The sequence below is a fragment of the Ammospiza caudacuta genome, chromosome 26 (assembly GCF_027887145.1).
Source record: "Ammospiza caudacuta isolate bAmmCau1 chromosome 26, bAmmCau1.pri, whole genome shotgun sequence".
NCBI classification, from domain to species: domain Eukaryota; kingdom Metazoa; phylum Chordata; class Aves; order Passeriformes; family Passerellidae; genus Ammospiza; species Ammospiza caudacuta.
This window is the reverse complement of record NC_080618.1, coordinates 2,801,371-2,871,960: the sequence shown is the minus strand read 5'-3', so window position 1 is coordinate 2,871,960 and position 70,590 is coordinate 2,801,371. Positions and strand designations below refer to the sequence as shown.

Here is a 70,590-nt window from a genome sequence, read left to right as displayed (position 1 = left end):
TTAAAATTCCTTGTTCTTTTTCTTTCTCCTTACTGGAACTCCTGTGTGAGGAGCGGATTGTTTCTGTTTGGAAGATCCAATTAAGATTCAACACTGAAAGCCTTAGAGGTGGCCTTTACAACTCAATAGAGGTGGAGCAGGAGTGCTGCAGGATATCTTATTTATTTCACATTCTTTAAGAATTTTCACTTGATATGACAATTAGAAATACAGTAAACATAGATAGGAATAACCCTTTGGTCTACAGTGCTGAAAATGTTGCCTGTACTTTCCAAAAACGGGATTAACCAAATATAACTTGCTCTCTACACAGAAGAATGCAGAGACTTTTCTCAGTAAATATTAACATTTTAGTTAGCTCTGATTCAATTCACCCAGACAGTGTTGAAAATTTTAATCAGGCGTTATTTTTAACTGTGGCTACAGAAAATAGCTAATTTCTAGGAACAGGAGGGTAGTGAACAGAAATTGTGAGCATTTGGCTGTGTCTCTTCTTTGGATTTACCCACTGACACATCCAAGTTTTCTCAATGTGTCTGTTCATCAAAAGCAGCCCGTGGTGGATCTCTGTGAGTAATTTTGGTCTGTGCTGTGTTGATGAGTGTTCAGCACCCTGAACCCACCGTGGTGTGAGTCCCTGTGCCAAACATCCCCCACCCCTTTCCGGAGACCTGCTTGTAACCCTAAAATCTGACAATCCCGAAAATCCTGCTGCTCTCCCTCGGTAGAACCGGCACAAAGGGATTTCTTTCCTCCCTCGCCTTCTTTGGGCTTTGGAGATTTGGGCTTTGGGCCCAGGCAGCACCAGTGATGCCCTGGTTTTAGTTCTGTCTCACCACTAATGGACAGCAGAGCTGTGTCAGCTCCAGCTCCTCAGGAGGGGGACATAGGCTGAGCTGAGTATATTCCTTTTAATATGTGCTTTATACATGGAAATATTTGTTTAAAATCACCCAAAATCCCCGTTGAAATGAAAACACAGGGTATCACTAACTCTTAGAGGGGAGCAGTACCAGGAGATGCAGAATTTCTGTTCCATTTTGGGCAAAACAGCCTTTCCTGGCCTGGTGTGCTGGGATTTTGTTTTAAAAATCTGAGGTCAACTCTAAACAATTTGTTAAATAAAACTGAGTGAATCAAAATGTAAAGTTTCAGGTTTCCATCTGATAGGGATCATCTCCTCTGGAGGCCAAGCAGGTTGATTTGTACTTTTGTAGGATCAAAGGAAATGTTTGCAGAGAAAGTTCTTACTTCAAAATTAAGAGCTGCAGTTTAAGAATCACTTAACTACCTGCAAAGATAATTTCAATAAATATTTTATAAATATTTGGATAACTTGAGTAAATTGATATATCAATCTTTTAATTCATTAATTCTTTAGTGATTAGAAAAATAGACGTGGGGATTAAAGACAAAAAGACATAATAACAAAATTAATTACTTAAGATGTCTATTGCATTAGGCATTAATTAATCAGCATCTCAAAAATCAGATTTAAGAAATATTAGTGCTAAGTCAAGCAGTTATTTACTAATAAGAACATGTACACAACTCAGCACCAACAGAATTACCTGAAATATCATCAACATCAGAAAATCCATGAAAGTGCAGTCAATTTGGTGGAGCAGGATTTTAAAGCACATAAGTTTTTGCTCTGAGACCTCCTTTGTGCCAAACTGACACAGCAGCGCATCCTCTGATGCTGGTTTTGTTCTTTCTGCCGGGGATTTGTACAAGACTTCAAAAATGGTGCACATCCAAGGATGTTTCCCTCAGGTTTTTATTTATATAATTGATTCGTGTGAGAGCGGAAATTTCTCAGTAACACAGAAAACAGAAGCAATCCAAGGTGAAGGCCGATTTCGGGAGAGGCTTGGCAATGGGTAACCAAGGCAACATGGCCTGTTTGGAAATCAGTGGCTGCAGCAGCCCCCCATTTTGTGTGCAGAATGGTCAGCATTAAAAATTAGGGAAGACAAGGTGAGACATCTGAGGCAGACAAAATCATCAGGCAGGGTGTCAGTGGTGCTGTGTGGGAGCTGGACAAGCTGGGGATGGATGGTCATTGCTGGTGGAGTTATTGCTTCACAAGGGGTGAAAGAATCTGGTTCTGCTAATCCAGAAATTAAAATAGAGATTGCAAGATTTTTGGGTAAAGTGGTCTCAGTCTGCTCTGTTTTTACACTGTGAATCTTTGGCAGAACTCAGACAGCAACTGTTTATTAATAGAGGGGGCAGCCCAAAGCCTTCCCTGAATGGAAAAATTCCTCTGGGTCTGATTTGAATCACTCAATTGGACATGGGGATAAACAGGAGGGAGACACAAGGAGTGTTTTAAGCCATTTCTGTATTCCCATCATCTGTTAAATGCCCCGGGGATAAACAGGTATTGTGGCTGCTTTAATTTACATTCACACTGTGATATTCTTTGGCTGATCGTGTCTTTCTTTTCACTGAATGTCCCTTCAGCATCTCTCCTGGTCAATACAGAAGTTGTGATTTTAGGCTTTTAGGGAATGATCTGTGGAGTAGGGAGATGATCTTGTATGGATGTCTCTGAACCACACCTTAGCTTTGGGGTTTCTTACAATTGCAGGGGGTTGGTCTCTGTCCCAGCCAGTCCTTCTGGATCAGCATTCCCCAGGGCTTTCCTGTGTTTATGTGGGGACAATCAGCTCTCCTGGGAGATGGGCTCAGTTTTGCACCAGCACATATGGAAACTGTGACCTCTGGATCAGCAGCCAACAACACTGAATTCATTCCACATGAGCCCCATCCAGGTGCTGCTGAAGTTGTGCCAAACCCAAGCCCAGGGGCTGAGTCAGGGACTGAGTACAGCTCTGCAGGAACCTCATGGCCAGGTTTGGGGGTGGTCCTGGGCACCTGAGAATCCCTTGTCACACCTTTGTCATGCTGCTGGCCAGTGGGATTACATGCCAACGCCAGCACAGCTTTGCCCTGCTGGAAGTGGATAAATCCACAACTGATAAACTGCCTGGAAAAAGGCATTGGAGGAGGGGTCTGTACCCATGGATGTTTTTATTGCCCAGTGCTTTTTGTCATATAAAGTGAGCCCAATCTTTCATTGTGCAGGAATGGGTGACTGTTTGGCTGCTTCAGCACCTGGAGAGTAATGGGGTGAATGGTTGTGCTTTGTCTTTAGCTGGGCCTTGTTTCAGTGAGGTTTAAGCTGAAATTCAGTGATCTACAGTGAGAATTGCATGGAGAGGAAGGTGTGTTGGTGCAGTGGAGCTGATGGGAGTTCGCACCCTGCAGGATGGGGACACAGAGTCCCGATGTCTGCAGGAGCTCTCTGGCCTCTGAGGAGCTGCATTCTGCTGCCATTGCTATAGTAACTTTCTGCCTCCTGATTTTGTTATGAATGGCAGTGGGAAAGCCTCCGTGCCGGCTCCAGCTGATGCCCTGCTGTTCTAAACATCCTCACAGCTCGCTTTCCTTTTTAACCCCTGAGTGCACAGCGCTTTTTAGCCGGGAGTTCCTTTGTGAGCTTGTGCTTTCTTCCTTTGTCTCTGCACACTCCACAATGAACCGTATGTCCACAGCACACAAAGAGGGGAAATTTGGGAGCTTTGTACAGTTGGATCTTTGCAGGAGGGAATGCCGGTGGGCATTCTGGGGATGCAGCACCTTACCATGGTGTTTTTTGCAGGATGAACAAGAGCCAGTAGATTCTGCAGCTGCCAGTGCTCTGAAGATTTAGTGCTCCTTTATCCCTGTGCAGACATCCCCTCTCCAGACACGATGCAGCTCTTTTCCTTCTGCCAGCACTGCTCTCCCTCTGGGAGCTGCTGCTGCCATGGAAAACATCAGAGACCAGGGATGTAACCAGTGGGAGCAGAGGGTTGATGTTGTCTGTGCCATTTAACAGACGTGTCCCACCGAAGGGACGGGGCTTGTTCTGCTTAAAGGAAGAGAGACTCCTCCAGAACTGGGGAAGGAGGTCAGAAATTGGCCCTTGCTGTCGCATTAATGGTCTTTGTTTAGGACAGAACTCAAAGAACCTTGAAAATGACCCAGTGCTAAAGGCTGCACGCACACATGGGCTCCCAAAGAACCGTGATGGGAAAGTCCCAGGTGAGAGAGACTGAATCATCTCCAAGGAGGGGACGGGTTTCCAGTGACCACATTCCTTGTGTTCTCATCAGGAATCAAACCCAGCTCCCCAACTTAATTATTCCTAGAGATAGTGGTGGCTGATTCCTCCCAGCACCCTGAAATTTATCCTCAGTCAGAGCATCTTTTCTATCAGACCTGATCATTTATTCCCCCACCAGGTACTGGTGAAACATTCTTCAATATTTGCCTTCACTTAGTTTCTACTGCTGTTTGTTAGAGAGTGGGAATATATTTTGGGCTCAGGGAATGTGTCCTGCCTTGAGCTGAACAAGAGAAATACACCAAAAACTTATGTGCTTTAAAATCCTGCTCCACCAAATTGACTGCACTTTCATGGATTTTCTGACGTTGATGATATTTCAGGTAATTCTGTTGGTGCTGAGTTGTGTATATGTTCTTATTAGTAAATAACTGCTTGACTTAGCACTAATATTTCTTAAATCTGATTTTTGAGATGCTGATTAACTAATACCTAATGCAATAGACATCTTAAGTAATTAATTTTGTTATTATGTCTTTTTGTCTTTAATCCCCACGTCTATTTTTCTAATCACTAAAGAATTAATGAATTAAAAGATTGATATATCAATTTACTCAAGTTATCCAAATATTTATAAAATATTTATTGAAATTATCTTTGCAGGTAGTTAAGTGATTCTTAAACTGCAGCTCTTAATTTTGAAGTAAGAACTTTCTCTGCAAACATTTCCTTTGATCCTACAAAAGTACAAATCAACCTGCTTGGCCTTCAGAGGAGATGATCCCTATCAGATGGAAACCTGAAACTTTACATTTTGATTCACTCAGTTTTATTTAACAAATTGTTTAGAGTTGACCTCAGATTTTTAAAACAAAATCCCAGCACACCAGGCCAGGAAAGGCTGTTTTGCCCAAAATGGAACAGAAATTCTGCATCTCCTGGTACTGCTCCCCTCCAAGAGTTAGTGATACCCTGTGTTTTCATTTCAACGGGGATTTTGGGTGATTTTAAACAAATATTTCCATGTAAAAAGCACATATTAAAGGGAATATACAAGCAACTCATACTCTTTTTGAAACACTGGTACCAATTTTATGGGATGCTAAGGCAGCATCCTGGATCATCTCATCCTCTCTGTGGCCCATTCCAAGTGCTCCAAGTTGGCAGCGATGGAATCACAGGGATGTCTGGTTTGTCAGGAGTGCCATCTGCAAGGTTATGGAGAGGAAAAGCAGAGCCCAGGCAGGAGTTAACTCTCTGGGTGATCTGGGAGGCAAACTGATTTATGAAATAAAAGCTTCTAATGCAGTTTAATAAGATTAAATTTATTTAATAAGTGCAACATAAGGACGTTGGTTCATTGCAGCAGCAACAGCAATGCCCCAGACTTTGTGCAGAGCAGCACAAAGAGATCTGAGGCTGCAGGGCTGTGAGTCTGTTCAGTCCCTTTTCTTCCCACTGATGCTGCTCCTGCCTGGAAATAGGGGCAGGGAACTGTGAGGGCAGAGCGGTGGTGGAGGAGATCCCCAAACAGGGCTGGCTGCACACAACAGGAGCCTGGCCCAGTGTCTTGCTCTGTCCCAGGCTGTTGCTGTGGTTGGAGGTGAATTTGAATTTCTATGCCTCATTTCCCATGTGTACAGTGAGGCCAATAATGCTGCCTTTGTCTGTGGGACTGTTTAAAATGTAATGAGATGAGATTTTCAGAAATGACAAATGGTTTTGGGGGCTGTGTGTGAGTGCTGGGATGAAGGCTCTGCAGAGGGCCCTGGGCTCTCCTGCTGGGCAGCGTGGCCTGATTGGGTTTTCAAGCTGTGTCAGCAAAATGAAGAACCTGAGCAGTGCACAGACAGCCCAGGGCACATCACTGCTTGAAGCTGAAGCTTGAAGCTTCTTCTTAGCTTTAAATTAAAATTCAGCAGCACTAAGGTATCTTTCCAGCTAGCACTAGCCCTCCCAGACATCACATGTGGAGAGGAGAGAAATCTTTCTGAAAAAAAGAGAGAAAGGGGAAGTTTTCCTGTTATGGGATTTAATGACTTGGTTTGATTTTTGCTTTGATATTTACAGCACAAAATTTTCAGCATGAAGTTTTTGTTTAACTGTTTGTCATCCCTGTTCTTCTTTCTGACATTGAACCAAATCCCAGTTCCCTGGCAACATTGATCATCAAGGAAATCTTTGATTGAGACCTTTGGAAAAGGCTGCTGCTTCTGTGTATGTTTATAATATTATACTGCTCATGACCTGCTGCAATAATGATCTGAAGCATATAGGAAGCTTTAGTTCTTTCTGTTTCTTGAAAATGTTGCACTGCTTGAAAATCTGTTTTGTTTAGTTATTTGCCATTTTTTCCAGTTGGAAAAAAAAATGTACCTATCTGGCACTGTGGCCCAGTTTAGCCACAGCCATTGGATTTCCAGTGTAGCAGCTCTTTCTTCTCTATTACAGCCTCTGGTTGGCATTTTTATTGCAGAATAAAGCAGGGCAGTCTGTTTACTTCTATTGATGGACTCAAGACATTTTTCCTCTCCTTCACCTGGGCTCACCAGGTCAGTGATGTGTGCATGTAAGCCAGCAGGGCATTCAGAGGTGTTTTTCAGAGCCTACCTGTGCAGACAGGTGCCCTGTGTTTAAAATAGGCTCTAAAGCCATCCCCAAACACGAGGTGAAGCTGCTTAATGCAGCTTAATGGTTAAGATGCTTCTGCTCTATGAACTGGTGGAGATTCCAGCCAGTGCAGCTGATAAACAGAACCATCAGCACAAGCAACACCTGCTGAACTCACCTGGGCATTTACATCCAGCATCCCTTCCTCCCCTGGGGCCATGGACCCTCCCCCTCTTTTCTTTCAGCTTGTGGAGCTCAGATATGCACAGTGAATTCCTCACAAGGGAGCGGGGAAGGATTTCTGTTCTGCTGGGATGTGCCTGTGTGAATGTGTGATGAATATTCTCAGCTCTGAACCAAGTGTGGATTCTGTTGCTGCCTCTGGGTGCTCAAAACTGGCTCCAGTGCCCAAGGAAGCCTTCCCTGAGCCCAGCATGCTGTAATGTAAGTACCACATGGCAGGTGATGTCCCAGGATATCATTATGTTATATTTAAGTATTTCTATTCCAGTAAAAGGCAAGGTGGTTTCACTGAATGGGAAGTGCTGCTCTAGAATTGTTAGGGAAGAGCAGGGACAGGAGAGAGCAATTCTAGAGCAGCTGAAAGGAAAGGTGAGGCTGAGCTTCACCCCTGATGCAGTTGCAGTATGTTAATCCAAGAAGAAATTTTTTTCATGAACCTGGGCTCCTTCTCCTGTTGAATTTACATCTGATTCTTATTTTTAGTGCTGTTGTGCCCTGTCTCAGAGGAACCCAGGGGCTGCCAGCACTCAAAGTCAAGCAGGGAATCACAGGCCAAGCTGTGCTTTATGACCTTTGCTATTATTTTTGACATTATTATTTATTAATGTAGCACTTGGAAGGTGTGTGAAGTTCACATGGATGACAGCTCTGGCATGTCTGCAATGGGAAGACCTTATCTGGGGAGATGGGGAGCAGTCAGGAGATCCCAGTTACAGGACATAAACTGATATTCACTCACTCCTCTTTGCTTTTTGGCCAGAGCTCCCTGCCTTGGAAGGTCAGATTTTAATCCATGTTCCAATAGTAAAGGTTGCCATTGTCAATTTTGGGTTCATTTGAGACAATGCTGGAAAAACTTCAGATCATTTCCAGTCCTCAAATTAATGGCTATTTCCTGCCCAGTACCAGCTCCACATGAATGCCAGTGATGGTGAGCCAGAAGCTGTCATATTCTGAGAGAGGAGTTCAGAGGAAATGTAAATATTTAATGTTGCTTTTTTGTGGTTAGAAGGGCGAGTTCTCTTAATGACAGTGTCTGGAAGAAGCATATCTCAGTCATCAGCTGTAATTCAGCTGTGGTGGGGCTTCCAAATGTCACAGGACATTTATGGATCTCAAGGAAATAAAAAATTTTGGAAATTCTGTCTTAAATATTGAACGCTTCTGAGAGATTCCTGTTGCTTCTGTCCATGATCATCCTGGAAATAGCTGAGAAAAATCTGATTTTAGGGCGGGCTGGTGCCTTTCACATACTGGATTAGTGAGGGGCGATTTTGATAGCAATGAGGCTCTCCACTCCCTCTGGAAGTCACTGTGAATTATGGGCCTCATTTCCATTTGGGCCTTTGGAAAATCCTCTGGTAATTGACCCAATATTTGTACTATTGCATGGACCAAAACTGTTTGCATGGACTAAAACCCACTGGCAACAAAATCTGAGTAGCAGAAATTTTCTAGGGCTACTTTATGTTAGCTGAGGTCGCTGAGGAAAAAAACATAAAGGAAAAGTGAGGCATAGGATAAACAGAAATAAAAAGGACCGTGGAAAAAAAAAGATCTTTGTCTCAGCATGTGAATGGACTGTATTCATTTATCAAAAGACTTTCTGCTGGTCTTTAATGTTCCTGAAATAATGTGTCTCGTCTTTGAGTGCTCACCGCCAAGAAAAGCCGTCAGCCACTCCAGCAATTATCATATCCCAGAGGGAAGTTGGCTAATGATTTCTCTGTGGACAGCTTGGTCTTTCAGATTTTATGCTCTGCCACAACAATTTCCAATCCAATGAAGCATTTTAGGATTTGGTTGGATTTTCAATACTCAAGAAGTATTCTGGAAATGGCAGTTATTCAGTGCCACCTCCTGATCATGAACCTGTGCCTTAGAAAATTCAAATCCAGGGTGGGATGTGGGGAGCAGCAATAGGTGAGGCAAAACTCAGAAAGAGGGAAGGTGGCTTTCCCAGCTTCTGGCCAGGCAGGGGAATTATTATTGCAATGGCACATGCAACAGGTTGATGCTTTTAAGGGCTGCATCATTTTGTAAGCAGTGCTAGTTGTAGAGTTCAGCATAGCCTTAAACAGATCCTTGCTCTGAGCATCCATAAATTTTGTTGATTTACATTCAAGGTTTGTTGAGCTTCTCTTTGAGAATCTGAGTGGTTTGGCTTGGAAGAGACCTTACAGATCATCCCCTACAGAGATCCAGGATGGAGCTCTCTAAGCTATCCCTTGAATTGCCACAGTGACTTGTGCCAGGCTTTCTTTGCCCATTTTCACTGGAGAATTGACTCAGTGGAGTTCTGCTACAGAGTTCTGCTTCTGCAAATACCCAAATTTCACTGGGATCCTGCTTTGCATGATAAATCTTGCACCCACTGGAAGTATTAATAGTTAATTATTTGCAATAGGAAGAGCCCCAGATTTGGAAGTAGTTGCTGTCATTTAGTTTAATAATGGCAATTTAATGGTGGAATATACTGCTGTAATTTCTGTCTGGGTTCTTAATTGTTAAATAATGAAGAAAATTCTGGATTTGCAGCAATTACCTCACATGAGGATGGAAGACAAATAACACAACATAGAGCTTATATTGCCTTGTTTCTAATTCAAATCAAGTTTGATTGTTCAGCCTTGGATGTAACTATGAGAATGAAATAGAATAAAGCGCCATTAGACATTTCATTCATGAGGAATGGAATCAGAGAATCCCATAACAATTTGGGTGGGGAGGGACCTTAAATCCCACCCAATGCCCACCCCTGCCATGGGCAGGGACGCCTTCCACTATCCCAGGTGGCTCCAGGCCCTGTGCAGCCTGGCCTTGAACACTTCCAGGGATCCAGGGGCAGCCACAGCTGCTCTGGAATTCTGTCCCCTCCCTCACCACCCTCACACAAAATAATTTTTTCCTAATATCCAACCTAAAAGTGCTGTCTGTCAGTTTAAAGCCATTCCTCCTTGTCCTGTCACTCCAGGCTCTTTTAAAAGCTGGGATCTCTTGGCCAGGTGGAACAGGAGATGAGAAATTGCTGGTCACCATTGGTGTGACACAGGGATCAGTCCTGTGCTCCTGAGTTTTTCCAGTCAGATTGCAGGGCTCTGTGCATGAAGGAAGTCTCAGTATGAGAGTAAAGAGACAATTTTCACCTTGTTTGACAAGGAGCCAGCCCAATGCCTATCTTTGTGCTCACATTTCCTTTCTCTCAGTGTAAAGTTATTTTTGCAAAAGAAAATTGTGCAATCCAGGGTCTTCATGCCATCCTTCTCCTTGTCTCTGCTAAGGTGGGGATTGTTTCCTCTCATGGGGTGCTGAGTGCTGAAGGCAGGGAGTACTTATGGCACTCAGGACTTTTGTGCAGGAGCATAAAAGGATCCTAAATTAGGCCAATTCTGCCACTCTCCTCTGCAGTTTCAGGTAAGCGCTCTATTCATCCCTTTTCTGGGGTGTTGTTCCTGATGGAAATCACTTGCTCCAAGGTGTCCAGAGTTTTAGGATATGAAGAAAATCTGAAGATGTCTTTCTACTTAGTTTCCCCCTTTTGTTCCTTTTTTCAATTAATATATACACATACCATGTTACAAATTTAACCCATTTTCATGTGTTGCTAAATGGTTTATCTGCAAATAAGCATTCAGCTTATTCTGCTCTGCACACCCTATAACTGATATAGCAAGAACTAAATAATGTTATTACAGGAGCAGAATAAAAAGCTGCTGCATGGAGACTGAAACTACCAGTGTGATTCCAACTGCCCTGATCAATTTCTAATGTTGTGTTTAGGTTTCTCCAGTGTTTCCCCACCTTTGTAGGGCCAAATATGAGCAGTTTTCTGAGGAATTTTCATATTGATGCCAGGTTTATGAAATTCAAATCAGAGTCAGTGTCATTCTCAAAGTAATTTACATGGTTCTCAGTGAAAATAGAAACCCTATGGGATTATTAAACACATGGATTATCAGCTGCCAGTGATTTTTCAGTAAAACGTTGTTATTTCCATGCTTAGAGCATGGACATATCCAGTTGCTGGCTTAATATGTTACTACTCAGGAATTGTTCTGTGTATGTAGCTGTGAACTCAAACTGTAATATAAATTCCATCATCCCATATTCTCTTTATGATAACAAAGTTGATGGGGATCTGATAATACCTGACTGGAAATTCTGGAATCTTAAACAAGGCTTGTGTGTCAGGCATTGTAGAGGTTTAATGGGACTCATGTAGGCAATAATTTCTATGTCTGGTCCCAATTTTGAGGGTCTGAGTTCTTACTGCACTGGCTGGTGCATCTTTACTCATGCTAAGACTTTTCCTGGAGGAAGAAATATTTGAGGAATAAAGCTGTGGAATCATGTAGACACATTTAAGTGTTTCAGTTCAAGTGTAACAGAATAAATAGAATTTGCTACAGTTGGGAGTTTTGCAAGATCTGATACTTGGGTTTCATAGGTGGAAATAAAAACTTTTTTTATGGAATTGCATCCAGCTAGGACTTTTGCCTCAGCAGCATTTACAGAAGGCATCAGCCTGAGGCCATGGGACACAGGACACTGAGGGAGGACACCAAGCCAGGTCATGGTGAGGAGAGTGGGGTCAGGGGAGCCAGGATGCTGATAGAACTGTCCTGCATCTGGTCAGGCTTCTGCTTCTTGTTCTCAGCTGGTTCTGGTATATAAGGTGGAGTTCTGAGCTGATGCTTGGACCCTGCCCTCCAGGATCCCTACACCTGGTTGTGTTTGCCATGCCCCAGCTCTTTAGATCTTGCCCCTCAGACGGTGCAGTTTCTGCATTTGTTGTTTTGCCATTAAAGATCTTTAATTTTGGGCAACTTCACTGTACCCATTCCTCTGTTTTGTGCCACACTTCCCCCGGCCGAGCCAGATTAGGGATCACAGTGAGCCGGACTGTGATAACTTTTTTAATTGTCTCCTTTGTTTTTTCAGTGTCCATGAAAGGACCGTAAAAACAGAATTAGTAGACAGACACTGTGAAATACCCAGAAAGGAGAATAAAGCCAAAGGAGGCTGTCTTTTAGCAGTTCAGTAATTTTTTGGAATGCCTGAATTTCCTCTGGGTGATTGAAATCATCTTTGGTTTGATACAAGAGACCAGCCAGAGTCTCAGCAGATCAGCAGACACAGGTGAGGTCTTCAACAGAGTTGCCATAAGCCCAGCTGGAAATACAAATCCTGAAACTGAAATTCTGCTCAGTGTGTCCTCAAGTGCCTGTGGAAAGGGGAAGCACTTGGAGATTGATATTCATTGTGAGGTTATCTGTATGTGGTAGGGTTATTGTAAAAGAGTCAGATCTGTACAGCAGGAGAACTCTGCCTTTCGAAGTGACTTTAACCATTTGGAGGTTTAGTCCTGTCTGTAGGATTTCATTCCTGTCTGGATCCCTGCACAGCCTCTGCTTTCCTGACAGATCCTTCCCACCCTTCCACAGAGCCTGTGCCTGTGGCCATCTGAGCATCTTCCAGGTCTGTGCCAAGGGATGAATGAGCTGGACTCCAGGCTGTCCCTGAAAGCCGCTGCCTTCATCTCAGCAGATTGCAGAACGTGTCAACACAATCACTCCACGGCTTTCCTCTTGCTGGAGCCTCCACCAACGCTCGCCGCAGCTCCGGTGCTGCCTGATCAGCAGTGCTGTGGCAATTAATATTTATAAACCTTAAATAAAACAGCACTTGTGTGTACCTGAGAGACCATCTGTTGGGCTCCAGTCCCCAACCAAGCACCTGAGATCATCGTGGCTGTAACCCTGCTGGGACCTTGGGGATGATCCCAGCAGGGGAAGGAGGTGGGGCCGTTTCCCTGGAGAGCCCCTGGCTTTGGATTCCCCCCTCCTTCATTAGTTGCCAGAGCACATCATCCTCATCCTCCAGGGCCAAACTGCAGGCTTTTTTTTTTTTTTTCTTTTTAGTCTGGAGTCTTTTATCACTGCACTGTGCATTTATTACTGGGCTTTGCTCAGCTGTGACCTTGGCTTTGGTGGTTGTCCACCTTTTGGATACAAATGCCTTGATTTGGGCGTGGTTTGCAGGGAGAGATGGCTCTGGGATTATTATTTTTTAAATACACCTTGATTTATTTCTTTTAGTAGTTTTTGGGGTTGTTTTTTTTTTTAAATCTTGCAAAGGTGCTTGGTAGCCATTTGGACACAGATGCCTCTCAATTAACAGTTAATGCATGCATGTGCAAAGATGCCTATCCATGAATAATGCATGGGAATAAGTAGCCTGGCCATTGGGTTTGGCCCGCACAAATATCACATATGGATTATCCTGAGGGCCCCAAATCACACACGAAAAACGTATTAACATGCAGAGACGGCCACGTTCGGCCTATTGTGCGCTGCACTTCTTACCTTTGTGACCAGCCTGGCTCTGTTTCCATGTCCCCAGGGTCTCCCAGGCTCACAGCTCTGGTGGACTCTGCTCGAACGAGCCCTTTGGGAATGACCCCACCTGCCGGCCCTGGAGCGGCTCGTTTAGGTACAAACCCTGGGGAATAAGTCCCAGGTGATGCCAGACACGCGTGGCAGGCGCTGGGTGTGAGCCCAGCAGCGAAGGGGCTGCGCGGGCAGCGGGAGCGCGGCCGGCCCTGACCCGCTGGGCTCCGGGCGGGTGGTGCTGAAGGGACAGCGCCGGGGCCCCGCTCCCTGCCTTGGCCTCATCCCCTCTCCCTTGCCCCCATCTTCCCTCTTCCCCATCACCTCTGCGCTACATCTCTGCTCGCCCTCTATCTCCACTCTGCTCCCCACCCTCGCTGTGCCCCATCTGCTCTCCATCCCCCATTTCCCCCTTTGTCCCCCATCTCCTCTCTGCTCCCACCTCTCCTGGCCCCCATCTCCCCTTTGCCCATCTTCCCCCTGCCCCCATCTTCTCTCTACCCCATCCCTCCTTTCCTCCCCATCGTTCCTCTGCTCCCATCTCCCTTCTGCCTCCCTGCCCTCTGCCCCCATGTCCCCATCTTTGTCCCCATGTCCCTTCGCCCCTGTCGCAGGGTCACGGTCACCATGGGCAGAAGCTGCGGGGCTGCTCTGTCTCCTCCTCTAGGAACCTGCCCCCAGTCCCAGCCGCCTTTGGCTGCTTCCCCTCATCTCCCGCAGGGAGGAACCGGGGTCTCCCGGCACTGCAGAGGCTTCACTGACTCGCAAGGTCAATAATTTTGGCTCCTGGAGGTAAGTCCCGGTTGCCAGCTCGTTTTCCTCTCTCCCCCGGTTCCCACATCCCTCTCCCATCTGCGCCTCTGTTTCATCCTCTCTTCAGTGCCATCCATCAGCCCTTTTCCCCCCTGAAGAGAGTCTGCACCCACGACGCCCGAGACCCAAAGAAGCTGAGTCAGCGTTCTGCTCCGAGCCCCACTGACCCAGCTGCGATCCCAGCTGCTGCCGCCCTCCGGCTCCGCGGCGCCGGGAAAAGTGAGGAACAATGGGATTCCCGGAGCCCTCCACCATTGCTGGGCTGGGGGAGGCAGGGAACCGGCTGGTGGGAGGAAGGGAGGAGGGAGGGAGGCAGAGCCCCTTCCTGCCCTGCCCGGGCAAGGGGAGCAGCCGGAGGGGAGGAGGTGCCCGGTGCCCATCAGCCTCCTGGAACAGCGAGATCCGCACGCCGGGGAAGGGGAGGGGGAGTGGGTGGGTGCGAAGGGGGTTGCTGCTCCAACCTGATCGAGTCCATTTGCCAGTTCACCATTCGCATCACTTCCGGAGCAGTCCTCAGTTTCTGCTGCAGAGTGAGCTTTTTTTTTTTTTTTTTTTTTTCTCTTCTCTCTCTCTCTCCTTTTCCCTCCCTCCTCATCTGGATGCTGGGAACTTGAAGCCTCCTCCCTTTATTGCAGCAGGATCTGCCCCATCCTTGCTTCAACTTTGCGCTGCATCAAAGAGAGAGAGCGAGCCACAGGCTGGCTGGTGCCGATGGGGGCAGGGGACGTGCCGGGCACAGCCCTTTGCAGTTGATGTTGCCGTATCTCTAGGACCCAGATCTGTCTCTTTGCTCTCGCTTTCCTTTTCCCCCTCCCCATCTCTTCTCTCCGTGTGTGTGTGTGTGTGTGTGTGCAGGATCCTCCTGGTTACCGCTGTTGTTATTCCCCCTCAGCAGGGAGACCACCCCAGCCATGGCTGAGAAGAAGCAGAACGGGCGGCAGGGCGAGGAAGAAGTGCCAGCCTTCTTCAAAAACCTGGGCTCGGGCAGTCCCAAGCCTCGGCAGAAATTCTGTGGCATGTTCTGCCCAGTGGAAGGCTCCCTGGAGAATAAGACCATCGACTTCGACTCGCTCTCGGTGGGCCGCGGATGTAACAAAGTCGTGGCAAAGCAGAAGGATGTTGCCCACCTGGGTCCGGATGCTCCGTCCGTCTATTCCAAGCAGAGCGGGAAGGGAGGGGAACCATCTGTTGAATTCGGGAGAAAGGTGGAGATCAGGAGTGCCACGGGGAAGGAGGCGCTGCAGAACCTGAATGACAAGGTGGGTGCATACATATATAGAGATATATTTATATATATATATATATATATATATATATATATATATTGTGTGGGGTGAGCTCGGGCACGCGATAGGCTGCAGAGGGGACGGATCCTCTCCACCTGCAGCCGCTGGCTTTTATGTCCCCTGCATCCGTGTGGCCGCCCGTGCCTGCCCCTGGGCAGCAGCATCTCTCGCAGAGCTTCACCCCAGAGCTCGAACGCTGTCCGTGTGCTCTCTGCAGGTGTACGAGAGGGGGGCACAAGAAGAAAGAAGATTCCCCCCCACTCCCCCGCACTCACAAACACCCCGCCCTGCCCTCCCGAATGGGGAGAAACAGCGACTTTTCTCTTTCTTAGGCGATTCCCCCAGCACGGAGGTAGGGAAATGCCCCACCCAGGCAGGGAATGCAGCTCACGGAACAGAAACGCGATTGTGAGCAAAGAACATCAATGAGCCTCCACCTACCGGGATCAAATCCCTGCAGGCTTCTCCTAGGGGGGACTCTGCCCCTGCTCCCAGGGGAGCACAGGCACCGGAGTGACCCTGGGAGCTGTATTTCAATGCCAATTTTCATCAGGGCTTCTGGCTACAGTGGGAATTTTTGACTCGGGAAGATCTGGGACTTTCACAGGAATGTGGCATCCTCGTAGCAACCCAGAACTCCTCCCAGGATTTTAAGACTGCTGCAGATACTTCTCATTCTCTGGATTTGTCAGGGTGTAATAAAGCCCATCTTCTTCCAGAGGCAAAACCCACTGAACCTATAGATCTGCCTGACCATGCCCATCTGCTTTCCTCAATAGATCGATTTAAACCAGCTTTACTCAGCTGTGAGCCATGAAATACTCAGTGCACAGCTCTGACAGTGCTGGCAGAGGTTGGAAGAGCAGAAATGAATGAATGGAGTACCCACCAGCAGCCTGCTAAACTCCTAGCATAGGGCATGAATTTCTCTGAGTAGTCTCCCAGTGGGCATAGAGCAGCCCTTTCTTCTGGAAGCTGCTCCTAGGATGTGCCTTCTGGTTTTTAAATCTGATCTGGATTGTGTATGATGGGCAGAAGTCTGCCTGGAATTCAGAATATGGGCTAGTTCACCGCTTTCTCCTGCTTTCAGAAACACGAAGTATTACTGGAGGTAATATAAAAATAGAAATTAATCAAATGTATTAGTTATAAAATATGAACTAGAGGCTCATCCTGCCCAAATCAGCTCCTGCTGCAGTGACCTAAGGGCTCCATCCAGCCATATTTCCACATGTGAACCACTGCTGTCACAAAGAGCTTACAAAGGCAGGCACAGATTTTCAGAATTCCCACACACCAGCCCCAGTGAGGAGCAGGAGGAGGATGTGCTCCACACTGCTTCAAACCTGCTTTCCCAAACCCAAACAAAAATTTGCCACTGCAGATGCCTGAAGTTTACTCTGATCATGCTGAAGTGTCTACTGATGGAGTAACTTTCCAGGATTAATTAGTCTTGTTGGACCAATCAAGGTGCATTTCAAGAATAAAGGGCTTTTTCATCTTGGAGAATCAAAGGTTCTGCAATTCATGACATTTTAAGAGCCAATTTTGGACACTTTGATATTCTGTGGGACATAAGTATAGGCAGGATTTACATTAACTCTGAAAAGATAAATTATTTTCTGATTAAATGGTACCAGTATAATAAAAATTAAGTACAACATTGTGCAAAATCAGAATCCACTGAGAATATTAATAACATTTTTTAAAGTGTGTTTTTGGTTCTCCTTTAAAGATTATTGTCTAAATGTTAACTGAGGAGATGAAATAATGGGATGGTACAAAACATTTGAGTTGTTTCTCATTAGCTTTACTTAACACTGATGCCAATGGATTGTGATGTGAGGGGTGGTGAGCACTGGTGTAAGTGAAGTCTCTTGGGATAAATGTCATGCTATGGATTGGGAAATTATTGCAGGAATGTTTTAGCTTTGGTTTTCCAGATGACTGCACCCATAGCTTGAATCAATGGTTAAATCCTCAGCAAGTAAAATTGGCTTTATGGGTTTAAAACTCAGTCATCCTTTCTGTCACATATAGAAAGATCTTGTCTTAAACCCCTTTGAAATAGTTAACAAAGCAATATGGACAAGCTATTTTTTATATTTTTTCTCTGAGGTCTCAACTGTCAAGAGGATAAAAAAGGGGATGTAATTATTCCACATTAAATTGCAATATATTGTTTTGTGGGGCAAGATAAGGGCAATCAAATCTCTCTGTGTCTGTCTTGTCTGGGACATTCTGCAGCCATCTATCATGTGTTGCCCCTGGGCTGTGCTGCCTCATAATTCAGGGTTAAGATCATCTCTGGAGGCACCAGGAAGGCTCAGCCTCAGTTCCAGCAGCATTTGCAGCTCCATCTCTGGTGGCCAATTCAACAGGTTTGCAGCTCAGCTCAGAGCCAAGCTCTGCTGCTTCCAGCTGCCAGGCCTCAGAGAACTGGCTGTGCTTCTGTTTCCCATCTGAACTTTCTCATCTTCCCTGTTCGGGCTGTTCCTGTTTCTGGAGCTGTTGGTTCAGTGTTGGTTCTGGGCCCTGCTCAGTGCTCTGAGGCCCTGACCCCAACCCTGGGATGTGCCAAGAACATAATCTTCAGATGTGGGATTCCTTAAACGAGGCAAGAGGTCCGTGGCCTGGCTCTCGGGAGCTGCTGTGCACCTGCAAGATCAATTTCTGCAGTGGGATTTACCCCCAGGACAATCCAGGTTGGAAAAGCCATCCAAGACCATCAGGTCTGACCTTGCCCAATGGCTACCCAGGCCAGAGCTCTGAGTGCCATATCCAGGCCTGCTTTCGACACCTCCAGGGATGGGCACTCCAACCCTCCCTGGGCAGTTCCTGAGCCCCCTTTCCATGGGGAAATTCCTGCTGTGCCCACCCTGAGCCTGCCCTGAGCCCCCTTTCCATGGGGAAATTCCTGCTGTGCCCACCCTGAGCTGCCCTGGCCAGCCTGAGGCCGTTCCCTCTGCTCCTGTCCCTGTGCCCTCCTGGCAGGAGCTGGGCAGAGCCACAAGGGCCCCCTGAGCCTCCTTTGCTCCAGGCTGAGCCCCTGCCCAGCTCCTCAGGGATTCTGCAGCCCCTGCCCAGCTCCCTCAGGCTCTCCCCAGCTCTGTTGCCCATCAGCTCTGCTTTGTAGTCAGTGCAGAAGCTGGAAGGTTCCTGGTCGCAGAGCAGGGACTGCTGGAATGGCATCCCAGGGCAATATTCCCCTTTTCCTTACATGACAAGTCTTGAGAGAGGGGAATTCATCTGGGGTTCAAAAAACTTTGGCCATTGATTTCCTGAGCTAGGTAATTTCTCCTAGTTTGTCTCTCAGATTTCCCATATCTGTAATTGCCATTCCTTCTGTCTTTCTGACCTATTGACATTTTTGGGAGAGAGACAGTATTTTAGGAAACATCTATGGAGAAAAGCAAGGTTTAATTGCAAGAGAGATCACGGGGCTTTAATCTGGTTTGCAGAGAGAGCCTGAGTAGCTGCTCACACCCTACAACACCAGTACAAGACCTGGGATTCTGGATCTCTCCTTCGTTTGCCATGTCATTGTTACTCCAGTGGTTCAGGTGTTCCTCCTGTGCACTTTTACATTCCTTTTTTGCCTCCTGATCCTTTGGGAAGCACAGAGCACTGTGTATAAACTGCTGGTCCAAACCAACAAAGCCTATTGTAACAAATAGCAACAATGAATAAACAGACAGTAGGAAAATGTTTTTAGTTTGGAATTGATAGGAGGACTCACTTGCAAAACACTGTCATGAAGCTTGCAACATGACTGGACTTTTTCCTAAAACCTCAAAGCTCTCAGGATCATGGTTGTTCATTCCTGGAGAGAAATAATGAATAACAGGATGTTGTTGAGAGCTCGAATAATCACAGACTCTGGAACATTAATGGAACTGTTGTCTAAAACAAAGGAGCTGTTCCAGGCAGCTGGAAATGCAGTCCTGAGTTTAATTTGTTACAATGCCTGCAATTTTTCTAGCCTTGTTTCGACAATCATTGTTTGCAAAATAATCATAAGGAAGGATGACTTGCATGTTCTTCCAATGGGTCAGGATGGTTTGTGGAAACAGTGAGGAGCAAAAATGCCAAAATCCTCTTAACTTTTTCTCAAAGCCATCATTCTGCACAGCTGCTGTTCTATACATCCAATGGGTGTCTAGTGGAGTGGTTTTATATGCAGAATTCACTAATACCACACTTCCAGGCAGGAATGAAGAAGGGGTTTTTATACAGGGCCAGCGGATTATTTGGGTTAAAGATTTGATGAGAAAATTTAAACACTTGGAGCCAGATGTCCCTGCTCAGCTTGGAGCTGATGCAGGCTGCATCCCAAGGGATAAATTCAATTACTGGCACATGGGAGTGGCAGTTTGGTGTGCCACTCTTATGCCACCTCCCTGGACACAATTTAACAAGCACCATCTGGTGTTAGTAGGTGCTGAGCAGTCATTTAGGGTCTGCCTGAGATTTTCTACCTGCAGGGCTGTGTCTGACTCCCTGTATCATCCTGTGTCTTGTGGCACATCAAATCTGGGTGTTATCTCCTGGGATGTTGTTGCAAAGTTGGAAAATGACGTTGTCAACAAAGTTCAGGTAGGATGGGGGCATGTGTCCTCATGAACTCTCTTAGCTTATAAAACAACAGCATTTGGGAGCAAAAAACCACCAAAACCCAAACCCCTTTGCACTTCTGTGTGATTATCAATGTCCTGTCCTGTGATCCCCTCCCAAAGAGCAGGAATGACTCTCAGGGTGGGAGAATACAGGTCAAAATTCCATTTTTTCTTTGAGTCATGATCATCCTGCACCTCAGAGGAAGGCAAAGCAGGGACAGCAGTAGTTGACAGCCTGATGCTTTGCCCTGTAGGTTTCTGGGGAAGGAGAAGAGATTATAATGTTAAAAAACTACAATCACTGAAAACAGACATTTCTTAGTACCTGCCCATGCTTCCCATGGGCCTGGGGGTGCGAGACGATGAAAGGGAGAGGCAGTGACAGTGAGGCCTGAATGTCCCATGCCTTTGTTCCAGAAATTCTGCATTTAGCTGTGCTGCAGATCAGGGCAGGATGTGGCTGTGAGTGGTTTGGAGAGAATAGCACTTTTTTTTCTGTTAATTGTATAACCCCTGACAGAGCAATCTCTGTCTAGAACCCTGAAGCGAGCCTGGCTCATTCCTGGTACATGATGGGGAATTGTTTAATTGCTGGGATTGTTTAAGGGTAATTCACATCATGGCACTCAGGACATTTCCTCTAAGAAACACACTCCAACACTAACAGCCTTCTTAAAATGCTATTTTTGAGCCTCCTGAAGGGTTCTCTGGATTTTAAAAGAAAGAAAATCAATTGGAAGGTTAATTTTAATTTGCAGATCGAATGTACATTTTGATTGACCTGTTTTTGTGGCTAGAAAGTGAATCTTACCCTCAAAAAAAGTGATAGTCTGTATGCAAAAAAAAAAAAAAAATCAGGCTGTTTCTCTGAGAAGCTGTATGATTTTCACCTCCTCACAGTAACATTTGACCCCCCCATGGTCATTTCTGTGCTATGACTCTTAATTTTAATTTTCTCCTCTAAGATAATAAAGCAAGAGATGCTCATTGTCAAGTTTAACTCCTCTCAGTAATTTAATTTACAGTGATTAATAAAGGACAGTTCTTTCATAATCTTTTGGGAAGGACAGATGTAACTCCTCCTACCACGTATCAGCCTGGATTTAATTCTCCCTACACTTCCTAGGATACAGGACATTCCTGGATCCATGGAAAACTCCTTTAAAATCGTTGAGAGTTGCAGCTGATGCAACAATTGGCATTGGCAGGATCATGACAGAAAATTAGGGCCTGATGAGTGAACTCCTGAAAGTTCTTTTGGCCCAGTTCATTTAAATCCATCTCTGATTCCTCTTTTCATTAAGTTTTAAAATGGATATTTCCATTTGCAGGTTTTTTAATTTCATGGCAAAAGGCCATTGTGGACACACCTTTAAGTATTCAGTAGGAGTAGAAGCAATTTGGGTGTTGCAGAAATTCTGTGGGCTTTGTTGCCATTACACTAAAATTCCACTAAGGAAGAAACTATTTTTAATACTTCTTCTCCCAACCATCCAGTAACTTCACAGTGGGAATAAAATTCTTTTCCAAGTGCTTTATGGTAGTTCACAGAATCTCTGAGTTAAGATTCAGAGCTGATGTAAATTGATTTCTTCTGATGCCTGTGCTGATTTATTTCAGCATAGATTTATTTTGATGACTTTAGCATAGATTATCACTGCACAAAGGCTCTCACATTCCTGTGCCATTTTCCCTCTAGACCTTTGCAGGATACAAATTTAGACATATATATATGCTCCTTTAACATGAAATAAGTTTCTGCTGCCAAGAGCCTCACAAGTGCTGCAGCACCTGGGCAGGAAGGGCTGCTGATGATCCTGGCCAATGTTCCCCCAATTATCTGAAGCCTGAGGATGGCTCAGGGACACTCTTGTCCTTCCCTTTATTAGCATTGATTAGACAGTGCTCATTTATGTGACACCTATAATTTTATCCTGTTCAGCCCCCTGTGTGCAGAAGAGACCTGTGGAAGACAAAGTGCATCAGCATTATGCAGATATCCCACCACTTCTCAAAATATCCTAGCGCTGTATAGGGCAGCAGGGCTGCATCCAGCCTGGATTTAACAAGGAAGTTCAGTTCTCTTCTTTTAACAAAGGACCCAAATCCTGCCTCTGATGTTTCATCAATAGTTACTTTTCTTCATTTAACTTGTGGGGGAATTTATGCAGGAACTAGAGATTTACCAGAAGAATTACTCAGAGAATCATGGAATAGTTTGGGTTGGAAAGAACCTTAAAGCTCATCCCGTTCCAACCCCTTGCCATGGGCAGGGACATCTCCCACTGAACCAGATTGCTCCAAGCTCTACCAGAACTAACCAAAAAGATGCACTTAGGTAATTCCAGGCTGTTCCCCACTTGTTCTCATCCTAACATTGTCAATTAGCTCTACTCCTCCCCTCTCCTTATGTGAGATTATACAATAGGCAATTTCCACTCCTTACCTTTTTTAAGCAAGGCTAAATAAGCCAATTTGCAACTACAGTAATTTGAAAATTACTTATTTTGACGTTTTAGCTCATTGTTAAAAGCAAAGAAAATTGGGGCATATTGGTGAGCTGTAATGGAGCTAGGAAACATGCTTGGGAGCTCATTTCTAGTCCTAAATCATGGAAGTTTTAAAAATTCGGTACTGTGTAGATGTTGCATCTTCAACAAGAGTGGTTTTCCAGCCCTTTAATCTCTGAATTTATTTCATTCTGAATTACTTAGGTTCTTGCAACAAGGTGATTAGAAAGACAAGCTAAGTGTCACCTTAAGATTGGTTATTGCTTTCTGACCCCAGTCACTGCTGGACCCAAGTTATGGAATACATGATTATGGAATACTCAGCGTTCAGGAACTGCTGCTCTGAATTAAGCCCATGTGCAGTAGGAAGCCTTTTTAAAATAAAAAAAAAAAAAAAAAGAAAAATTGCAAAAGGTATATTTGGGCAGCTGAGATGGGCTCTAGGTGTGTTGGTGATCCACTGCCCAAGGCCTGGGTGCCACCTCCCAGCCTTGGGCAGTGTGTGATCCCTCTCTGGTACTCTCCCACCTGCAAACAAAAGGCATGAAACCATTCAGATATTAATCTGAGGAGGAGAACAAGCATCAAAGAGAAAAAAAGAGGAACAGTTGCACTGTCTAAATTTATAGACATGATGTAGATTCCTGGTGCCATGTTCTGAGCAGAAATATGCTAAGGTTTCAAAACTTTTTCAAGCACACATCAGAGGCTCAGGATAATTCATTCAGGGTTGTCTATTCTAATCATTAAATCAAAATAAACCCTACAGGCTGACAAATTAATCATTTTGTCACTGTAATAATGAGCCACTTCTTCATTTGTTGCTAATTGGATATTAACTGATTGACATATCATCTCCTTAAGTATTGTGGGATATCCTACCTATACCCAGGAAAAACGACTTTTTGGAAGGAAAAATGGAAGGAGCCGTTAAATCCTATATTCCTTAGAGCTTCCTGTGAAGAAACGAACATAAAAGTTCCTGATAGGAGTCTCTTTGAACAGATGATGTTTTTATAATGATTTATTGCTCTCCTAGACCAAAGGTTTCATTTCCTACTGGCTGTGCATGGTGTGTTTGGGTATGTAGAGATCACAATTTTGTGGCAGGCAGAGATGCAGTTTGTGTGATGTGAAATTCATCGTGAGTGATGGAAGAAGGTAAGTCGTTGATCGTTAATTATTAGTTATAATCTTCAAGCAGAAGTGAATTTGTGGCATTGAGTTCTCCAAAAATTGTGTTGTACCTTACCCCAGCACAGCCGATGTCAGAGGAGCCTGCTTGGCCACGGATCCCACCTCCTTTTCCTGCACTGGTACAAGTGCATTGTAAACAATGAGGAGATATTTATGCCATTTAATGCATTTCTTTCCTTGAAGTACCAGCTTATGGAGTTCAGGGAGTGAGAAATTTGACTCCAAGTGTGACTGAAACATGGAGCACGGAGTTGGCAGCATTGGAGTAGTAAGGAATGGCCCGAGGCACCATGGAGAGGACCCCCCCGCCCGGGTGCGTAGCTCTGAGCCCACATTTCCCTGGCACTGAGGTTTCAGGTTAGTGACCACAGGTGTCTCTGGGGGGTTGGATCCGGGCTGCGTTGTCTAAATGAGGTGTGGGAGAAGGCAGACTGGGAAAACAAAGCGTCGGGAGTGGCTTCACATCTTCATTCCCTCCCCCCCCCTCCCCAGTTTGCTAATTGGGAGCGCCAGAAGGGTGGGGTAGGACAAAGAAGATGGAAAGCACCGAGGTCCCCACCGGGCATCCTCTGCTCCTCTCGTGCGGAGCTCGGGTGGGGACTGTTCGCAGCCCCGGGAGCGGGCATGGCTTCCGCTCCTCCGGGATGGGCACAGCCTCGGCGGGGATGAACGGGGGAGTCCGCACACCGGCAATAGTGGGGCCGTTCCCGCTCCTCCGGGATGGGCACAGCCTCGGCGGGGATGCACGGGGGAGTCCGCACACCGGGAATAGTGAGGCCGTTCCCGCTCCTCCGGGATGGGCACAGCCTCGGCGGGGATGCACGGGCGTGTCCGCACACCGGGAATAGTGAGGCCGTTCCCGCTCCTCCCGGGGATCTCGCAGCCCCTGCGGGGATTAAAACGCAGCGTTCGCATCCCCCGAAGGGCGCATTTCGCAGAGCCCCGCGGCTGCCCCGCCCAGCGCTGCAGCTTCGCTAAGCCGGGGCCCGCGGGAAGCGTTGCGGTGGGAGCGGGGGGCCGGGCGGTGCCTGGCGTGTCCCGATGAATTCCGGTCTGTGTATCCCGAGGTATCCCGATATATCCCGAGGTATCCCGATATATCCCGACGCCTTCCCGGCCCCGTCCCTGCTCCCGCGCCCCGGACCGCGGTGCAGCCCCTCCCACCGCTCATTTGCATCCTGGCGCATCCCTCGCTCTCCCATTGGGCGGAAGCCGCCGCTGATTTGCATCCCCGTGGGCACTCAGCCAATGGCGCAGCGCGCCGGGCGGACGGGGCCCGGGAGCGGCGGGGGCCGCATGCGCGGCTGCCGCCCCGGCGCTGCTCGGGGCTGGGCCGGGCTTGGCTGGGCTGGGCTGGGCTGGGCCGGGCCGGGCTCCGGGCGCAGGGAAGAAAGGGAGGCGCGCAGGGTTGGCTGCCTCTGCCGTTCCGGCCATTGCGGAGAGCACCGATCGCCTCTCGCACCGCGCCCCCCACCCCCGCTCCCCTTCCCTGGGATCGCCGTGATTTGACCTCGGGGGATTTATTTTTGTTCTGTTTTTTTTTTTTTTGTTGTTGTTGTTGTTCTGATTGGGGTTTTTTTGTTTGTTTGTGTGGGGTTTTTTTTTTTGGGTTTTTTTTTTTTTTTGATCTACACATTGGTGAAGGGGAGGTTGCGGAGCAGTTGCTACGCGGGAGACAATAGCGGTGTAGCAGCCGCTGCGCTTCTCTTTAAAAAACATATAACATTACTGAATAAATACATCGGGGGTTGATTTCCCAAGATGTCTTATCAGGGGAAGAAAAATATTCCGCGGATCACGGTGAGTGGAGCGCAGGGGAAGGGGAATAGCGGCGGGGAAGGGGGAGGGGTGCGCGGGGATGGAGCCCTTTGTGTGCCAGAGCGATGCGGGGCTGGGGCAGGATAATGGGATCGGGGATAATGCGGCGCTTCCTGTGCTGCAGCGCCGGGGGGGCCGGGGTCGGCGGAGCTGAGCCCGGCCGGGGGCGGATTCAGCGGCATCGCCCGCAGCAGCGCAGCGCCGGCCCCGGACAGCAGCGGGGAGCCCCGCTCGGAGCCTGGGGCTGTGCCCGCGGAGGGGTCCCTGCCTGGGGAGGGGTCCCTGCCTGGGGAGGCTCTCCCAGCCCTGGGGCTGTGCCCGGGGAGGGTCCCTGCCCTGGGGAGGGCTCCCAGCCCTCGGGCTGTGCCCGGGGGGCTCTCCCTGCCCTGGGGCTGTGTCTCGGTGCCTTCCCGGGTGTTCCATCCCCGCCCGCCCCAGCCCGGCCAAGGGCGGCCCCTGAGGGCATCAGCTCGGGACCCCAATCCCCGGCGGGCTGGCGCTGGGGGTTTGCCAGGATGGGCTTTTCTTCTCCGGGAAGCTTCTGGCAAGGCGCAGGTCTCGGTGCGGTCCTGGGGGAGCGGGGAAGGAGCCGTTATATAAACCCCTCCCTCGGTCTCCTTGTTGAGGGAGCCGATTTAGGGCAGGTATTGCAGATCCAAGGGTACCAACTTTGGGTTACGTAAGATATCCTCGACTAACGGGCTGCTGGAGCTGCTTATTTTTTTGGACGCGCGAGTTTTTCATCCTTGGCAGCGCTTCCGCACCTTCCCCAGGGACACACCCTTCCCCGTCCTCCTTCCTCATCCTCGGGGGCAGGAAAAGGAGCTCTGGAACGGGGCTTTGACGTGTCGGGGTTGGGCAGGAGTCCCTGGATTGTACAATTGCAGTGCTTAAGGAAGGCAGGGGATGTGCAAAATGGTTATTGCTAAATGGTGCATTCTTCTTTTTTTGAATTATTTTTTTCTCTGGAAAAGGGGAGTCAGTTTCCCTCCAAGAGCCCAATGGTAAAGAGTTTAAAAAGCTGCCTCTGTTTTAAGGGCGATAGAGGTTCCTGCTGAATCCCTGTCACGGGCCAGGAGTAGCATGACGCATTTTTCTTCTGGCTGAATGCTCTGATTTATGTTCTGTGCACCCAGTCCTCCTGCAAAGGACTAGGAAAAATCAGATTCTGCTGCTGTTTACTGTTGTGCAAACCTGGGATTATCAGCCGAGGCTAACGCTGGAAAAAAGGAGGATAATGCATGTGTGGCTGCCCTGATTTCGCTGCTGAATAGACACAGATTTGGTGGCAGGCCCTCGCAGGGATGTGAGCTGCATGTGCTTTTGTCTCCAAGGTGGTTGAGATGAGCAAGAGGATTCATCCTGATCTCAGAGCCCTCTCAAGAGCCCTGCAGCAGCCCTGATTACTGCCAGAAGCATCATTAAAATGTTCCAGGCTGCATTTTGTGGCCACTTTACATATCTATTTTTCCCTTCTTCTTCCCTAATTGATGCCCAGTGTATGAAGACTTGAGCTGTTGGTGACATCCATGGCCAGGCTTTCCCATTTTAAAGGCATGAGGAGCCTGCAGTGGAGGTGGGCATCAACACTGCAGTATTTCTGGAAATGGTAAACATGTAGGACAGTTTGCTGGAGAGGCTGGTATTGAAAGACAAGTGGGTTTTTCACACCCCACATTAATTCACTCAGGCTTATTGGCATTTGCAGCAGCTCCTAAATTTAAATTTTGGGGGTTTCTTCTTATTTGAAATCAGTGGCATTATCCAGGGGAACTCTCCACTGCAGCAGGAAGAGGAAGGAGAAGCAGAAAAGGAGGGATGTTAAACAGTGTTATAAAAGATGGATCTAATGGTATAAATCAGTATCTGATGCAATTCTTGGAGCCCTTTTGGTGTTAAAAGAGCCGTGTCAGTTGAGAATTGGGTGCTCCAACTCTTCAGTTTTATTAAGAGGAATTTGGGAAAATGCCTGATTGTTCCTTCTTTCAATGAGTGGAGTTGGCTTTTCAAAATCAGGGCCCTGAGCATCCCCATCACTGTTTTAAATGTATTTTTCTATAAATTCTTACATATATTTTCTCTAAGTCCATGGCACCTCTGGGTTAAAAGTCCAGCTTTTGATTTCCCCAGCCTTTGGCTGTGCTAGTATTGCTTTGTTCTCTTCCAAAGGTGTTTCTGTGAGGAGGGAAAAAAGAATCAGAGTAAGTACAAGCACAGCTCCGAGGGCCAAAGGTGTGGTTTAAACCAAAGATTCACAGCATGTATGTGCTTTGCTTTAAATATTTATCTGCTGTAAAAATGCATCTGTGATGTGGGGAATGAAGGAACCAGGGGGATGTAGCAGCCACTTTTAACTCTCCTCCCCATCAGGAGCTCTGCAGTGGGTCTCACTCTTGTTTATGACTACTGCAAAAAAACCCCCAAAAACACAAATGGCAACATTTTTTTTAACCTAAAATCTTGTGAAAGTAAGCTGTAACCTGGGCTGGGATAAAGTCGTGCTGCCTGATAGCTGCCTTTTTATAATTACCTTCCTGTTCCTGCCAAACTGTCTTCTAATTTGAGGAAATTTTAATGACTGTGTTGTATATCCTTCCCTTAACCCTAATTTGCTGAATACGTGCATATTTCCATCTGGTTCTGCAGTGGTACTCTGGATCCACTGCATCGAAACATCACTGAACTGGACCAAAGGAGTTTGTTTGTGTTGTGCAACCCCTGGCAACAGACTTTTGGGCCATTTCCCTGACAGCAGTTGACTCACATTTGGCCAAGCAGTGACTCCACTGTGTGGATGCGTATAGGAAATTTTGCGCACGACCAAGGCAGAAAGAAACAAGAGATGTGGTTCTAACACATCCCTCCAAGTGCTATTCGGTGCTGCTGCTGCCGGTGATGGTGGCAGGCTTCAGGTGGGAGTGAAGCTGCCAGAGTAGATAAGATCACTGGAATCCACCTCTTTCCTCATTCTGATTTTTGGGTTTTTTTGGATCATCAGTGATGAAAGGCCTTGCAGATGAAATAAAGCATTTTATCTTTCCAGTTGAAAGTGCAGCAGTTGACTCGTGTTTTGATGTGTGCTGGTGAATAATGCAGGGGTTGTTGCCTTCCCTCCTCTTTCATCTCTGGAGTGACACTGCAGACTGTCAGCTCTCCCATTGAATAATTGTGTCTTGTGTTGTGCTTCTTTTGTTGTAGAGCGATCGTCTTTTGATCAAAGGTGGTAAAATAGTTAATGACGACCAGTCCTTCTATGCAGACATTTACATGGAGGATGGGTTGATAAAGTAAGTGAAGCCTCATGGTGGGATTGGGTATGTACAGAAATGCACTGCAGATTGGCTGGAATAGCTTAATCTCAGAGAGATCTATTCAATTACAGTGAAAAATGAATATTTCCACATCTATCCTGGTGTTTACTGAAGGAGCTTTAAAAGCAGGGTATTGAATAAATAAACAGCTGGGCCCAAACCCTGCTGGCTCCAAGGAGGTACTTACATGTGCTTAATTTTAGCCATGAGAGCAGCCCCATGCTGAGATGACACGTGTTTGAAGTTATCTGTGCTGTAAAGTTTCACTGAGTTATGACTTCAGATATTTTGAATTCAGAGTTCAGCATCCTAACACAATTCTCTTTTGGGTGACCTCTGGAAGTCTCTTGCAGTGCTTGACTTCTCTGGGTCTGTGATGCAGAGATCACTCCAACCCCCCTTCAAGTAAAAAAGGACCCTGAAGTGGAAGAGGTTCAGACTTCTTTCTGTATTTTCAGGCCTGAAGCATATGTTCCTGGCACGTTAAGTGTGTTACAGATTTCTTTGGAAAATTATTCCTAGGAAAAAACAGAGAAGCTAGAGGTTACAAACAAGGAATTTTCCTGTTCTGGCTAAGCAGCCAGCACATGTGCTTTTTCAATCAAGGTTAAAAGTTAAAGGAGCTAGCCAGAGACAGCTAATTAATTGCATCCACTACTGCACTGCTAAAAATAGGTCTGTGAAGAGCTGGACTGGAGAGACCTCTGAGGGTCTCACCAGGAATTTGGTAACCAATATCTGCCTGAATTTATATTTGTGTAGAGACTCCGTAATACTTACATATGAGAGGAAGGTAGAAAATAAAGAAGCAAAAATTCTTTCAGTGTTCCCAAACCAGTAGCTGTTAGAAAGCTGGAATCCAGTGTTGAGCTGCTGCTTTAAGAAGTCCAGCCCCTGGAAAGCTGTGTTGGGGGCAGTGATCATCCATGACCTACACGGCCCCTTCCAGAGGGGCTCCTTCTTTTCCTTCCTTTTAATGTTATCCTAAAGTCCTGAAGGAATTGCACACTGAACTCACTGTGAGGCAGCTGCTTCCACAGGCAGAATAAAGCACCCTCAGCCCTGTGCGTGCTGATCCTGTGCCCTGCTTTATATGGAAAATACAACTGCAGCTCAGCTAAGTAGCACAGGGGTGTTTGTTTACAGGCTGCTTACCTGGCTGTGCCTGACCTGCTCCTCAAAACCTCTTTCCCCAGGCAAATAGGGGAGAACCTGATCGTGCCAGGGGGAGTGAAAACCATCGAGGCCCACGGCAGGATGGTGATTCCTGGAGGCATCGACGTCCACACCCGCTTCCAGATGCCAGAGCAGGGGATGACATCTGCTGATGATTTCTTCCAAGGGACCAAGGCTGCATTGGCTGGGGGCACCACCATGATCAGTAAGTGCCTGTTTTCCTCTTCCAGCAAAGCTGGGCTTTTCTTTTTCCCAGATAAGAACAGGAGCTTTGGGAGTCACCTTGTTCTGAACCAGTGGGTGATGTCTGGCCAAGTTGATGGGCAAAGCTTGTGGGAATAGGGGTGGAAAAGCAGGACCCCAGGACTTCCTCATCTTGCACTTTTCACTCATTTCATTTATCTTCCCTTGCTGGTGGTGTGACTTCAGCAGGTTTTGGGTCTGCTGCTGCTGGAGCCAGTTGTCTCTGTGATATCTGGCTCCAGAGTGAGGAGCAGATCCCCCACATTCCTGTGCCTTGGTCCCTTGTCTGTGGAAAGATACCTGTTGTGTTTCTCACACCCAGAAGCCTGATGGCAGTGTTCAGTGTGTCTTTGAAATCTGGACTACTTATTTTAGGATCTGCTTTAGCCACCAGGATTTTTTTTTAGTGTAGCTCCACTTGGGCTCATCTCCTCCTTTGGAGAAAGAGAGGAATTGTGAAGTAAAAATACCTCAAAATAAACAAGACAGGCAGACTGACTGGTGTGCTGGCAGCAGGATTAGATACTTTTGGTGTCTAATCTAATCCCTTCGGCCTCTAAAATGCCTCAGGAATTACTTCCAGACTATCTGTTCCTGCTTATATTTGCCACAGGATCTTAAAACTCCACAAGCAAGTCATAGTCATAACCTTGTAATGTTGTTTGAGCCAGAGGAAAAAACAAACCCCTCTGTTGCAGGGCAGCTGATCAGGTGTAAAAATCTGCCATGGTGTCCCAGGCTCAGTTGCTGCATGTGGGAATGAGGGAGAGAAAGATGTGAAGTGATCCAAAATCTGAGCATCTCACAGTCTTTCATGCACTCTCAGGTGCTGCCACTCCACAGGAGGGGAGTTCAGATACAGAGAATAAAAGATAAAAGAAGCTGTTTCAGAACATGTGTTAGTGTCTGTTGTCCAGTCTGTGGGTATAAGGAGATCTTAGGCACAGCCAGAAACCAGCTTAACTTTCCTCAGTTCCAGCCAAGCCCTGCATGGACTGGAACATCCTCACCCCCAGAGTGTGATTGTGAGCAGTCCTTGGTCCCTGGACTTGAATGGATGGAGGAGGCTGGAAGTTGGTCTTAGTTAATGCTTCAAAGAAATAATCTTAAAATAATTCAGGAAATTATTTTTCATAACATTTTCACTTCAGAGTGTGAGGTTTTTGTCTGAAGATAGCCTCACCCACACAGGGCATGTGGCTGTGAATGATCCCTTTGTGCACACTAATACCAAATTCTCCTTCAAATCTTTGCTGTCAATTTAAATCAATAGCACTGAAATGGTTTTTTATTTTCAGCCTCAGTTCATTGACTTTCTTTCACTGGTTGTTCCTTTGTTAAAGTACCTGGTTCACACTTGAGTTATCATTTTGTTCTTCGTTGTTAAGTTGAATTAGATCAAAATAACATTCTCTGTCATCTGCATCATCTGCATGTGACCTTTCAGCAGCACTGTTCCCCTCAGTGGCACTTTTTGAAAGTAGAAATTGGTTTGGCAAAATTTTTATGGAGTAGCCCTATACTTTGGATGCCTAATTTTACCTCTGCAGAGCCTCCTGTTTCAGAAATCCTTTATGTGTGTAAATATTTATTGCCTTTATGGCTGTAATATCTGAATACTTCACTAATGACAATGTAATGCTTTTCTGAGTTAGGGAGGTGGGAGGAGAATACCCCGTTTTACAATTTTTCCTTTTACAGCTGTGAAAATGAGCATAATTTGGATTATAACCATGAGCAAACCATTTAGAGGAGACTAGGGACTAAACTTTACCATCCTGAGTATCTCAGATAAAGACACCAAAATACAAAACCATCTCTAAACAACAAAAAAATCCTCCTGAGACTGCAGCAAGGACTAAATGTACTAAATAGGATGATGGAGAGACATTTATGGTAGGTGAGAATCAGCAACTGGAGCAGCAGAAAGCAGGATGAATGATCCAGAGTAGACTTCCAAGCCTTGGAGCCTCTGCCCTGTGTTAGCTCAGCTGTTTCTCTGAGCAAAATTACCGCATTTGGAAAAGTTCTTCCACAGTGAAGCTCTGGTGGGTGGCCCTTGGGCTTCCCCAGAGCAGGTGGGAGCTGTGGTGGATGGCAACATTTTTGCTCTTATGATTAAGAGGACAATATATTCACCAAGAGGTGAACTGGATTCACAATATCACAAATTGCAGCCTGGAAATGACACTCTTATCTCATTGAATGTTTAAAATGCTGGGATTTTGCAAAGGGAATCTGCTCCTTCCATGGACTTGTATCCAGCTGTGTCTCTGTTCTTCAGTCTTTTTTAGGAAAAAGCACCTCTTTTTGGATGTGAGATCTGTGGAAAAAACCACCCAATTTACTCATTAGTGCTTTTAGCAAACTTGGTATGATTTATTTACAAATACCTTTACTCCATCTGTTTCTCTGGTCTATGCATAACCCTCACTTTGGGCACACAAATAGCTTCCTTAGCTTCATGCTTCAATTTATTTCACATTTTTGTGCTGGAGGGCACTTTAAGGCTGTTTACTTTACAATCATTTTAGGGAAATATTTATCTTGCATGCAGTTTTCAGTGAAATTGAACCAAGAACCTTGGATAGGTTTCCACTGATGGTTGGTTTATAAAAATTGTGGGTGGAATTCTGACTTTGAGTTTTGGCATCAATCTGCAGTGCCAGGAATCATCTGGAGGATCTGCTTTGGTGAACCTCATTTTCAGCTCAGATCAAATTCAATGTTGCCCCTTTAATTCTCATGGCAGACACAACCAGGAGATGCACAGGAATGTAACCTGTTTTATCCAAGCCCTGTCCTCATTTGCTTGTTCCCCTCTAAATTCATCCCTGCAGCAGCAGGGAGGGGGAATCAGATGGGTCCTGCTGTCAGATGGAACAGTTGTGTGTTTTTGTGGCACCAGGGGAGATTTTTCTGGGTGGGAAGCAGATCTAGCTCCAATCCAGGAGCTGATCAGGGAAAAGGGGCTGGGGGTGAGGGTACAAACCTGCCCTTTTGTCTCTCAGTCCCTTGCTTTGCTGAGCCCTCCTCGGCTGATTGCTTGTTCTGCTGGCTCCCCTGAGGCCATCTGAGCAGGAATTCCAGCTATGGTGCTTCTGTCTCTCCCCTCTGCACTGCCAAAGGCAAGGCTCCAGCTGACTTTGCTAGCAGAGGAACAAACAGAGTTGGTTTTGCCTGAAATGACGTATTGTGATATCTTTGTTTTTCTGCAGCAACCATTTGCACAGTCCTTTTCTTGGTCCCCACCTTAGAAAAATACTGGTGTGGGTATGTTAGCTGAAAATCCCTCCCTCTGGGCTTTAGGCTAACATTGCTCTGGGAAAGAAACTTGGATTCTCGCCCTTTTGAAATGTCCGAATGCAGTGTTTGGGCATTAAGTTGAAAGGAGAATTCCAGAATGCTCCGCAGAGGATTTTGATGGAGAGGAGAGTATTAGATATGCTCCAACCTGTTCTGGTTGCTTCTGTAAACTTTCCTGTATTCCATGGAAAGAGAACAGTCCTTCCAGAGTTTTGGAAAAGGATTCTGTCGGAAGTTGCCCTTACAAGAGGCTAAAGTTTTGGTGAGCTAAAAATGGTATTTTTCATGGACTCACAAACCATCCTGAGTTGTAAGGGATGGTCTCCAAGGATCACCAAAGCCCAATGCCTGGTTCTGCACAAGACACCTTTTTTGAGTCCCTGTTTTCCCAACCTGAGCTAGGTTAATACCCCAGGATATAACCCAGTCCCTGGAGCTGTTAGAGGAGGAAGAATCCCTGCTAGGAACAGGGTGGCCTCTTGGAGCCTGCTGATGGTTTGGTTGCTGATTAACTGTGATGGGTGAAATCCCCATCAAAATCAGTGGAAAAACTCCCCCTGATTTGAGCAGGGGCAGGATTGCCTCTGTCTGTTCCCAGCCCTGCAGAAGGGATGAAAAAGTTAAGCTCTGTATATTTACTGGCTCTCTGATCCCTGAGCCTGTTTAATGTCCCAGTGAGAGCTCCATCCATCCAGGCCAGCTCCCACACACATTTGAGCCCCTCCTCCCAGACTCTGCTTCTTCTCTGGTATCTGCTGTCCTTGGGTGAAATCTCTTGCTGACATTGCCTCTCTTGACTCAGTCAACCGCTGTTATAATCATAGAGAGAAATTACAGTGAGAGAAATTATAGCTTTTTCTGGGCTGGTGGCTTGGAAGCCAAGAGCCTTTTGAACTCAAGCAGCAGTTATCCTAATGACATGGGGAGGGAAGGCTGGGGAGGGGAGCCTGTGTATCTTGGGAACTTCAGGAAATGAAGGGGGGCCTCACTTGGGCTGCTGTTGGCTCCCTAATTCCTGACCCTGAATTAAAGAGCTCCTGTGGGCTGCATGGCAGGGGTTTGGGCTGCCCAGCCACAATCCAACTCAATGTGAGGTGACACCAGGTCTCCCAGGTCATTCTGAAGATCACCACCTTGCTGGAAGGAGATGTTCCTAGTCAGGAATGATTCCTCACCTTTTGAGTTTTGATCTAAGTGGGACAGAGAATGCCCCAAAGGAGATCAGACTCTGTGACAGTCTCAGCTTAAAGTGGGGTTTAGACAGGATGAGGGTGTGGGGTGGTATTTAAACCCTCCAGTGGAGATTAAATTCTATTCTGCCTGACTGGGCGCATTTATTTGGTGTTATTAGGGTTAGTCCTGTGCTGCTCTAGAGTCTAAATGGTGAGAGGAAGAGGAGGGAAGCAGAGACAGAAGGGGCTGACAGCAGTGGTCAGGCAGGGACTCATGGCTGAGCTGGAATTATAAAACCGAATGTTTTGCATCCAAGAGCAGCGACCACAGAGCTGCAGTGTCTCCCCAGGTCCCTGGCTGTGTGTACACAGCACTGCATTGTTCCACAGGCACCAGCCCCAGTTTTGTTTCTCTTTGCACCTAGGGATGAAAGAGGAACTGTGCCCTGGGACCAGCCCTGCAGATGGGCTGCCCTAGCTCTGGAACTCGTTTCTGGCAGTGCTTCTTCTGCCCCAAAGAAATGTTTAACTCTCCAGAAACATAGTGAAAATGTCTACACATTATAGGAGATTTCTATGAGTAAGAATCCTTTCTCTCTGTGACTGGAATAATGACATCCCCACACAGAGGTGCAGAGCCCCTCCTGCCCTGTCCGTCCTCTCTCCAGCTCCCCTTGGTCCTTTTTACACCCCCAAAACCAGCCTTGGCCCTGATTCACCCTAAATCTCTTTGCTTCACCAGCTCCCAGCTTCCTGCTGCTGTGTTTGTACTTTTCATTCAGGGCAGGCTTAAAGTCCTTCATGAGAAAGTGGGGCTGTAAGCAGAGCTGGGCAGTTCCCTGGTGTGAGCTTCTCTTGCCGAGCTTTTAAACCCCTCTAAGTCCATCAGGCTCTGCCTGCAGGGATTGTGCAGCCTCTGTCCAGGGCTTGCTCTGTTCCCAGCATCCCAGCAGTGCTGGATGGGATCCCCATTGTCCTGTGGGGGATTCCAGTGGGGGCTTATGGAGATATGCCAAGTGCTTGATGTCCCTTGTCAGAGAGCACAGGAGAAAGCAGCTGTGCAGATCAGATGTGTGATGTGTTTCCGTGTGTGCTGAGGGGGCGTTTTGTGACCCTTTGGGCCATAGCTATTGTTTGCCACCTCTCTGTGCTGTAAGGAACAAGCTCCTGTGGGAGCACACAGGGACTCGGGGGCCCTTTGGCTTTGTCTGGGATGGTGCAAGAGACCTATGGTGTGGTGAGGTGTTTAACTCTGGTGTCACACTCAGCTGGGCCGTCATTCCCCCTCAGTGCTGAAGGGTGAAATCATTCGCCCTGATGTTGGGCTGGAGTCCTGTGAAACCTCTGTGCAGTCTAGCCTGGCTTGTTTTTGAGTCAGTCAGGAGATTTTTCCCTGTTTTCCATCTTTTCCGTCCCCAGAGCTGCTGGGCATCCTGCCCCTTTCTCCTCTCCATCCTTCTGCCTCTTGGTAGCACTGATTTTTTTAAGGAGCAGGTGAGAGGTCCCTTTCTCTGTTTGTTTTGACCCATTCTGCTCCAGCCTCTCCCTGTGCAGGAAGGAGGGGATGGAATCAATTCCACACGTGCTGGAGCTTGGTTTAGTTTGGAACACACAAGGGCTGGAGTGGCAGCAGTTCTGACAGTGCAGGTGTGACTGACTCAGATTTTTTTCATGCATTCAAAAAGAGGGATTTATCTCAGGAGAAATTAACCTGTGTTGTCTGTTGATGCAATAGCACTTCATCCCTCTTATTCCATTTAATGGTGGGGATCAATGATGCTGCTTTCCCACTGCATAGGGAAGAGTTCTTTTGCTTGAAGAGCTGCTTTGAAGTGCTTTTCTTACAGAATCACTGAATGGTTTGGGTTGGAAGGGACCTTAAAGATCATCTTGTCCCACCCCTTGCCACGGGCAGGGTACCTTCCACCACCCAGATGGTTCCAAGCGCTGTCCAGTCTGTCCTTAAACACTTCCAGGGATGGGGAACCTGAGCCAGGGCCTCACCACCCTTAGAATAAAGAATTTCTTTCTAATATGTCATTTAAACCTGCCCCCAACCTGAGCCAGGGCCTCACCACCCTTAGAATAAAGAATTTCTTTCTAATATGTCATTTAAACCTGCCCCCCTTCTGCTTAAGGCCACCCCATTTGTCCTATGACTACATGCCCTTGTGAAAAGTCCCAAAAATCCCCAAATTCTTGCTTTCTTTGTCCACTGCTGTCAACCCCAAGATGCAGGCCTTAGAGATGACACAGGAGTGAAGAGCTGGTGGGTCTCTCTGGTGGGCTGTGTCTCACCCAGCTGCTTACATCCATGGGAAATGTACGTGATGTTCTCATGGGGGCTGGTGTGAAAGTTGGCTCCTCCAGGTCTGGTGTGGATGGAAAAAAATCTTAAAAAATAAAATATAATTATCCACCTTGCTTCTTTTAACGTCATTAGCTGCTTGTGATAGGTTTTCAGAGCATGTGTGTTAAACCTTGCTAGCTAAAGTGTCCTAATCACCTTCAATGTCCTAATCACCTTCAAGTCTTGCCAAGGCCTTCAAGGCAGCAGCAGGAAGTGGTGCCCCCAGCTCTTTTCTTGGCCTGTTTTTGTGGGCAGGGAATTTTTGCCTCCCCACCAGTGTTCAACACCTTGGCTACTTTTGCCTTCCTGTGAGCCTGACTAAGCAGAAAATGCCCTGGTCAGGCAGGACCTTTCAGCTCTCCACACTGGAAATGAGCTCTGTGTGCCATGGGAAGGAAGCAAGTGGAGCCTGAAAGAAGCAAAGGCTGTAACCAACTGCAGGATTCCCCACTTGGGATGGATTTGGAATGCTGCCTGTGGAGTGGGATTTGATGTCTTTGATCAGCAGAGCCTTTTTTCCCCTCTTTCCTTCAGCCCCAGTGCCTTTAGAGTTTGTAGATCCCATCTGTTTCTTAGAAACTGGATTTATTTTTTTTTTTTTTAATCTTTCTGGTGAGAGGGAGAATTGTTTGAGGAATACAAATGAGCTCCTCCTGTCTGGCACACTTTAATCACCCTCAGGAACTGCCAGTTGTTGGCAGCTTGGGGCTGGGCCTGCATCTTTTCACAGCCCTCACTCCCATGGAAGCCCTGTGCATTTGCAAGGAATGCAGGGATGGACATTTACAAGTTATGGCTTCTGGGAGAACTCTTTTCTTCCCTGATACCCTGCAGTTGGTGTTGGGACCTCCTCTGTGACAATGGGAATATCATTCCATTTCTTCATGCTGGCTGTCTGTAATGGGAGGTGGCTTTGTTGCTGAGGGGTTGTGGTTTTAATTCAAATTCATTAAGCTCACCTAGAGCCTCATATCATAAGTAAAAAGTGATTATTTTTGTGAAGAGGTACCTGAGAAGCTGGTGTGGGCAACCCTGGAAGTAAGGAGATAATCCCTATCCCACTTGATATCTGCAGATCCAGAGGAGAGTGCTTTTGGCTTCCTATGTAGGTAAAAGAAGGAACTTGTAGCTTTCACATGCAAATGTGAGCTGGGAGATGCCTTGGTTGGTTTTCAGAGCCCACCAAAAAGGGCTCAGCTTTTGGAAGCTTCCCTTCCCATTTGTCCAAGTGCGTTTCCACCACATTGCTTTTGTCCCTAGAAGCAGCTACATATGTACAGCGTGGATATTTTTGGGTCTGGGGGATTGATGGTGGTGTTTTACATATGAATGAAATTCCCTTGCACAGCCTCCAAGCAGCAGGAAGTGGGGAAGGAGTTCCTGGAGAACTTTCCCAAATTATTGCACAGCACCGAGTTGGTGCAGGGAAGGGGAAGTTCCTAATCTGGAGTGCCCTGAGTGGTTTGTGCCCTCAAATTTGGGCTCTTCATGGGCCTGGCGAGATTGCAGACTCCTTGAAAAGCCAGGCAAGGCCGGTTCAGCAGCTAGGGACTGTCACAGGATTCTCTGTTCAAATATTCCAATATTGCTTAAAAAAAATCTCATTCCAGAGTGGCTGTCAGTTAATGATACTTTCCAGCAGGCTTTTCTTTACTTCAGATAAGATTTCTGAGGATTAGTATCAGTGTCCCAAGAGAAGAGTTCAGCTACTGATGGGCTACAAAGGACTTTTCAGCCTGATGGGCGGAGACTTTCCACTGTGAATGGAAAAAGTTTTGGAAAGATTTTGTAGTGCAGCTGAGTAAAATGTAGGTGTGCAGTGTGTTCCTAGAAGCAGAATTGGGCCATGGAACCAGGACCACAGCTGAGGGCTCTGAACCAGTCAGTCCTGCTGCAATGCAAACATTGTCATACAGGGGAAGGTGGCAGCTGAATGGAGCACCTTGCACTGAGCCATCCCACCCAGATCCAGGGGCAATTCCAGCTGTTCTTGGAATCCCAGAATGTTTGGGTTGGAAGGGACTTTAAAGCCCATCCAGTCCCACCCCCTGCCATGGGCAGAGACTCCTCCCACTGCCTCAGGTTGCTCCAACCTCTGTCCAGCCTGGCCTTGGACAGGAATGGGGCAGCCACAGCTTTTCTGGACAACCTGTGCCAAGACCTCCCACCCTTACAGTAAATAATTTCCTTCTAATACCACATTTGAGACAGAAAATAAAGCTGTGGTGTAGAAAGCAACAGTTGCCCCTAAAGACTTGGTGCACAGATAAAACAAAAGTTAGATCTTGTGTGTAGGAGTTTCCCAAACCAGTTTGCCACAGGATGGGTGTCTCTCTTTGGGTGGGCAGCTCAGGAGTGATGCTTTGTGCCCCAAACCTTGGGCTCTTCACAAGTCTAGGAAGACACCAGACAGCTTGTGAGGCTGGGCTGGCTCAGAGCTGGAGGAGGAGGTTCAGGGCTTGGGGAACGTGCCACAGGAGTCTCTGTTTAAACTGGGGATAATCTTGTTAGGACCTCCCACAGGTTAATGATTTCAGCAAGCACCAGAGCTAATTTTCAGGCAATATCAGTGCCACAGAGTGGAGAGAACACCTGCAGATGGGCAGGTGTGGTCAGGAAATGGCTGTGTGAGGGACGGATGTGCTGCTTGATCCTTGTCCATTGGTGGAAACCAGGTTCTGCTGCACCTCCCAGCAGGATTTCTCCATAAACATTCAGGTCTCATTCAGTGCTCTGCCCTGCCTGCAGTTGTGTGAGAGCAGTTTGAGTGGGAGCAGGGTGGGGACTGCTGGTGTTGGAACAGAAGTGGCTGTGGTTTGGCAGTGGTGGGTGACAGCTTCCTCCTTGGAACATGATGTCACCTTGTTGCAGTCACGAGGAGAGGAAGTGTCTGGTTCTCATCCAGGCACGGGAGATGTTTATTTGACAAATACAGGGTTTTTCTTTTCTCCTGTATTAATACAAGCTGTATTAATAAAAAGTGCTTGTGTAGAATCAGAGCTCTTCACATTTAGTTTATTTTTTGGGGGTAAAAAACCAACTTTTCTAATGCCAAACACACAAAGCCCTCTCAGAACCACTACAAATTTCCATTGTAAAAACATGCTTGTCTTCATCTCCAACGCCCCTGAAACAGCCCCAGGCCATGAAATGAAGGTGCGAATCCAAAACTCGGTGAGAATAATGCCAGTCCAGAACTGTTCCAGCTTCCCAGCGAGTGGAAAAAGCCCAAGGGGCAGCACACATCTCCAGTGACCTGAGAGAGACAGAGTTGGCTCATGGCACGTGATCTTTTGTCCTCCTGTGTCTGATCAGCTCTTGCCCCTTGGATGTGTTATTAATTCTTGTGTTTTGTCTTGACTTGAAAGTCGTGGCTACAAACCGAGGTTTTTTTCCATATCAGTCCCTCAAGGTTTACAGAGCAATTAATATGGAAGCCTTGGAAGCTCTGTGTGCTCTTTTCATGGCCTTCAAGTGTGGAGTAATGCCTGAAAGAAGTGATGAATCTTGGAACCACTTCCATGTCTCTTTTGAACTTGGTTCCCCTCCTTCTCTGCCATGGTGACCTCCTGAGATACAATAAATGCACAATAAACCTGTACTGGGAAGAGATGGAGCCTTTTTTTTTGATCTGACCTTCATATGTTGCCATGCCAGCTGCTGGGGGGTTATTAATAATTGTGTGAATTCTTTATGTTTGTGTCCAGCTGGCCTCAGATTGTCAATTGTATTTTGGATGTAATCAGCCAAAAGGGCAAGTGAAATATCTGTGTGACATCAGTGAGGGAATAAGGGAATGTTGCAGTCTGAAAATGCAATCAGTGGAGCACGGATGTGTCTGATTCTTCTGAGCCTGGTCCAACTTCTGATTTCTCCACATTAGGTCTTATAAACTGGATCTGAACTGACAGAAAACAACATGTGATGTCATTTAGGCTGCCTTTACTATGAATTTGGCAGGCATGCACAGGACACCAGCCCTTGGGTAGTTGTATTAGTACCATAAATGCTGTTCTGTGCAGGGCTGTAGCTCTTCAGAGCAATCTCCTTATTGCAGTATCTTTTCTTGGGGAAGGGGGACAGGGGGGAGGGAACAAGAATAAAATATTGTGGGAATAAATCCCCACAAATACACAGCTGAAAATCTGGTTGCTGGAACCAGGATGTGAAGAAAATCCTTCATTTGATTTCTCTTTAGCTGAGGTGCATCAGGTCCATGGAGCAGTTTCCTTTGAAGTGATTTTGTCGCTGTCCTTCCTTTTCCCAGATCAAACCCATGACCCAGAATGTGGTTTAGAGGAAGAATTGGGATGGAATCAGAAAAAAAGGAGGTGTGAGGCTCTTCTGGATTGCTTTATTTGGGATTTTTGAGCTCAGAGAAGGGTTGTGGTCTCTGGATGGGTGCAGGGCTGCTTAGCTGGAAATTGGAGTTTAATACTTAAATCAGAATTTTTGCCGCTGAAAATGGCTTTGTTACTGGATGGGGCGGCTTTTGGTAGCTCAATTCCTTGACACATAAAAGGTAGAAGGAATTGTGGTATTTTACCAGCTGAGAATTTGAAGCCTCTGGATGAAATAAGGTCTGTGATGATGATGATGATATAATCTGTGCGTCGGTCAAGGGCCTGACTTTCAGTTCACAGAGATTGATTTTATTCCTCTTGCTTTCACAGAATTACTCCCACTTCACATCAGTGCCAGGAGAATATTCCTGCAGCCACAGCCTGACAACTCCAGACTTCTAAGTAGGGACCTGTGCAATTACCAGGGTTGAATTTAATTACAGCTTCTCAATAAAATGGCTTGTGACAGAATGTACAACTCAGTAAATTCACCAGATTTCACCACACGCAGTTGCTGTGGGGATTAGGTAGTATTAAAAAGGCAGATGTGTTTAGAGTGATCAAGTTGCTATTTAAAGTTTTGGGTAGGAGAGATCTGCCTGTTAACAGTTAAGCTTAAATGTTAAGGATTTTCACCTTATAAACTCCTCTTAAACAATAGGCACATTTAATGCTGGTAGGAGCAAGAAATAATGTGTAAAACTGCAGTCTGTAATAGCAACTGGAACCACCCTGAATACATGGTTTTTATTACATACACAAGTTTGGTAACATCTGACCCTAATTCATGTTTATATTGTCCATTTCAAACAGTTTTTCTTCTCCTGATAGTGGCATTCATGAGCTGAAGCCCCAGAAAATTTTCATGCATGCTTTGGATGACACTTAATTAAACCAGTTGAAAAAAATCCTTTCCAGTGGAAAGCTGCAAGCATGGGCTATTAATAGAAGCTCCAGGAACGGGTTGTTTGCAAGCCAAGGCTTGCTCAACTGAGGCAGGATGCAAAAAAGAAAAAAAAATGCACATGCCACAATGCCAGGAAGCTATAAAATCCATTAATCCCCACCCATGAGCACATCCATCCCAGAAGCAGAGTTCTGTTTTCAAGGCAAGGCAAAGAGCTTGATCCAGCTCTCCCTCTGAAGCAATAATTTCTCTGGAGTTTAGCAAGGGGTCAAAAATATAAAGGCATTGCTCTTCATCTGCATTTTTTTTTTTTTTTAATTTGAGAGAGATTCAAAGTGCCAGAAAGAGATCATATGGCATTTTTCTGGCTCTGGTCTCAGAGTATCCTGCAGGCTGTTGGGTAATTCCCCAGCTTTCTGTGCTGGATCCCTCTTGCCCATCTGGCTTCTTGCTCAGGGTGCAGGTTCCACTCTGCTCCAGGAAAGCTCTTCAGGAGCAGAAAGCCCCAAAAGGGAACCAAGATGTGATGCAGCATTTCCTAAAGCCACCATTTAAAGCTGAAATTGGCACCATTTTCAGTGGGCTGTGGAAGTGGTTTTAAAGTCTGGGACAGCTGGATGAACACAAGGAGGAGTTTCAGGCCAGCCTGAACTGTGGTTCAGCTTTCAGGCTGCTCTTTCTGGAATCAGTTGTTGGACTTGATCTGTGCACGTCCCTTCCAGCTCAGGGTATTCCATGTTTCTGTGAATTGTGCAAAAAAGCAGTAGGAGTGATCTGAACTTTGAAATTACTTGTGTGGATGGGATTGTGCTGGGATCTGATTTTAGTACAGGTTTTATGTTAATGCATGATAAGATTGTGTTAATAATGGGTGATGCTAGCACTCTATATAAAGTGCTGCTAGCACTTCTAAACTTTTTTTCCATGCTTTTTCCATGCTTATGTTAAAGCAACGCTGCTTTATTTTCCCCATCCTTGGAGCATTTCATCCATTCCCCTAAGTTTTTGCCTTTCCCTTTCATTTCACACCCAATTATCTCCCCACCAGCATCTAACCAGTTTGGCCCATGAGATACAGAATATTCCAGCGTGGCTGGGTGCCAGCTTTGGTGCAGAGGAGCCACGTGGATCACCCAGTGTTGTTGTCTCACTTCAGCTCATTGTCTGCCTTTAATCCTGAGCCCATTAATCTGCCCGAGGAGGAGGAGGAGGAGGAGGAGGAGGAGGAGGAGGAGGAGGAGGAGGAGGAGGAGGAGGAGCGAAGGCCCCTGAGCTGAGCAGGGCAGGCAGGGAAGCAGCCCTGGCTGGTGGTGGGTGGGAGCTGGAACACTGGGCAGCAGGAGCAGGTGCACCTTTTAATCCTGTGTGTAATGACAGGAGAGCCAAACCAGGAATGGGAAGGGTAATTAAGAGTCTGGATGATTAGGGCTGGAGCTTGTGTGTCCACAGGTGCTCAAATCCCACTGCCCTCAGAGGGAGCTTAGAACTTGGGTTGTCTGGGAGAAAGACAGACTGTCCAGGTGTTTTGGAATCCTGTCAGTGTTTAGGAAAAAATTAGAGTATTTGTAATGTATAAAATGGTTTTTCTCATTTCTTTTTAAAGAAGTTCCTTTGCTGGTGTAACAGCCTTGTTTGCCCTCAGCCCTGGGCTGCTGCATTTTGGGTTTTGCAGCTCAAAAGGTGAAAAGATAATCTACAGAATGTTTTCTGCTCTTAGCTGAGAAACCAGTGTAACCCTGAGCTTGGCTTTGCCCTGTGCCTTGCTGAGAATTAAATAAAGAGAAACATTTAAATGTTAAATAAAGAGAAACATTTGGATTAGACCTGAATTTCACTCAGATTCAGGGAGCCACTACAAGGCCCACAAAGCTATTTAATTTCTTCTTTGAAGATTTCAGCACTGATTAAAGGATTCTTACATTATCTTTTCCTTTTCTTTTTGTTTTTTTTTTTTTTTTTTTTCTTCTCAGTTTTTTTTTTTTTTTTTTTTTTCTGTTTTTGGAACAAGCTTTTAGTTTAAAAAAGAGCTGGCAACTTCCTTCTCAGACCTCAAGCAGCTGAATTCATTTGCACTGCAAAAAAACCAACAACAGGAAGAAAACATCTGGGCTGGGAAGCACAGCAGATCAAGGCTGTGGTGGTGGAGGGAATAAAGGGGTGACAGCAGCCTGTGTCACTGCAGCTTGTTTGAAGTGTGCCCTGCAGGCGTGGGGTCACCCAGGGATTGAACAGTCCTGGTTCCCGAAGCCATGGAAGGAAAGATGGGGCAGTGGGATGGGATCCCAGGGAGAAGGAGCATTGTGGGGTCAGGACAGCACTGCCTTTCCCATGGGAAGCCTCCTGGGAATTCTCCAGGAGGGAGATTTGCTGTGAGCTGGGCTAGGTCAGCCCTCATGTCCATGGTCCTGGGACAGATCATCCCCAGGGGCCAGCCTAGAAGCCTGGGGCTGTGGGAACGTGGTGGGATGGAGCCTCCATCAGTTTCTTGTGCTGCTCTGGAGCACAGGGACCTGAAAGAAAAAGCTTTTTGTTTTACTCTGAGCTCTTGAGTTGTGCCTGAGGGCTAGAAGAAGCTTCTCTAAGCTGCATTTCCATCTGGCCATCTCAACAGGCAGAAGCAGTTTCAGAGCTCAGTCCTTTCAAGAGCAGGAAAAGAGTCAACCTTGACTACTCTCCTTTCCTGGATCTGGGCTCATTTTTACTTATTTGGTCTCCCCCAAAGCCCACTCTTGCATGGGGGGATGTAGGCCATGATCTTGCAATGTGTTTTGCCCCTTTCATTGCACAGAGGATGGAAAAATCAAGGAGACTGCCATTTGTGTCTGAATTGCCTCCAGACCAGGATATGGTGTTACATCCACTTTCTCCATTTCAAAATTCTAAGTTCAAAATTAGCAATATAATAGATAATCCTAAGTTTATCCCAACTAATGTTAACAAAATTACAATGGGATGACACAACTTATTAAAGATTTCATTTGCAGTTGGTGACCACCCAAAGACCACATGCCACCAGTGATGATCCACATTTTGTTTTATTCTTTGTAGAACTCTGGTTATTTCTGTTGTATCATGTTGGACAGTGTTTGGCCCCTTTCATTGCACAGAGGATGGAAAAGTCAAGGAGACTGCCATTTGTTTCTGAATTGCCTCCAGACCAGGATGTGGTACTACATCCACTTGCTCCATGCCTTTTGTGCAGCATCCACTGCTCTGTGGCAGCATAGCTTCCATCCTGCCCCAGGGTCAGGTACAGGACACAGGACCCCAGCTCTTGGGCCCCTCTGCAGGGATGTCCCTGTCACCATGGCTGTCTCTTGGTGTGCTCTGCTGGGACCTCCCCCTGAGCCTCTTCAGAGCAGTTCAGTGCCAGGGTGCAAAGGCTGTCCCTGACCTTGCACTCTCAGGCTGCTTTCCTGCTGAGTTCTTCCATGTGGATGTGGGGAAGTGGTTGTTCACTGATGTTTGCCTGGCAGAGCTGCTGTGGAGACAAAGTGTGCTGTGTTTTGAAGGGGCAGGGCAGTGATTTGTCTGTCAGGCAGCTGTAGGGTGCTGCCACAGGAGATGTTCCCAGCCCCTGGGGCTGACTTCCCTGCACACTTGCACCAGCACTTCCATGCCTGACTCTTATTGCAACCAGCTGTGGTTTGGCTTTGTCAGAGAGCTGACAGAGCTCCCTTACCCCTGGTTCCACTGCCTCCAAAAAATCCCATTTGTCATCCTTGGGCAGTGCATGAAGTGAGGTGGTGATAAAGCTCTCATCCCTGACAACACAGTCATTCCTGGGAGCTCCAGAGCATTCCCAGGGGCTCAGTTCTGGGCTTTGGGGACTCTGTGTTAACCCCTTGGTGCCTTCAGGCATGATTTCCCAATGCCCACAGCCCATCCATCATCTTGGGGCTGATAGAACTCTGAGGGCACCTTTAGTCTCAAGTGGAGATGGATTTATTCCTGTGATGTGTTAGAGATTAAATGGACTTTTTTTTTTTAATTAGACATTTGTGTAAACCTGGGCTTTCTCCACATCCCATTGGAAAAGCAAAAGGAATGTTATTTTTCTCCTTGTTGTTCATTCTACTTAAGCTAAAGATTAGCTTTGACAGAGCAACAAGGGCTCTGGACTGGCCAAGAAACAATTCAGGCTGGAAGTCAGTGGAAGGTTTCTGACCACTGGGGTGGTCAGATCATGGAACAGAAATTGGATGATTTTTTAAAAAACAGGTCTGTTTGTTGTCTGCTTATATTTGGGCTGCTTTTTGCAGTGGTGGTGAAAAGCACATCTTTGGTGTGGTGCCAGACAAGAGGCAAATTTCCGAGTTTTCACTCATGGCACAGATTTCTATGATGGGTACTGGGGGAACAAAGAGATGCCCAGCCACTCCTGCAGCCCTGGGCTGATGAAAGCTGCAGCTGCCAAGGCAGTAAGGATGTGCATATCATGTCCTTGCCTTGGTGTGATTACTTCCAGGGGAAAAGCCTCTTGGAAAGCAGAAATATTCTAAGCTGTCTCCCTTTGCAAAGGGGAGAGGGTGGGCAGCGTTTTGCCGCAGGGATGTTGTTCTGGGTGAGCTCTTGGCTTTGTGCAGTGTGTGCACAGCTCAGGCAGCTGAGAGGTCTCTGCTGACTTCAGGAGAGCTGGGCTGCCTTTCCCAGTGTGAATCTGGTTCCTTAGGTGGTGCAAAACCAGTAAATCTTGGCTGCTGTGTCTGTGTGGGGGCAAAGCAAAGCTTTGTTCTGCCCTGGGGGAGAGTGGATCCCAGGGGCTCTGTCTCTCATCCCAGCTGTGACTTAGAGCAGCCCTGATCGTCACCATAAAGTTAAAAAAAAAAGCTACTGGGATTTCTCTGCTGATAATTGAAACAACTTTTTATTTTTCTGGAGGTTTAATGTAGATTCAAGCCGGACCCTCTCCTCCTTCCCAGCAATGCTTCCCAGTTTGTGACCCCAAAATCACACAGGCTTTTCCTGTTCTCACAGTTCAGTATTGGAGATGCTGACTTGCTTTTTTTTTTTTATTTCACTGTGTCTTTTGAAGAACTCAGAGACTCCATGTGCTCAAGTAAAAACCAGGAGCACTGAGCCTTCGGATCCAGGTCCCTTGTATCACCCACTGAGGCTGTCCTGCAGCTACAGCTGCCTGTGAATCCAGTTGCTGCTGGATTTGGTGTGAGGATCAAACTAAGCAGGTGCCAGAGGCAGCAGGACCTTCTCAATGTCAGAGAGATCTCTCCAACCACAAATTGTTGGTCCTGCTTCCTCCAGTCCTCTGGAAGGTGCTCCTGGTTGGGATGTGTAACACCAACAGCTGTAGTAAACAGGTTGTAATAACAACTCATTTTCCTTCAGCTGCTGCTCCATAATCGACTTCCGTGCTGCATTCTCTAGAAACCACTGAGAAATTGCAAACTTAGAAATACTTTAAGGGGAAAGAGGATGCGTTGATTTTGCAGCAGCCTCTGCACAGCTGTGATTGTGCTTCTGCACTTTGTCCAGCCTTTTGTCTCTGCCCGGTCACACGTAGGATGGCCTTGGGACAGCCCATGCTCCAAAGGACAAGTCTGGACTCTTCAGATTTTCAGTCCTCGATATTGTTTATTATTTCTTATCTACAAAATTTTCTTCCAGCCTGACAGAGGTCTGACCAGCAAGGCAGCCAAGGGCACTCTGACCTCCCACTGGGCGGTCGTCTATTTTTATACTAAAAACTACATACATCATATTTACCTTTATTTCCCAATACCTTTCACCCATATTAGCAAGTGCACCTTCACCATGGACCAATCCCAAAGTGCCAACATCACCACAGAAAGTGGATGACAAGAAGAAGAAAGGACAAGACACGCCCTGATTCCTCCATCTTGTCTCCATATCCCCCCTGTACCAAAATCCTAAAATATGTATTTCCACCTTGTGAATACTTAATTCTTACATCATTTATCCCCAAGTGATTCTCTTGCCCTCAGACAGGTGGCACATCCCGTGCAGGGTCAAAATCCAACCACCAAGCACTCCTGGCAACATTCCAGGATTTCCGAGCCCCCCCAAGGGTTGTCTTGGTAACTCTGGACATCCGGAGCGATGTGCTGAGTTCCCACACTGCACCAGCAATTTACCAGTGCTTTGGTTGTCATTCCCAGTTGACCACGTGGTGCCCGAGCCTGGGACCAGTTTGCTGACGGCGTTTGACCAGTGGCGAGAGTGGGCAGACAGCAAATCCTGCTGTGACTACTCCCTGCACGTGGACATCACTGAGTGGCATAAAGGTGTCCAGGAGGAGATGGAAGCTCTAGTTAAAGATCATGGTAAGCCAGGGAAGCCTTGCCCCTCCTTGTTTTTCAGGATCCCCTATTACTTAGGGCTGTCTCTCATGCAGTATTTTCCTTTTATATCCCAATAAAGCTGTTTTAGGCCCATTCTGGCTCCTTGAGAAGGTTTGGGCAGTTGGGATTGCAGAGGGCTCAGGGGTTGGGGCACACTGGTGTTGCAGCACTGATTTTCCTGAGGTGAATTTCCTGCTTTTCCCACGCAGAGCAGCTCCTGTGTCCAGTGGAGGGTCCATCAGTGCCCTTGATGACACCTGCAGCCATTAAAGTGCTGTAAACAAGGGAAATAAGAGCCCCAGGAGGACCAATCCAGCTCTGGATGCTAAAAGTGAAGAGCTGAGTAAAACGACCTCATAGGTTTCCCCCCTCTTTATTTACCCTTGGCATTTCATCCTCAGGCTGGAGTAATTTTCCATCCTGATTGTAGTTTGAAAACCCAGCATTTTATGCCATAATGGGAGCTTCCCACATGTGCTAAAGGCTGTGGAGGAAAAGCCAGCTTAGGATCAGCCAGGGTCAGTTTGGACATGTCACAGACACAGATTTCCCATTGTTCTCTCTGGAGGGTGAGGGGGATCAGCCATGCAGGCCCAGTCTCTGATTTTGGGTGAGATACAGTTTTGCTTTTATTTTGTTACTCAACCTCCTACAGTGAATTTATGGAATTATTGCTGGCGGCTGATTTGGGGATTGTAGTCCATGGCTTTACTGCAATGTGCTCTCTTTCCCCAAGGTGTGAATTCCTTCTTGGTGTACATGGCCTTCAAAGATCGCTTTCAGCTCAGTGATTCTCAGGTAGGAAGGAAACTTTGTGTTTAATTTGTCACAAATTAGTGTTTAAGTTATAAGTTAAGATATCCTGGGATCTGACACTCTATCCTGGTTCCATTCTTTATGTGTGTAACAATACCTAAGATTGGCAACACCACCCATAGCTCTGCTGTGAAGATTATATTTTTAATTAAAAATAAAACCTAACCAACAGCAAACCCTGAAAGGCCTGGCTGAGGGAAGCAATGGTAAAACTCATTTTGAGAGGTTGGAGATTTTTTCCCAGCTCTTTGGGGTAGAAGCAGTGGCAGTTCTTTGAATTGCTGCTTTATGCCTCTGCACAGGGCAGGACAGGGAGATTTCTGGGCTAATTATAATTATTCTGTTTAGAAGCTAAAGCTGATCCTGGTCCAGAAGTGTTTTTTTGGTGGTAGAATCACTGGGACCTTAGAAAGGAATTAATTGCTCTCCTGTTTGCTGTTCTGGTGGGCACATTTGGGCACATTTAGCTGTTCAGAGGAGCAGTTTATGTTTCTGAAGGCGTGGGAGGAGAGGAATGCCTGGGAGTCTTGGTGTGTGAGTTATCTCTGAGGGCTCTGGAAACATTGTGATGAGGGAACATTGATGGCGCCAGTTGGGGGTTACTGGACCTGAGCCCTCTCAGAGTGGCAGCTGGAGTGGGAAATCACACTGCTCCTACCTCCAGACACTGGATATCCATGGAGAACATGCCCCCAGCACTCAGATATAAGGGATGTTTTTCGTGCCAGGCACCAGTAAATGAGACATCAAACAGGTACAACTCTGCAAGTGCTTTAAAATCATCCAGCTGTGGGGCTTGAGTTGTTGCTGTTTCTTCCTCCCGTACTCCAAACCTGCCACTGGATAATCCTTCTTTGCCACATCAGCAGCATCCAGCTGTAGAATTGGGAAATCCAGTGATAGGCATGAAAATTATTTGCTTCTCTCCAGCAAACCACATTTTATATTGCTTAGTGCTTGTCTTTCTCTTTTCTCCTCTGCAAAATTGTGTTTTCTCTGTGGATCTGGGTTGTGGCCTCACCAGCAGGTGTGTTCCTGGTGTGATGTGTGTTCTCTGTCCCCCAGATTTATGAGGTCCTGAGTGTGATCCGGGACATTGGCGCCACGGCCCAAGTGCACGCTGAGAACGGTGACATCATTGCTGAGGTATGGCCTGTTTATTCTCTGAGTTATTGGCTTCAAACGCTGGGAGGGGTTTAAATTCTGGCTCCTCCTTTGCAAACTCAGAGCCACCCAAGCTTTTGAGAGCATGGCAAAAGCTTGGGTGGGAGCTGGGGTTGTTCAGCCTGGAGAAAAGGAGACTCAGAGGTGACTTCACTCTCTTCAGCTTCCTGAAGGGTGCCTGTGGTGAGCTGGGGTTCGGTCTTTTTCTCTGGGCAACAACAGACAGAACATGAGGACACAGTCTCAATTGTGCCAAGGGAGATACAGGTTAGAATTAAGGAGGAAGTTTTTTACAGAAAGAGCGGTGAAATACAGGAATCATCCACCCACGGAGGTGGTGGAGTCACCATCCCTCGATGTGTTTAAAAAAAGACTGGATGTGGCGCTTGGTGCCATGATCTAGTTGAGGTATTAGAACATGGGCTGGACTCTGTGATCTTAAAGGTCTCTTCCAACCTAGAAATTCTGTGATTCTGTGCATGGTTGTACCAAGGGTGTGAGTGGGGCTGTGCAGCAGTTTTTAACCCCTTTGACACTGATAAAATAGGGTTTTGTGGCAGCTTACAGTTTGGGGTGGATATTGGGCATCTCTGCCTCTCTCCCCAAAAGTGAAAAGCTGGGTGTGACTGTCACTGTGTGGAACAAATTGTTCTGCAGGGCATAAGAAGAGGGGAAGTGGGAAGGGATGTAGCTTCATACAGTACATGGGGTGCTGATGTTTGGGGTCTGTTTATCCTTCAAACAGCAGCAAGGGAGAAATGTTAATAATGTATTCAATTTAATCTTATCTCCAGCTCATTTTGTACACTGTGTCTCAAGCACCCAGAGGATTTCTGTGTTCTTTGACTGGGCAAGAGCCCGCTCCAGTCCTTGAGCCCAGTTGCAGGATGATTTTTTCCACGAGTTATCATTTTGCCACATCTTAAAGATGATTTTATAGACACAAATTAGTGCTGAAAGTCGAGGGGCTATGAGCCCAGTGTGAAGAGAATCCAAATAAAAAGTTTCCTTGACCTCCTGTGAACAAATCAGCAAGGTTTTGTGAACTCTGGTTATTCTCAGCAAGGGGAGTTGGACAGGACTTTCTTGCAGGGCCCTTATGCAAAGCCTCATGTGATTTTTAGCCAGCACAGATGCTCAGGATCTCACTCATGCCCCTTTCCAATAGCTGTGTGTACTGCAAGAAAAATTCCCTGTTGCTTTAAATCTCATCCCTGCTCTTTTTTCTTCTCTGCCTTAGGAGCAGCAAAGGATCCTGGAGCTGGGGATCACAGGCCCTGAAGGGCATGTGTTGAGCAGACCTGAAGAGGTGAGAACTCCCCTGCCTTTGCATTTACCCCCTCCCCAATTTTGTAATATCTCTCCATTGCCATTAAATGCTTCGTGTTGGGGTGAATGTGGCTGGAAACAGGATTTTTATGCATTTGGGGTTATGTTGGTGGAATTCTGCTATTGTCCTTTCTAGGTCTGGTGTCTTGGGCTTCTCTCTTGGTCATTATTTTGTCAGACTTCCAGTGAATCAGCAGAATTTTTAAATATATGCCCAAATGTTAACATTGTTTTATGTACTTCCATAGCTTCCATTACTGTGATATTTGATATTTTGATGAAATTTTACCAATGGTGTGGGTTTTTTTACAGCAATGGATGAAGTGGTTTGCTGGAGGCACAGAAAATATGTACCAGAGAGAGGAGGTCATGCTCAGGCCTTAGCGCAGCACTTTAATATAGTTACCCTTCATATTTCCCCATGGATTTCTCCAGGGATGAGCACTCCAGTCCCTCTAAGCCTTTGAAATAAATCCCAGAAGTTTTAAAGAGCCTTAAGACTTTTCCTTTGAGGTTGTTTCCCATTGCATTCTTCACTCACAGTCCTTCACTGTCTCTAAGCCGGACGCCTCACCATGGCATTCCAGGTTTGTGGGGTTCATCTGTTCTGTGCAAGCAGCTCTTTTTGTTCCTCCAACATCCTGGGGCTTTGCTGCCTTCCAGATGTGGCAGCTGGGAGCTGGGGCTGTGAGATCATCCACACATGCCCCTCATGCTCACTCTGCATTTCCTCCCCTGGATTCTGACAAACAGCATCCAGAGGCAGTTCAGTGGGAACATAAATCATTCTGTTGCCTAGAGAAAAAAAAAAAACAAGCTCCACTTGTAAGTGAATTAACACAGAATCTGTGTGTGGCTCCCAGAGCTGGAATCTTTTGCTTCCTGAAATTGTGAGCACTTTGCACTGAGCTTTCTAGTCAGTCATCCAATTTGTGATTTTTTTAACATATTTTTTGGCCTGCCAACATTCTTTTTTGGGAACAGATGCTGGTGTGACACTTCACGGAGTTCAATTTGTGTTGTGTTCAAGGGAATGCTGCTTCTACCTTAAAGGATCTGGACATCAAACCAGCCAAGTTGTGTCTGGCTGTTTAAGAGCTCATCCTTCACGGAGCAGGAGCTTTAAAGTGTGAGTTGTGTGGTTCCCAGGCATGGATGGATTGTTAGTCTGTGCAGGACTGTGCTCTACCTCAGTGCAGGGAGGAAAAAGGCAGCCTGAGGACGCGTGGCTGCTGCAGATGAGGCTCAGTGAAGCCTCTCCCTGATGTCATATGGGGCAGCCTCTGTGCAGCTGAACTCAGCTGTGCTCTGCCCAGGCTTGGGAAGCATTTGGTCCAACATTCTCCGCCTTGAAAGTCATAGGAAGCAGAGCAGGAAACGATGTCATCTGCTTCCCTCCTCCCCCTCTCTGCTTTAAAAACATCCAGCTCCCCTTGGGCTGGCTGCTGAAAGAGGCCAGTTTCCAAGGGTGGCAGCAGATCCCTAATTCCTGTTGACTTCAGTGAAGGGGATGTTTGTTGTGTCTCTCTGGGGTGCGGTTGACACTAGAATTGGTTTTCCTGCTGTCCTTCAGGGAATGCAAAGCCCATCCTAAGGATGGTTGGCATCTGACTGGACAGCTCTGTCATTCAGTGCTCCATCTACAGCAAACCAGCAGGACTTGCTGAGCAAATCTAAAACATTTATTAACTCAAAACTCCTACTCATTTCAGGTAGAATATATCAGAGTGAAGCATTCAGGGGCTGGCCACATGCACTTGTGTCTTGGAGTACACACATCTGAATTCCCAGGCTGGCAGGAGGCTCAAATTGAGGCTTAAGTTTCACTGCTGACTCAGGGGTTTAGCTTTGCTCACCTCAGTGTTCAGCACATTATTCCAGCCACAAAACAGGGCCTGAGTTAAGACAGCACCATCCCAAGTCAGCCTCACCCATCACTTTCTGGAAAACTCTCCCCCTCACAGCTCAGTTCATTCTGTGATGACTTTTCAAGCAATCCATCATTTTTTTGTTTTTATTTCAGCCACAAAAATGCTGGAAGCACAAGCAGTTGTAATGCTCCAGGAAATGTCTGTCTTCTTTTTTGGTTTGTTTTGTTTTTTTTTTTTTTTTTCCAAGAGAACTGCTGTGCTAGGGCTTCTAATGCATCCTGGTAATTGCAAACATTCTGCTTTGGACTACTTGTTGGGTTATTGTTATATGCCTGTCACCATAGCATCTGGGCACAAGGCAGGAATTCAGCAGTCTTGTTCAGAAAATACTCTCCTGCTGCTTCACAGTTGCTCAAATGCCTTCTGCCCAAAAGTCTGGAGGTGTGTGTTGTTTCATCTCTGCTTTGCCTGATGGGAAACGGAGGCACGGAGTGGAAATGTGGTTCCCAGGTGCTGCAGAGGCAGAGCTGTGCACAGACCCGCTCTAGTGGGGAGTTTGCAAAGGGAGGCCATGGCCTGGAAGCTCTGGCCTGTCTGAGTCCTCCCCTTGTCTCTCAGGAGGGACAACGGGCTTTTCTTGGCTCTTCCTTTCAGCCTTTGTGAGTGCTGCTGGCTGTGACACTTTGGGTCCAACATCCTGGAACAAAACCCTCCGTCACAGCCTTTCCCGTGTGTCTGGAGCATCTGGGCGAGAAAATACCCCCTTGTGAGCATCCCCTGCTGGGGCTGTGACCATCCTGCTGACTCTGGGGGGCTGGTTTTCTGTAAAAACTCCTGGCTGTTGTTTTCCTGGGGCATTCTGGCTGCACACAGGGCATGAGTGCAAGTGGTGGCATTGCTGGCATGAGTCGAGCTGTTCAGGACACTTGGACATCAGCCTGGCCATGGTTCCCTAAGCTGGTGGTTCTTTTCCTCCAAGCACAGTGTTGAGAGCCAGCAGTGACAGAATCCCAGAGTGATTTGGGTTGGAAAGGACCTCAAAGCCCCTCAATCCCACTCCTGCCATGGGCAGGGACACCTTCCACTATTCCGGGATGCTCCGAGCCCCATCCAGCCTGGCCTTGGAGACTGCCAGGAATGGGACACATTCCTGCAACCTGCCTGGGCAATGTATTCTGGGGCAGGTGATGATGATTTGAGGCACTTGGGCTGTGATCAGTCACTGCAGGGCAGATTATCACAAGTGCTAAGTGTGTGTCAATGCCACCAGAGTCCATGGAAGAGGTTCTGGGAGCCTGTTGCATTGGGGAATCTGGTGGGGGATTGCTCTGGGTTTGTTTCCTCTGTTGTTCACTTGGAAAATGTCTGTGGCATTGCTGGCAGCAGGCACAGTGAGCATCACCCAGCTGCTCAATCTGTCCCTGGATCCTTTGATTGGGATGTGTGATCCATAAAGTCAGAGTGATGCCCTGAGGCTGCAGTTACAACATGACCCTCAGTTTGGCTGAGGTTAATTCTCTGTACACATGCAAGGAAGAGCAGTTGATTTATGGGGTGGTTCACACTCTCTCAGATCCCAAGCCAGAGATTGTAGTGGAGAGTACAATTTAGGATGCTTGTTTGCAAATGTGGTTTACCAGAGTATGTGGTACAGCATCTCCCTTCTGCGTGGGCTGGAGCAGGAGCAGGTCTGTTGAGTCAACATTTAGTTGCTTATTTTTTTGTAGTTAAAAGAAGGGGCTTAATCATTCTGACCCTGGGCACTTGGAGTGTTGTTTTAGTTCAGGCAGAGGGGCTCTGAAGTGGCCTGGGAGGAAAGGTAGTAATGAGAGGGAACTGCAGCTTGATGTCATTTAACTGCTGTGATTACACTGTGCCTTTTCAGGCACAGAGGTGGGAAATACCTTGTCACTCCTTGTTTTCTGGGAGAGCAGGGTGTGTGACTTCTGAGGATGAGTGGGGTGCTGTTGGGTGTCCCTGACCTGCCGCCTCTGTTTCTCAGGTGGAGGCAGAGGCTGTGAACCGGGCAATAACCATTGCCAACCAGACCAACTGCCCCCTGTACATCACCAAGGTGATGAGCAAAAGTGCTGCTGATGTCATTGCTCAAGCCAGGAAAAAGGGTAAGTTATTTCCTCCTTAGCTCATGCACCTCTGCCAACATCAGCTTCATCCCTACAGGAAAGGTTTCTTTTTAATTTCCAGCACATGAGGATTCAGTGGTTGGGTCAGAGCCAGGAGCTGCTTGTTCTGCTCAGTCCTGAGCTTGTCTATTCACACTCATCCTCCCCCACCAAGCCATGTGCCTTCATGATATCACAGAGTCATTCCATGCTCTGCCCATGTGGTGAATTCCCCCAGAGACTGCAACTGGGTCCTCCTTCCAGCTGCTATGGTTTTCCCTTGGTGCATTCTGCTGCGCTTCCTGGGGTCAGCAGTGATTCCTGCTGGAGTTCTTGACTCACAAGCTCTGTTGTATATAGCTGGAGTAGCCAAAAAGGCTCACCAGTTGTAGCTGTTGGGCTGTACTTCTTGTTTGTGGAATAGGCTTTTCATGTGGTGTAACTCATAGCCTGACATCCATGCAGGGATGAGAATCAGCAGGCTGGGTTAGGTTTGAGAATTGTGACTGCCTCTGATAACTCTGCTTGGGGATGCTGCAAGAAGCAAGACTCAGACCCCTGTGGATGCTGCTGCTCATGTCTCCTCTCTGACTGAGGCTTGTGAGGGAGCTGAACTGCTCTGAGGGATGCAGGAGCTTCCCCCAAGCCCTTCCCCTGTTGCCTGGCCCTCAAGGAGTCAGGATTGCCCACAGAGTGAGTGCTGTCTGCTGCTTTATCCTGTGACTAAACCTTTCACTTCTATTTAAAGCTGCTCTGGTTGGGTGAGTAACCAGGAGGGATGATTTACCCCCTTCTTTCCTCACAAGGCTTGGATTTAATTTTCTGCAGCCTAAATAAGCCTGGATGGGTATACAAATTACATCACTTTCCATCTGGGTGTTTGATGTGAGAGGAGCTGATTTCCAGCAAACAGATTGGTGTTTGTGCATAAGCTCGGGAGTATTTTGGTCCCGTGGTTCCTGTGAAAGGAATTGGTGAGGAGGACTGATTTTCAGGGCTGTCTGTGAAAGCAGCTCAAGCTGTTTGGAATGAATCTTTGTCTCCCAGCTCCATCAGAGGGGATCATTCTGAAGGAAGATGCATTGACCAAATGTGGCAGTAATGTGGCTGCATGCTGCATCCCCCCAGGAAAGAACTTGATGTCGTAGTGCAGTTGTATCCTGAGAGCCAGGGAAGTCTCTCTTCTCTTTTCCAGATAAAAATATTGAAGGCATGTGCCCCACAAAGGTGGAGCATCAATAGAAACATCTTCTTGCTGCACTCAGTGTCCTGAGACCACCACTTGAAAGTGGGGCTTTGGGATGAGGGACCACACACCTGGATCACAGAAAGCCATAAAGCACAACTTGGCTTGTGTGGATGTTACCCTGCCTGTGAAAGGCGCTGGGATTGTCCCAGATGAATGATCAACAGGGATCGCTTCACTCAACCTCCTGAGTGAGCCAAAACATGCAGTTTTCATTCAAAATGTGTTTTCTCCTTATAAAGAGAATTTGGGGTATAAACAGTGCCCCATCCTCTGTTCCTTTTATTCAAATAACTCAAGTTCAATGCTGTGCAGTAACCCAGAAGGGCCACACGCACTGGTCTTGCCCTCCCAAACAATAGAGGAAATATAACCAAAGACTATCCAAGGCAAAAACAATCAATCCAAGGATTGACTTGCTAAATGGCAAAGAACAGACATTATATAAAGCCAGATGTTCCCAGTGGCTTTTGTATGGAGGAGATTCCCTGCAGACTCCATCGCTGGCAGATTGGGGCCTGAAAACATCACTCCCTGCAGAACAATATTGCCAGTGTGCTGGACCACAAGAGGCCTCCCATTAATAGCCAGCATGTGTTTGGCTTTGTTTTGTTTTCAGAACCCTATTAGAGGCCAGTGATGTCAGGGAGCTTCTTCTTTTGCTCCTGGAAGCTCTCTAGCAAAGGCTGTTCCTGGACCTCCTGCGTCAGCAGGGTCCTGGGAGCAGCATGGAGCCAGTTAATCATCATCCTGCCTCAGCTAGGAGGCTCTTTCCAGCTGTCTTGAGCCCCCAGAGATGTAACAGTAGCTCTGGCAATATAGTGAAAGAAATATTCTGTCTTTTCATTCTGCATGGTGAGGTGTGAGACCCTGCTGACCAGCTCTGGTTGTCCCTCTGCCCGTCTTTCCTGACAGAAATATTTAGGGTTGGCATCTCAGCTGCCCACATCTTTGGTAGGCAGATCCAAACCCGTGAAGTGCTTGGGGAGGCAGATGGGTGGGCACAGAGCAGATTTTGGTGAGGTTGCATTTGGTAAGCAGATCCGTGGGACTGCCAGCTTGTGCTGCTTTTGAAGTTGCAGCATGTGCTTGGTGTGCAGATGGTGCTGGTGCATTCCAGCTTGCAGAGTATCCTGGCCTTAAGGATCTGCTGTTCCTTCATGTGGTTCCAAAAATGTTAATGAGGAGGAAAGATGCACTGGTGGTGAGCGCACTGGACAGAGTCAGGAGATGCAGTTCCATTTCCCAGTTCTGCCACAGATTTGCTGTGTGCCTTGGGGGGATCACAGAGTTCCCTTGCATTGCATTTGTGAACCAGCAACTCTGATATTTCCCCTGTGATGGGTTTTCTTTGTATGTGGAAAAACTTTCCTGCTAGGAGTTTTCTCTCACCTGGTCTATGCATAGACCCTACTCCAAGAAACCTGGCCTTGTTAGAAGGTTCTTTAATTCAAACTATAATTTATAAAAACTCTTTTTAAAATCCTTTTTCTTGCACATCTCTTCTAGATCAGACTGAATCTCCTCACTCCCTTGCAGTTGCTCTCAGGTTCTTCCAAAGTTCTTGGCTCAGGATAAATAAATAATAAAATGAATATAAGCAATAAAATGAATCTTTACAGTAACCATTTCAAGACCAATTAATCAGTGCCAACCTCTGCAGTTGTGTAAAGGGTTGTGCCCATTTTGCTGCTCCCAGCTCTAGTCAGTAGCAATATCTTTATTTAGTGCTTCAGAGGAAGCATCAGGCAGCCCTGCAGCATGTGTCCTTTCCCAGGAGATGCTTTCTGCCAGGAAGCCAGGCTGGAAGTGCACATTCCTTGGCGTTCACAGAAGGTTTATGTGTGTCCCTGTCCCACAGGCACCGTGGTGTATGGAGAGCCCATCACAGCCAGCCTGGGCACCGATGGATCCCATTACTGGAGCAAGAACTGGGCAAAGGCAGCAGCTTTTGTTACATCCCCACCACTGAGTCCTGACCCGACCACTCCTGATTTTCTCAACTCCCTACTGTCCTGGTGAGTGGAGCTTTCTGTGTTCAAACAACATGTGATTCATCACGAGGAAATGGGTGATAAAAGGGATGTTGCTGCCAACAAGCAAAAAGCTGTTTTACCTTCAGGAGCATTCTTGTTACCGTAAAATATCTTGAATACCTTTTGTTTTTCTTCCAGTGGAGACCTCCAAGTGACTGGCAGTGCCCACTGCACCTTCAACACTGCTCAGAAAGCTGTTGGGAAGGACAACTTCACCCTGATCCCTGAAGGAACCAATGGCACCGAGGAGAGGATGTCCATCATCTGGGATAAGGCTGTGGTAGGTCACACCTGTCATGGGTTTACATTTCAGCTGGACACTGAGAGTGAAGGAGCTGCAGGAATGTGTTACTTTCTTGTCATGGTCCTTCCACGTGGTGTTTTTAGCCCTGTGGAGATCCTTGGGAATCTGCTGCACTGCCAGCTCTTTGCTGGCTCACGCATTGACTCCTGTGCTGTCCCCCCAGGTGACTGGCAAGATGGACGAGAACCAGTTCGTGGCTGTGACCAGCACAAACGCAGCCAAAATCTTCAACCTGTACCCGCGCAAGGGCCGCATCGCCGTGGGCTCCGATGCCGACCTGGTCATCTGGGACCCTGACAGCATCAAAACAATCTCTGCCAAGACTCACAACATAGTAAGGATGTTCCCTACCGTTCCCTATGTCCTTTACCCCTCTCATCCTCAGTGCCAGGCTGTGCTGCTAGCAACGGGAGCTTGTGACAGCCCCGGGGTCATCTTCCCTGTGCCTGAAGCCCTGTCTGGTCTCACTGTGGAGCTCAGTTGTGTGAGCAGGATGAGTCCATCTGGAATCACATGGATTCCCCCTGGAGCAGAGAGCATATCTGCTCTTCCTGAGTGTTGGGTGCATAGATCTGAGCTCACAGAAAGCTCTTTAAATCCTCTAAAATACGCAAAGGCCTCGTAGGACAATGTGTTGTTTATGACATCCAGGCTTGCCAGTGGTGGGAATGGGAACTGCCCCTTTTCACTGAAGTTTTATCAGCTCACGGACACTTTTTCTGGAAATCTGGCCCAGATCCAGGGTCTGAGTGGATTTATACCACCTACTGATCTGGCACATGTGTGTGGAGTCAGGATTTTCCTGGTGGTGACCCCCAAATTAATTGGCAAAGGGCAGTACCCAAAACAACCAGACCTTCCCCTCAGCTCTTCTGCAGCTTGTCGCTGTTAGCTTCTGCAGTGGTAGCACTCTTAGGGACACTTTTGCTGAGTCCCATGCCTTACACCTGGCCCCTGCAGTTATCAAGCTGTCTCAGCCTGTGGGAATCTGCAGAATGGTTCCAGTGCAGGGGCCTGGCTAAAGTCTCTCTGTGACATTCAAGCCCTGTCTCAGAGAAAGCAGCCACTGTTTGCATTTGTTGACAACTTGTTTCGCTGCTGACTATGAACGTATGGAATCTTTCCCTGGAAAAAGAAAAAACTGCTTGTTCTTTTTCCCCATGAATGCTTTCATTCACTCTGGAGCTGAAGGAGCAAAATTTTCTTCCACACTTGGATCCCTGGGCACATTCACAAGGAAACATCATTTTTTTAAAGGTTTGGTTCACTTCCCTGTGACTTAACTCTTTGTCAAAATTGGTCACAGATGGTTTCGCTTCATCTTGCCTCTGCTTAGGCTTCTGACAGAGGAATTCCAGGAGTCTGGTCACTTCAGTCACCTCAGAGGTGCTTCCAGACTCCTTCCAATCTGGAGAGGAATGACTTTAGAAGACAGAACCCAACAACTCACTGCTTTTAGGTGTCAGAATTCATGGTCTGAACCTGGGCATGTACTTACGCATAGCTCAGAGAGCTGGAAGTAGTTTGGGTGGAGTGCTTGAAAGTCATTTCTATTTAGTGGCTGTTGTCTTTGGGAAATGAACTGGGCTCTTTCAGTTTCCTGACACAGAACTCATAGACTTTCTCTTTTGTGGATATGCCCAAGTGCAGTCAGGATTGGTTCCACGATTTTGGCATGGATCTGGGCAAGACAAAGGAGAAGCAGCTCCATTCAGGAGTATTTTTGTCTGCTGAAAGCTGCACATCCCGCAAAACCCTGACAGTGTGTCAGAGGCCCTAGCACTCAGCTGTGGCTAAAGGCTGCACCCTTGAGCTGTGCCAAGAGCATTGAGGAGGAAGGGCTCTCATTCCCAAGAGTTTGAAAAGCTGAGCAATCACAGCTTGTTTGCTTACAAACACATCTCTGACCTCGTCCCCTGTCATTGCTTTGCCTGTTGTACCTGGCGTCACACCTGAAGCTACATCAGGAGGAATTTCTCCATGCAAAGGGTGATTAGACATTGGAAGGGGCTGCCCAGGGAGGTTTGGAGTCCCCATCCCTGGAGGTGTCCAAGGAAGGCAGTCTGGACATGGCACTCTGGGCCAGTGACAAAGTGGGAATCAGGCACAACTTGGACTCAGTGACCTTGGAGCTCTTTTCCAACCTTAATGATTCCCAAAGTCTGTAATTTTTTGGGTCTCACGATGCCTTGTGTTAGAGGAGAAACTGATACAAGTGATGCCCTTGGAGTCCAGATATCCTGGTTTGGCCAAGCAGAAAACAAAAGGCCCCTTGACAGGCGCAGGGACACCCTCTGATTATGTGGCCTTGGACGATTGCTACTTTTTTAAATGTTTGAGCAACTTACGGATATTTTCCAAGAATTCGCACTGCTCTTGCCACTCTCTGGCAAGGAAGCGTCAGGAGCTGGAGAGGGAGGTGGTGTTGTTCTTGGAAGCAGCCTAATCCATAAGCTCCCGACCCAGCCTCCTTTACCACCCCAGTTCTTTTCAGGCTGGACCTGGTTCAGACTTGGTTTAACCACTGCTCTGGCTAATTGCAAAGCTGCACTCAGGCCTCCCATACTTATAACACACTTCAAGGGCAAACTCCATCATTAACTCGGTAAAAAAGACCTGCATTTGACTCAGAGATGGTCACTAGAGTAACAGTCCCCAAATGACATGGTTGCAGTGCATCTCATTCCAGGATGTTTCACATTTGCAGTGATTTCTTTCAAACTTGCCTTTTTTCCATGGTGTGATGTTTCCAATCCAGTTAATTGAGGATGAGTAATCCCATTAAAATAAAATAAGATTGTCCTGGTCCCTGATCCATCAACCAAAACACTGGTTTAAGATACAGATTTTTCAGAATTATTCTTTTTAGTAGGAAACTCACATAAAGCTTTCTGTGGCTCCTAAATCTGCCCCCAGCTCAACAGACATAGGTGCCTAAATATATTTAAACAGGGAGGCTCTCATTTGAAATTGTTTTTTCTCAGAGAAGAGAAAAAACAATTTCTTCCTCAGAGAAGCTGTGGCTGGAAGTGTCAAAGGGCAGGTTGCATGCCACTTGGAGCAACTGGATGTAGTGGAAAGGGTCCCAACCCATGGCAGGGGGTGGAATGGGATAAACTTACAGCCCAAACCATTCTGGGATTCTTTATGAACCTTATTTCAGTGGAAATTTTGCATTAATAAAGCCCTAAAGTTAGACTGATAATTTATAGCAGCCTTTATTAAATCACAGCATATACAGCTCAGGTAAACACCGTTGAGTTTGCTTCCATCTGTCCTTAAAATTTTGGCAATTAGCATGGCCAGTGATTGCTAATTAAAGCCCAGTAGACTCTGCTGGGTGAATATGTTTGCCTTATGTGCTGGTTTTCTCATTGCAGTCTCTGGAGTACAATATCTTTGAGGGCATGGAGTGCCGTGGGTCTCCCCTGGTGGTGATCAGCCAGGGCAAGATCGTGCTGGAGGATGGGAATCTCCACGTCACGGAGGGCTCTGGGAGGTACATCCCCAGGAAACCCTTCCCTGACTTTGTGTACAAGCGAATCAAAGCAAGGAGCAGGGTGAGTGTCAATGCCTGGCTGCACATTTGTTCTCTCCCTCTGACAACACCGAGTTAAAGTGGCTGGAAAACAGATGCTGTCCCCTGGCTCAGGCCACACTGCTGTTTCCTGGATGGGAGCCACATTTATCTCATTCCTCTTTCATTTTTGCTGTTCACTCAAGTCATTACAGGAATATACTTTGGATTGAGCTTGGGTTTTCTGCAGGTTTTAATTTTTCTCTCTCTGAGGAGGGCCAAACTGAGTATGTGTCCAGGAACCCTTGAATTTTGCCATTTTGTCAAACTACCCAGAACCCACCAGGTTTCTCCTGTCACAGAGGTCCCAGGAAAAGTTATCATTAGCATTTATATATCAAAGCTCTCAGCAGCAATTTAGAATTGTAATTTCTACAGATATGTTATGCTGCTTTCCCTTCTGCCAGATACGATCAGATGCTCTTGTCTGGTGACTAGTGAGTCACAGGCACAGCCTACAGACTGCTTAAGAGGAACAATGTTCTATTTTTAAGAGGCTAAAATAGTTGGAAAATGATTCTCTAAAATGCACTCATTCAAAACTGAACCTGTCTTTTGATATGCCTGAATTTGCCTGACAAGGGAGATGACACTGAACTCAGTTGCTGAGAATTGAAGGAGCTTATTTATAGATGAAATTATTTCTGGGGAGAAATTATTTTGCTGTTTGAAGTGTTGCCTTCTGCTGGACAACTCCTGACCTTTGTTGGTTCTGCTGGGCGCAAGTGATCCTCCCACTCCTTGCAAATCATCTTTCTTTGATTGTTCTTTTGAAGAAATTTTTCTTTTGAAGAAATTGCAAGTTATCAAAATTACAACCTGGCATAATTTAGCCCCATGGAGAACAGCTCCCTGTTCCTGGGGTCAGGAACTGTGTCCTCCCACAGAAATATATGTCTGACCTATAAATCCAATTGGGCAGCATCTCAACTGGAATAATTGCATTTATCCCAATCTGCAGCTCCAGGGGTGGCCATTGAAGCCAGCCTGGCTCCTCTGGGCTGCCCTGCTGGTCTCAGCACTGCTTGGCTTTTTGGGGATGAGTAATAAGGTGCATTTGAGACCTGTCAGGAGCCTTTAATCCAGGGGCACATAGGTTGGGATCATTAAAGGACAGCACCTTTGGGGCAGGGGACAGACTGGCTGGAGCCACAGCACATTCCATGTCACATACTAATTAGTAGGCATCTTGTCCTGCACAGAAATCTAGAGTCAGAGTAGGAACCTATGCTCTTCCAAACTCACAGTATTGCACAGCAAGGATGATCCAAAAGTGGGGGTTTTTAGGAGTGCAGAGCAGCCAAGTCCATATTGCCAAGGAGCCTTGGGTGCCCACGGACTCAGGGAACCTCAGCTCTCCATCATGGAAGGTGTTGAGCTGCACCAACATCTGTTTTAGCTTGTAGGAAAATAGTTGTTTGCTGCAAAACTGTTTGGGTTGGACAGAGACACAGACATGTTTATAAAGATAGATTTATATAGATATGGATATAGAATAGGAATAGATGTAGATGCAATACAGATAGAGATATAAACATATAGATATATAGATAGGATATAATAGAGATATAAAATAGATATAGATATAATGCAGATATGGAGCTACGTATTAAATAGAAATAGACATGATATAGATGTAGGTATAATACAGATATAAATATGTTACAGATATAAATACATAGATATATAGATATAGATATGGATATAATATAGATGTAAAATAGATATAGATAAAATCTAGATATAGATACAAGATAAATATAGATAGAGAGCAGCTCCTCAGGGATGAGTACAGAAGAGATGCTGTGTGCTTTCAAATTTTCTTACCAACAGGCAATCCCGAAATGTGTGTCACTGGCTGAGCCACATCTGAGCAGCTGAGGGCTGTGTCGTGGCTGTGTTTGAAGGCTGTGTTGTACTGTGTTTTGAGGCTGTGTTGTACTGTGTTTTAAGGCTGTGTTGTACTGTGTTTTAAGGCTGTGTTGTGGCTGTGTTTGAAGGCTGTGTTGTAGCTGTATTTTAAGGCTGTGTTGTAGCTGTGTTTGAAGGCTGTGTTGTAGCTGTATTTTAAGGCTGTGTTGTAGCTGTGTTTGAAGGCTGTGTTGTGGCTGTGTTTGAAGGCTGTGTTGTACTGTGTTTGAAGGCTGTGTTGTGGCTGTGTTTTGAGGCTGTGTTGTGGCTGTGTTTTGAGGCTGTGTTGTAGCTGTGTTTTGAGGCTGTGTTGTAGCTGTGTTTTGAGGCTGTGTTGTAGCTGTGTTTTGAGGCTGTGTTGTGGCTGTGTTTGAAGGCTGTGTTGTGGCTGTGTTTGAAGGCTGTGTTGTAGCTGTGTTTGAAGGCTGTGTTGTAGCTGTGTTTTAAGGCTGTGTTGTGGCTGTATTTTAAGGCTGTGTTGTGGCTGTATTTTAAGGCTGTGTTGTGGCTGTGTTAAGGCTGTGTTGTGGCTGTGTTTGAGGCAGTGTTGCCCTCTCTCCCTCAGCTGGCTGAGCTGCGGGGCGTGCCCCGAGGCCTCTACGACGGCCCAGTGTGTGAGGTGTCGGTGACACCCAAAACGGTCACACCAGCGTCCTCAGCCAAGACCTCTCCTGCCAAACAGCAGGCACCGCCCGTGAGGAACCTGCACCAGTCTGGGTTCAGCTTGTCTGGTATGTTATTTTGGGAATGATTGATTGTTGAGTGATTTATTGCACTGAAATCACGGCTGGTTTGTGCTCCCATGCTCTGAGTTCATTCTTCTGGGATAGGGATGGAATGAGAGAGGCTGTGGGGGGATTTCAGTTTTGAGCTTTTCCCTTTAGGGAGGAAGAAGAGTAGTACAGGAGCTGTCCTAAATTCCTGCTTCTTCTCATGATGTCACATGAATGCTCCAATGTATTCTGGGCTCAGTCCTTGGCTGGCTGTCTAGAGAGGGCAGATCATAGAATCCTGGAATAGTTTGGGTGGGAAGAGTCTTAAAGCCCATTCATTCCCACCCCCTGCCATGAGCAGAGACATCTTCCACTATCCCAGGTTGCTTCAAGCTGCATCCAGCCTGGCCTTTGACACTTAGAGGGATGGAGCAGTCACAGCTCCTCTGCAAATTTCACCCCAGCCCCTCACCACCCTCAGGGAGGAATTTCTTCCCAATATCTCATCTAACTGCCCTCCTTCAGCTTGAGACCATCCCAACTGTGTTTAGAAATGGGTATTTTCTGGTTTTAAGAGGCTTTAGCAAAAAACCCTTTTTTTTTTAAGATGACACAAGCTTCAGGAGAACTTTGCCAGCTGAGAGCAGCTCTGGATCTGGGATGTGGCAGATTTGATTTCTCAGCTGGTGCTTCAGTTGCAAGAAGGGCGGACTATAGAAAGGGATAGTAAAGCTGGCTAAGATAATCATTCATCCAGCTCTTACCTGTGCAGGACTGGGTGCTTCAGGTGCTCAGACCAGAACAGGTTTCAGCAGAATAAAGGCAGTGTGGGCCAGTGAAGGCTTTTCCTCCAAAGACAGAATCACAGAATGGTTTAGGCTGGAAAAGCCTTCTAAGAGCAAATCCAGTCATTAAGGCAGCATCAAAGTGCTACACCCACATGGATTTTAAACACTGGCAGAGTTGGTGACTCCTCCTCTCTCTCCTACAGGGGCACAGATCGATGACAACATCCCACGCCGCACGACCCAGCGCATCGTGGCCCCGCCGGGTGGCCGTGCCAACATCACCAGCTTGGGCTAAGGACCAAACCCTCCTGTGCCCACTGGGTACACCTTGGGGGGACTGGGGCACCTGGAGACCCTTTTTGATTCTTTTAGAGCCTGTGACAGTTACTGTGGGCACCCAGTGTGGGGAGGGGCTGAAGTAAACGCACCTCTTTCAGTCCCCTCAGGTTCCTTCCTCATCTTCACCAACCCCTCGCACTTCCCCCCCCTCAGCCCCTTACACATTTAAAGAAATAAACCGTGTTTTGACACCTCTGACATGAAAGAGTAAATGTAAAGAGGGTATTTGAGATACATGGTCTCTGTCCTATTCAGCATCTTTCTTTTAGTAAAGGAAGGATAAAGTGAATTTCCCAGGAGCTGCCTTCAAGACACACACACACAAAAAAAAGGAAAGAAGTAAAGATAAATGCATAGAAAAAGCTTTTTTTTTAATGTCAAGCAGAAGAGTAATTCAAGGGTTTTAAACTGGATATTCTGTAGGGTTCTGTGTTCCAACAGAATTAGCTAGGCAAGCACTAAGGACCAGGAATCCCAGCCTGTCTGTGGCCATTTTCCACCACCAGTGCTGAGGTCACTAGATGCTGCCAGGAGAGAGAAACAGGACTCAGCACTAGGAATGGTGGAGAACATCACCCCATCCAGTGGCTGAGCCAGAATCCTTGGGGACTTCTATTCTGTTCAGTTGGTTTTTCCTTGGTTTCTTTTTTTCTCCTGGATTTTGCTGCAAATTAGGTCCTTGAGGAAAATTTTTTTTTAATGTTTGTGTGTGTGTTTTCAATATGTTTGTATCATTGTGTTTATGAAGCCTTACCTGAGAACTGGGAATCTCCCTGTTCTTCCCAAACCTCATCCAAGTCACAGATTCCCACCAGTGTCGCTGCCACTGCCACCCTGGTACTTCAGGTGTCCCTTAGTTGCATTTTCCAGACATTTCTTGTCATGTAGCTGCAGTAAGGGCATGGAGCAGGTCCATAGGATCTTCAGTCCATCAGGTCTTGAGCTGGTGCAAACAGAGGAGCTGGACACCATCTGAACTGCTGGGATGGAGTATCTGGAAGAGATTGTAGCAGTTAGTTTTTCTTCTGTTCCTGAAGGTGGGCATGGACGGGCAGGGAGCTGTGGGCAAAGAGCAACACGTTGCTTGAAAGATTTTTGTAGCAGAAACTCCCTCCCTGGCCATCAAGGACAGGTTATTTAAAGCTTTGAGGGCTTATCTTTAGTTCTCAAAGGGCAGTCAGGGAATGTGTGCTGAGCACCTGTGGCAATTCCAGTCCAGGCCCAGCTGCTGTAACTGGGAGCTGGCTGGGTCCCCAGCAGCTGAGAATCTCTTGTACGAATGTCACGGCTATCCAGCCCTGCAGGAATCCTGCACAGGGGAAGGCCTGGCTGTTCCCCACCCAGCCTCACATGCCTAGGATTTGAGACACCATCAGTGGTCCTTAAAGGAATGCCTCAGCTTTGGGGCAGCCAGCAGGGTCTGGGTGTTTAACCACCCTCTGGGATCGAAGGTCTGGTAGCTCTGGGACTAGAGGCTTCTTGTTTTTGGGACATGGAGGATAAACCTGCGCCCTCAGATCCCCACTTATGCATAGCTGGAGGGCTCAGCAGTCCCAAGGACTTGTCTTAGCACAGAGCTTTTATTACCACAGTGTTGCCTCCACTGTCTGCCTGCCCTGGCACTTGGCTGCATCTTCTGCTCCCTCTTCTCTTTGTGCTTTGCCACCTCCATCAACCTTGTTTTTCCATAGTTGTATTTCTTAAATGGTGTTTACAGGTTCTTTTAGGAAAAAAAAAATATATATATATGAAGGCTTTCAAGAAATTAGTACCAAATTTGTTGTTATGAGGTATCAATGCTGGGATCTGCAGAGTGTCTGGAAGCTACTTAGCTACCCAAATCCTCCCAGCTGCAGCACCTAAACTCTTTAGGCCACTTTGAACACGAAAGTTAAGAAAAACTTTGCCATATTCCTCCACGTATTTTGCATTTAGGTTCAACTCCTGGGTCTTCTAGTTTTGCATAAAGAGTTTGCACTTTGTTTGTTAAGTAATCCATGAACTTAATATATATATTGCAGCTATTTTCATTTTTTAATTTTTTCTTTGTCACCTGTATGTTAAAATCAATTTGAACGAGTTGGGGAAAAAAAAAAAAGAATTGTGGATCTGTTTCAGTTCTACGAAACACTTGCGGCTCTTCAGTATTCACTTAAGTCTTCCTTTTTTTTTTCCTTCACTGACTCATGCTAACTTGTTAAATTTTAATTTGTTCTTGAAAAGGAAAGAAAAAAAATCACAAAAAAAAGTTTTTTGCAGGCTATGTAAGCATGTTTTTTCTGTGAGAACTCGTCCGCTTTGTGTCTGTTTAATGAATGTCATATGTAAATGCTAAAAAAAGATGATGACTTAATGAATTAATTAATTAACCGCAGTGACTTGAAGCTCTAAAAATAATAAAAGAAAAACGTAGGATTTAATACTAGCTGGATTTAACCCTTGGATTTGTGATTGTGAACCATGAGTGGAGGAGCTGTAAGTGCTAAAGCTGATCATGTGTGTAGACAAAGAGGAGTACTGATATTTGACCATTGTCTCAATGGCAAAAACAACCCCCCTATCCCAACCCCAAGTCTTGTGTTTTATTCCTTAAGAACTCTGTGTTATATTACCATGCGAACTCCTAATAAAGACAAAATGTTGTTGTTCCAGTAGGTGCACCTGTGTCTCAAGGCGCTGTGTGTTGTGTGTCGCTGTGTTCTGGGCTGTTGCCTTCAGCAGGGACAAACAGTCCTGAAAACCAGACAGGGGTGGGCTGATGTGGAGATGTGCAGGGGCGCAGCTGGAGAGGAACTCCCATGGTGATGGTAAAGATGAATTGATGGGCCACGGAGTCATTTCCTCTGGAGAAAGTGAGCTGCGACTGAGGGCACTTGGTTTAAAACAGCATTTGGCAAAGCAGAGGCAGTTGCCTGAAAAATCCTGGCTCTGCATTGCACGGATGGCTGCTGGAATGTGAGCAAAGGCCCCTAAAAGTATCATCATAGCTCTCAGCCCCTCAGTGTGGATGTGCTTGGACCTTCTGCCACCCAAGGAATGGGGAAAAAAGCAGAGTTGTAAATAGCAGCTGAGTGGGGAGATTTGGAGCTGGCTGGAACAACTCCAGTGGAACTTGGGGTGGTGGTGCTCGGGATTTACAGCAAAAACACCAGTGGAACTTGGGGTGGTGATGGTTGGATTTCACTGTCACAGGGATAAGCATCCCTGTCAGCTGCTCAGAATGTTGGATGTTGCATTCCTACACCCACCAGCTCAGCCCTCTGGGGGATCTTCACCCAAATCTGAGCACAGCTGAAGTTTGTGACTGACTTTGTGAGGAGTTTTAGCTCTTGTTCCTCATCTGAACAAATGCAAATGTTGGGGCGCTCTGTGAAATGCATTGAGCTTCCTCCACACAACTTTAAACCTGGCACCCCACGGAGTGGCTTTTCCTTATTCTGTGAAGGGGTCAATGGTCGTCCCCTGGTAAATAGTCCTCTGGTTAACATGAGGATCCTGGCTCTGGCACCAGTGACATGCTGCTATTTGGCTACTGGCATCATAAATTAAATATTACTATCTGTGCAATCAGATCCCATGGAGCAGGGTTGGTGGGTAGCTGCATATAAGATTATCTGCTAATCCCAACCATAATATCCCAGTGAAA

General features: G+C 46.7%; 1 protein-coding gene across 2 annotated transcripts; it reads left to right on the top strand.

The window, feature by feature from the left end:
• The first annotated feature begins 11,932 nt into the window (after positions 1-11,932).
• DPYSL2 (dihydropyrimidinase like 2) lies at positions 11,933-69,602 on the top strand. 2 transcript variants are annotated; one of them, XM_058820325.1, is made up of 15 exons: positions 11,933-12,109; positions 15,065-15,431; positions 28,798-28,886; positions 30,107-30,291; positions 48,545-48,709; positions 49,464-49,525; positions 50,609-50,689; positions 51,948-52,016; positions 55,910-56,030; positions 59,138-59,294; positions 59,451-59,592; positions 59,780-59,950; positions 62,997-63,176; positions 65,670-65,835; positions 66,809-69,602. In XM_058820325.1, the coding sequence occupies exons 2-15, from the start codon at positions 15,084-15,086 to the stop codon at positions 66,898-66,900; spliced, it is 2,028 nt and encodes a 675-aa protein (XP_058676308.1). In that variant the 5' UTR covers positions 11,933-12,109; positions 15,065-15,083; the 3' UTR covers positions 66,901-69,602. The 2 variants fall into 2 exon arrangements, with proteins under 2 accessions (XP_058676308.1, XP_058676309.1); XM_058820326.1 differs by lacking the exons at positions 11,933-12,109; positions 15,065-15,431 and adding an exon at positions 25,373-25,581.
• Positions 69,603-70,590: the final 988 nt, after the last annotated feature.

Coding starts and splice junctions, on each gene's coding strand:
- DPYSL2 (XM_058820325.1), top strand. CDS start 15,084: ATGGCTGAGAAGAAGCAGAACGGGCGGCAGGGCGAGGAAGAAGTGCCA. Junction 59,951..62,996: donor CTGCCAAGACTCACAACATA/GTAAGGATGTTC, acceptor TTCTCATTGCAG/TCTCTGGAGTACAATATCTT. Junction 65,836..66,808: donor GTCTGGGTTCAGCTTGTCTG/GTATGTTATTTT, acceptor TCTCTCCTACAG/GGGCACAGATCGATGACAAC.